Source organism: Thalassophryne amazonica, chromosome 11 (assembly GCF_902500255.1).
Source record: "Thalassophryne amazonica chromosome 11, fThaAma1.1, whole genome shotgun sequence".
NCBI classification, from domain to species: Eukaryota; Metazoa; Chordata; class Actinopteri; order Batrachoidiformes; family Batrachoididae; genus Thalassophryne; species Thalassophryne amazonica.
The window spans coordinates 102,454,636-102,526,724 of record NC_047113.1 but is presented as its reverse complement, the minus strand read 5'-3'; the positions used below and the strand labels follow the sequence as shown (position 1 = coordinate 102,526,724).

The 72,089-nt window shown below is 43.2% G+C and overlaps 1 long non-coding RNA gene across 1 annotated transcript; it reads left to right on the top strand.

The window, feature by feature from the left end:
- The first annotated feature begins 33,990 nt into the window (after positions 1–33,990).
- Positions 33,991–42,678, top strand: LOC117520606. Its single transcript, XR_004563703.1, has 3 exons — positions 33,991–34,000; positions 35,607–35,612; positions 42,583–42,678. It is a non-coding gene; the product is annotated as an uncharacterized LOC117520606 (long non-coding RNA).
- Positions 42,679–72,089: the final 29,411 nt, after the last annotated feature.

Here is a 72,089-nt window from a genome sequence, read left to right as displayed (position 1 = left end):
TTAGCTCAGATAAGATAATTATAGTGGGCGATTTTAACATCCACACAGATGCTGAGAATGACAGCCTCAACACTGCATTTAATCTATTATTAGACTCTATTGGCTTTGCTCAAAAAGTAAATGAGTCCACCCACCACTTTAATCATATCTTAGATCTTGTTCTGACTTATGGTATGGAAATAGAAGACTTAACAGTATTCCCTGAAAACTCCCTTCTGTCTGATCATTTCTTAATAACATTTACATTTACTCTGACTACCCAGCAGTGGGGAATAAGTTTCATTACACTAGAAGTCTTTCAGAAAGCGCTGTAACTAGGTTTAAGGATATGATTCCTTCTTTATGTTCTCTAATGCCATATACCAACACAGTGCAGAGTAGCTACCTAAACTCTGTAAGGGAGATAGAGTATCTCGTCAATAGTTTTACATCCTCATTGAAGACAACTTTGGATGCTGTAGCTCCTCTAAAAAAGAGAGCTTTAAATCAGAAGTGCCTGACTCCGTGGTATAACTCTCAAACTCGTAGCGTAAAGCAGATAACCCGTAAGTTGGAGAGGAAATGGCGTCTCACTAACTTAGAAGATCTTCACTTAGCCTGGAAAAAGAGTCTGTTGCTCTATAAAAAAGCCCTCCGTAAAGCTAGGACATCGTTCTACTCATCACTAATTGAAGAAAATAAGAACAACCCCAGGTTTCTTTTCAGCACTGTAGCCAGGCTGACAAAGAGTCAGAGCTCTATTGAGCTGAGTATTCCATTAACTTTAACTAGTAATGACTTCATGACTTTCTTTGCTAACAAAATTTTAACTATTAGAGAAAAAATTACTCATAACCATCCCAAAGACGTATCGTTATCTTTGGCTGCTTTCAGTGATGCCGGTATTTGGTTAGACTCTTTCTCTCCGATTGTTCTGTCTGAGTTATTTTCATTAGTTACTTCATCCAAACCATCAACATGTTTATTAGACCCCATTCCTACCAGGCTGCTCAAGGAAGCCCTACCATTATTTAATGCTTCGATCTTAATGTACCACAGGCTTTTAAGGTGGCAGTAATTAAACCATTACTTAAAAAGCCATCACTTGACCCAGCTATCTTAGCTAATTATAGGCCAATCTCCAACCTTCCTTTTCTCTCAAAAATTCTTGAAAGGGTAGTTGTTAAACAGCTAACTGATCATCTGCAGAGGAATGGTCTATTTGAAGAGTTTCAGTCAGGTTTTAGAATTCATCATAGTACAGAAACAGCATTAGTGAAGGTTACAAATGATCTTCTTATGGCCTCGGACAGTGGACTCATCTCTGTGCTTGTTCTGTTAGACCTCAGTGCTGCTTTTGATACTGTTGACCATAAAATTTTATTACAGAGATTAGAGCATGCCATAGGTATTAAAGGCACTGCGCTGCGGTGGTTTGAATCATATTTGTCTAATAGATTACAATTTGTTCATGTAAATGGGGAATCTTCGTCACAGACTAAAGTTAATTATGGAGTTCCACAAGGTTCTGTGCTAGGACCAATTTTATTCACTTTATACATGCTTCCCTTAGGCAGTATTATTAGACGGTATTGCTTAAATTTTCATTGTTACGCAGATGATACCCAGCTTTATCTATCCATGAAGCCAGAGGACACACACCAATTAGCTAAACTGCAGGATTGTCTTACAGACATAAAGACATGGATGACCTCTAATTTCCTGCTTTTAAACTCAGATAAATCTGAAGTTATTGTACTTGGCCCCACAAATCTTAGAAACATGGTGTCTAACCAGATCCTTACTGTGGATGGCATTACCCTGACCTCTAGTAATACTGTGAGAAATCTTGGAGTCATTTTTGATCAGGATATGTCATTCAAAGCGCATATTAAACAAATATGTAGGACTGCTTTTTTGCATTTATGCAATATCTCTAAAATCAGAAAGGTCTTGTCTCAGAGTGATGCTGAAAAACTAATTCATGCATTTATTTCCTCTAGGCTGGACTATTGTAATTCATTATTATCAGGTTGTCCTAAAAGTTCCCTAAAAATCCTTCAGTTAATTCAAAATGCTGCAGCTAGAGTACTGACGGGGACTAGAAGGAGAGAGCATATCTCACCCATATTGGCCTCTCTTCATTGGCTTCCTGTTAATTCTAGAATAGAATTTAAAATTCTTCTTCTTACTTATAAGGTTTTGAATAATCAGGTCCCATCTTATCTTAGGGACCTCGTAGTACCATATCACCCCATAGAGCGCTTCGCTCTCAGACTGCAGGCTTACTTGTAGTTCCTAGGGTTTGTAAGAGTAGAATGGGAGGCAGAGCCTTCAGCTTTCAGGCTCCTCTCCTGTGGAACCAGCTCCCAATTCAGATCAGGGAGACAGACACCCTCTCTACTTTTAAGATTAGGCTTAAAACTTTCCTTTTTGCTAAAGCTTATAGTTAGGGCTGGATCAGGTGACCCTGAACCATCCCTTAGTTATGCTGCTATAGACGTAGACTGCTGGGGGGTTCCCATGATGCACTGTTTCTTTCTCTTTTTGCTCTGTATGCACCACTCTGCATTTAATCATTAGTGATCGATCTCTGCTCCCCTCCACAGCATGTCTTTTTCCTGGTTCTCTCCCTCAGCCCCAACCAGTCCCAGCAGAAGACTGCCCCTCCCTGAGCCTGGTTCTGCTGGAGGTTTCTTCCTGTTAAAAGGGAGTTTTTCCTTCCCACTCTAGCCAAGTGCTTGCTCACAGGGGGTCGTTTTGACCGTTGTGATTTGGCGCTATATAAAAAAATTGATTGATTGATTGATTGATTGATTGTATTCAATTGAATATAGGTTGAATAGGTTGCAAATCATTGTATTCTGTTTTTAATTTACATAGGCTTTGCGCGTCACAATGGATTCGCTACTGGAGCGAAACATAACCACCTCCGTTTTGGTCTCACAGGACGGCTTTGAGATGGCGTTCAGACAGCTGTCGGTGGTTTTTCCATCGAGTGATTATCTGAGAAATTGTGGATGTGCCTGGACATGCCAGAACATCACAGCATTGCTGTGCGCCATGTGGCACCGCCGCGACGCGTGAAGCCTCCGCTCCTTTTTCCATGACAAAAACTCCTGTAACAGTGGAATGTGCCGTTCATTTCCAAACTGGACGCTGTGCTTTATCTGGGATGTCGTCTGACTAGCACAGGAATTGTGAAAAGACGTGGACATCAGCACTTTTTTGGCACATTGAGACAGACGTGCGGAGGAATTCCGCGCGTCGCGGCAGTGCCGCATGGCGCAAAGCAATGCTGTGATGAAGCCTCACAGTACATGTTCTGGCATGGCCAGGTACATCCACAATTTCTCGGATAATCACTCGATGGAAAAACCACCAACAGCTGTCTGAACGCCATCTCAAAGCCGCCCTGTGAGACCAAAACGGAGGTGTTCCTTTGTCTCGCTCCATCAGCAAATCGGTCGTGACGCGCGAAGCCTCCGCTCGGCTTTCCATGACAAAATCTCTTGTTAAAAGTGAAATCTGCTGGAAAATGGCTGATCTCCAGCTCTTGTGATAACGAGAGAAACTGCACACGACGGTCTCGGATCCACAGAGCCATCCGTTTAGAAATGATCCGGTGGTTTGTGGCTGTCAATGGCGGCACGGAGCGCGGCGCGCCGAGCGTCCTTAAAGCTGTAGTAACACTCCTTATTCTCTGTGAAGCCCGTAAAATTTTCACCGAAAGCCAGATAAATTTTTCTAATGGTTTCCAGCTGCCAGTCTCTAACAGTTTCTGAAAAAATTCAGATGGAAAAAAAGCCCAAATCATTCCGCCATTTCCTGACAATGAAAATCCGCCGAGGGGGTGGACCACTCCTCACTCAAAGCCTGCTCACAGGCGAATGACGCAAGCGACAGGCGTGGAAAAACTCACGCATGCGCACGTGGGTTTAAGCTTGTCTGACGCAATCACACGTGATTCAAATCCATATGGTTTTTGAAAAAATAATAAGGTCGGATACTTTTCTAATAGACCTCGTATATAAAACAATTTAGACACCTGATCTTTTCTCATAATTATGAGATCAGTGAATGCAATATGCTTCCGTAGGTTACTGCCCTGACTACAAGAGCAGCTTCAACTTTAAATAACTTAGATTTTTTTTATTTAATTTTTTTGAACTACCTAGTAGTCAGACTTTAAAGGAAATAGCATAGCACTGTTTCCTGTTTCTTTACATTTTAAGAAACATATTTCTTCACTTGTCCCACATCTGGAACATTTCAAAATTTGCTGTGCAGAGAATATTGTAAATACAGATGCACTTCAAAACTTCCAGTCATGGAGCTGAACAAGGAAACCAGATGCCCAGACAGGAGAACATCTCTGCTTTTCAAAATATGAAGTAAGTCTCTTCAAAAACTCCAAGAGGCCGAAGCTGCAGAGGAGACATCTGGTTAAAAAGTCCTGAGAGTCCAGATCACCTGTCATCTCTGCAAACTCACACCTAGTGCTACACTTCTTAATATAACAATATTGGGGCTTTTATTTTGGTAGGACAAAAATAACCCGGAGGGGAAGGGTGCATTTGTGTGGCAGAGGGACAGTCTCCCACAGACTGTGTGAGCGGCAGGTGTGGTGAGACGGAGCGTGAAAAAAAGAAGAAAAAGTCCCAGACACAGGAGCTGCGAGGCTCGCCGCAGGAAGGAGGATTTTTCTGCCGCCAGTTGCCATTTACGGACACTGTGAGCCCGTTAGTACCGAGAGACTATCGTAAAGCTGCTGCTGTGTGGTGCTAAGCGCCGTGCTAACGCTAGCGCCGGTGTCGTTCTGCAATTCGCGTGTGTGCGGCTCGTCTGCAGCAGGCTGAAGGAAGCCGCCTATATGTCGAGCCAGGCAGAGCACCGCTGTCTGCCCACGCTGGGTGAGTGAAGATGTGAGAGATCCGCTCCGCCTGTAAGAGGAAGAGGGAGCGGGGTCCGCGGTTACGCCACGCCAGCCAAGGAGGGAGGAAACGGAAGTGCGGGAGGACGAGAGGGCCTGACACGCCAGCCAAGGAGGGAGAAGACGGAAGCGCGGGAGGACGAGAGGGCCTGACACGCCAGCCAGAGAGGGAAAAAGAGAGAGAGCGGGGTCCCTGGTGTCACTGTGCCGGTCCGGAGAGGAGAAGCGAGACCCGCTTTGGCGTTACGTCGTCCTCCACTGGAGCATCGGAAGGAGGTGGTCGCATCCACATTGCGACTTCACATTTAGAACCTGTTCGAACGGGAAGCTATGTTGCGGGGGCTGTGAACGTGGGAGGAAGTCTGACACGTGGCCCATTGTCTGTCGGTATGAGGTGAAGTCATTATTCCCTGCCAACCAGTGACTCCTTTTCACCTCCAGGTCCCTGATCAACGAAATATCCACGGATTCACGGTACCCATTCTGTTTCGTTATATTTGAACTAACTTTGTGTGTAAATTGAGGACGTTGAAGACATTTTCTTGTGCAGTGTTTCCCGGTCACCGGGTTTTGTTTGATATCTATGTAAGAAGTAGGCTATAGTTTCATAAGGAAATTATTCAGATTCTGAGGAAGAGCCCGTTGGCTGGGAGGTCATCGTATGGTGTGTTGAGAAGCGACTCATCTATTATTCCTTCAAGTGAGATTTGCCTCTGAAGAGCTTTTATTTAATTTTTTTATTTTGTTTTACTTTGAAGGTATGTAAAGTTCTTTTTTTTGTGTGGGTTTTTTTTGCAACCTTGCAACAAGCCAGTTACTTTTCTTATTATTTTCTCCATCGTGTAAATAAATCGTACTGTCAATTATTTCAAAGTATTGTTACAGTGACATTATTGAATTTTTGGTTCAGCCAGGTTCCTACTCCGGAGTGGGGGAGCTTCCCTTTTACCGCTGTAGGGTTGCATCAGTTGGGGCAGATAAGGTAGGTTGCCGAACCTCACCCATTCACATCACACCCTCAGGTAGTCACCGTGATCCACATTAGATCCTGGGCCCAACTTATGCCACCTGTTAGGCTGACACAGGGTATTTGGGGAAGCTAATCGAGTCGGGGACAGGGGCTAAGACCCATCTGCATTCTCGGCCGTCCTGAGTAGTGTAATAATTCGCCTCACTACGCGGACCCAGCTGGTGTGTTACACAATGATGACTGCAAACAATGCCATAACATTGATAGAGATACAAAGTGCCGTTATAGACAATGACAACATCCTTGTGTATATTGAATCCATTTCAATCACTACAATTGACAGAGTGCTCTAATGAAATTAAATGCAGATTAAACAATTGTACAATATGCCACTGAACGGAACAGTGACAGAGTGAAGGAGATCCGTCACCAGTATGTACAGGTAAAAGATGTATGTATTCTATGCATACTGTAATTCATGTTCAGAGCTGCAAAAAGTGTGTAGTTACCATCCACTACACTTACATTTACTTACCGTTCTGTGTATGTGTATTCACAGTGCATACTGGACATTATGCTGTCCAAAATGCATTGTTACACTCTTCTGTGATAAAGTGTGTACTGGAGTTGGAGGCCAGTGAATCACTGCACACATTCATAGACCTTAATGAGGTGAGTTTCAATCTGGAAATGGTAGAAGACGAGGAAGGAATCACATTGGACAGACAAACCACTGATGTCCAAGGCCAATGAAGAGGGAATATTACAATGTTTGCAGCCATCTCAGAAAGATGGCATCCAAACCCATATCACTGATTTTGGTCAATAAACACACAACATCTGCTGACTGTTTTAGAGACTCTTTACAGGGACATAATCCATGAGAATGAGAGGAGTCTAACTGGAGACAATATGGACAGGTATGTTGTTTGGGATAATGTGCATTTTCACCACTCAGATGTTGTCAGACATTGATTTGCAGCACATGATAGGATGCTGGTGGAATATCTCCTTCCCTACTCACCATTCCTAAATCCAGTAGAGGAGTTTTTCTGTACCTGGGGGTGGACAGTATATGACATACCCACATGGCCCTGCTAGCGACCATGGATGCAGCATGTGATGACATCACAGAGTCCTGCAGAGGGTGGGGTCGCTAGATTAGGTTACATAGAACTTTATTGATCTCTTGGGAAGACTCCCCTCAGGGAAATTGAGTTTCCAGCAGCACACAGAGTAAGAAACACACAGAGTATCAAAAGTGAACAGAAGAAAAACAATTTGCAAATATAAATACAAATACACAATATAAATACCAGACATACTGATCAATTCTCATTTACTGGCTATGATTATTCCTCTCATTCTCTTTCCTGACCTCTGTCTTCCTGTTACTCCTCCTCCCCCAAGTGAGGAGTTGTACAGTCTGATGGCCTGAGTGACAAAGGAGTTTTTCAGTCTGTTGGTCCTGCACTTGGGAAGGAGCGGTCTGTGGCTGAAGAGGCTCCTCTGGTTGCTGATGATGGTGTGCAGAGGGTGACTGGCATCGTCCATAATGTCTAGCAGTTTGTGCAGTATTCTCTTCTCTGCCACCATCACCAGAGAATCCAGCTTCATGCCAACCACAGAGCCAGCCCACCTGATCAGTTTGTCCAGCCTGGTTATGTCTTTGTTGGATGTGTTGCCACCCCAGCACACCACGGTGTAAAAGAGGACGCTGGCTGCTATGGACTGATAGAACATCCACAGGAGTTTCCTGCAGATGTTAAATGACCGCAACCTCCTCAGAAAGTACAGCCTGTTCTGTCCCTTCCTGTACAGGTGATTGGTGTGGGTTGTCCAGTCCAGTTTGCCACAACCAGCCACAGCCTGAGGTACTTGTAGGAATCCACAGCCTCCACCTCAGCTCCCTAGATCAAAACTGGTTGCAGACTTGGTCTGAACTTCCCAAAGTCAATGACCAGCATCCTTGTCTTTGAGGTGTTGAGCTGTAGATGGTTTGTGTGGCACCATGCAACAAAGTCCTTCACTAGGCTCCTGTACTCCTGCTCTCTGTCATCCCTGATGCATCTAGCAATGGGTTGTGTCATCTGCAAACGTTTGGATATGATACAGCTCAGCACTGTAGCAGAAGTCAGAGGTGTACAGGGTGAAGAGAAGATGGACCAGCACTGTGACCTGGTGTACTTTGGTGCTGCTGATCACAGTGTCAGACATGGTGTCCCTCAACCTGACATACTTTGGACTGTTGGTGAGGTACCTGGAGATCCAAGTGACCAGGCAGGGGTCCACTCACATCCTGTTCAGTTTTTTCCTGGAGCACAAGGGGCTGGGTGATGTTGAAGGCACTCCAGAAGTCCAGGAAGAGAATCCTCACTGTGCAGTTTCCCTTATCCAGGTGCAAGTGGACTCGGTGTACCAGATAGAAGATGGCATCCTCCACACCATCACCTACCCTATATGCAAACTGCAGACATTCCTGGGCGTGTTGCACCTGAGGTTTGAGGAAGTCAAGGAAGAGCTGCTCCAACATTTTTATCAGGTGTGAAGTGAGTGCAACTGGTCATAAGACACTTGGCTCGCTGGGCCGGTTCTTCTTAGGAACTGGAATGATGCATGAAGTCTTCCAGAGGGTGGACAATCTCCCGAGCAGCAGGCCTAAGGTTGAAGATCCGTTTGAGGAGATAGTTTCCTCACTGCAAGAGATGATGCTCACGGTGATGTAGATGAAAATATGTGGCCACTTAGACAGGAACGTCTGGATGTGCATGAATTATTTACAGCACTGTGTAGTATGTTGCATGTTCAGTTAAAATATGTACTCCAGTGTTGTTTACAGTTGTGCACAGCTCTACCCAAAGGGAGTTTATGTTTGTTGTAAGTAAAGGTGTATATTTTTTTTTTTTTTTTTTTGCACAATGCTGTGACAAATTAGCAATGCAAAGACTATATGTAGTAAAAATGTGAGGCATACATATTCAGTGGTAGTGTACTCAGTTACCTCACTATACACAGTGATGCGTGACTTTACTGTAGTTTTGAAATGGCTGTGTAAATAGTATATAGTGCTGCCTTGAGCATTTTCAGGTTGTGTCACCAAGATCTGAGTTTTTTGCATCGTAATACACTTACAGAATAAACTATCATAATTGTTACAAATTATCTGTGCTAATTATTTGTTTTATGTTAGCTATTAAGTATTTGTGTTATTTGTTTGGAAGTTCTGAGAAATATGTTAAGTTTTACTCTCATGTGTCCAGGGGAGACCACCCCCTGTTGGTGAGAGCTAGTAACATTAGAAATGTGAGACTAAACCATACCCACTGTTAACACCCACATTGTATAAAAGTGTTGTACAAGTTACTTCATGTGCCTTTCACAAGATGGACACTGTCTGTGAGGGTCCCAGGCCTGGTTTCTAACGTGATCTTTAATAAACTCAAAATGAGGAATACAGTGGTTTGGTTTTTGGTAAGGGGCGGAATTTTACATAAAATAACCAGGTAGAAATAACGTAATTTAAACATGACAAAGCCATTTGAATATCTTGTTCATAAACCATGGTATCAACACGTTTCATTTTGATGACAACTGTTGTGTGTTGGGGGGTTTGGCTGGATGTTTTTGTGTTGTTTTCTTTTCTTTGCTCTCCAGGTGGTATGCAAACTGGTTTTTGTCTGTGGAGAAGGTGCTGGCAGAAGAGTCCTTCACCCTCATCAGCATTATTAGCTGCACCTGTGGAGGACGTTTACGTGCAGGCCTACTGACTCGCAGCACCTGTGGATGATGCTCACGTGTAAACTTAAAGACTTTCAGCTGATGCAGATAATGAGATGGCGTTCTGCATTTAAGCCATGAGTGGTTCAAGCAGAATTGCCGGGAACTCAACCTTATGACGTTCGTTTGTGAGACGCTGAGGACCGCGCCAGGGTTTGACACATCGTGCCTGTGAAGGAGGACGGGTGAGGGACACATGCTGTCAGCACACATCAGAGGGGATTATTGTCTGAATGATCGTTAATAGCAATTTGGCATTTTGTTACGCAGTATATTTGAACATTGATGAGAATTGTGCAGTTTGCTTCTCACTGCCGTGGCGTACGGACTGATGATCCTCCACCTGTTGTGAGAAGCTGCTCATTTACATAAAGCTTAAATTCAGACCTGAATGTGTTGCTGATAGTGTGTGCCTCTGAAAGATATTTGCTGTAGCTCTGTTGACTTACCTCACCTTTTCCATCCTTCACAGAGTCAGTTTGTCGTGTCCACCTGGGGGGTGTTTGGCGGTGAATCTGAGTCCAGAAACGCCGAGGCTTTGATCCTTTTGGGCGCTGGAGAGCGCGCCATCCTTCACTCCACCAGACAAACTAAATATTTATGTTGTACACTAATTATTGCACTGGAGGGGAAATAAAATTGTTTTGTTTGTGGAACCGCTTTCTGGTTATTTAGCGCTGGGTTCGGTCAGACGTTGGTCCGCTCCTCAACCTGCGTCTGCACATAACAGACAATGACATTTTCATTTCATTTCATTTCATTTATTTGCTTTTGAGGAATGAACTGTCAATTTTGAGCAAGTTACATGCCTTTGCAGGTGATCAAGTAGGTTTTGTGGTTTGTACAAGTTGTTTTGAAAAATGCAATAACTGTTGTGCAAATGTAAATAAGGATGTGAGAAATGCACTAAAGTAACTGAGAAATTACACCCGCATTGTATCCATTTTGGCATCTCTTCACTGGCTTCTTGTCCCTGTGAGGATGGATTTTAAGATTCTGCTATTACAGTTTTTCTTCATTGGTTTGGCTCTTTTCTTGAAATTGAGATAGCATTCTCAAAATGACATGGACAAATCCCCAAACTAACTTGCGGTTTCTCAGAACAGAATGGCATTTCTCATTGCTTTCATCACATTTCAAATGCCTTGTACATGTCTCAAGCACTTAGTACATCTTTGCAAATGGTTATGTACAAGTGGCCTACATTTAACACAATCAGCCTACATTTAGAACATTTTCCAAAAAAGTGCATCTTGCTGATCTATCCCAATTGGTTGGTTCTCAGTGTAATGGTTGTTCTCTCCAAAACATGTCAGCACAGTTTCATCGTATCAATCAATCAATCAATCAATTTTTTTATATAGCGCCAAATCACAACAAACAGTTGCCCCAAGGCGCTTTATATTGGAAGGCAAGGCCATACAATAATTATGTAAAACCCCAACGGTCAAAACGACCCCCTGTGAGCAAGCACTTGGCTACAGTGGGAAGGAAAAACTCCCTTTTAACAGGAAGAAACCTCCAGCAGAACCAGGCTCAGGGAGGGGCAGTCTTCTGCTGGGACTGGTTGGGGCTGAGGGAGAGAACCAGGAAAAAGACATGCTGTGGAGGGCAGCAGAGATCGATCACTAATGATTAAATGCAGAGTGGTGCATACAGAGCAAAAAGAGAAAGAAACAGTGCATCATGGGAACCCCCCAGCAGTCTACGTCTATAGCAGCATAACTAAGGGATGGTTCAGGGTCACCTGATCCAGCCCTAACTATAAGCTTTAGCAAAAAGGAAAGTTTTAAGCCTAATCTTAAAAGTAGAGAGGGTGTCTGTCTCCCTGATCTGAATTGGGAGCTGGTTCCACAGGAGAGGAGCCTGAAAGCTGAAGGCTCTGCCTCCCATTCTACTCTTACAAACCCTAGGAACTACAAGTAAGCCTGCAGTCTGAGAGCGAAACACTCTATTGGGGTGATATGGTACTACGAGGTCCCTAAGATAAGATGGGACCTGATTATTCAAAACCTTATAAGTAAGAAGAAGAATTTTAAATTCTATTCTAGAATTAACAGGAAGCCAATGAAGAGAGGCCAATATGGGTGAGATATGCTCTCTCCTTCTAGTCCCCGTCAGTACTCTAGCTGCAGCATTTTGAATTAACTGAAGGATTTTTAGGGAACTTTTAGGACAACCTGATAATAATGAATTACAATAGTCCAGCCTAGAGGAAATAAATGCATGAATTAGTTTTTCAGCATCACTCTGAGACAAGACCTTTCTGATTTTAGAGATACTGCGTAAATGCAAAAAAGCAGTCCTACATATTTGTTTAATATGCGCTTTGAATGACATATCCTGATCAAAAATGACTCCAAGATTTCTCACAGTATTAATAGAGGTCAGGGTAATGCCATCCAGAGTAAGGATCTGGTTAGACACCATGTTTCTAAGATTTGTGGGGCCAAGTACAATAACTTCAGTTTTATCTGAGTTTAAAAGCAGGAAATTAGAGGTCATCCATGTCTTTATGTCTGTAAGACAATCCTGCAGTTTAGCTAATTGGTGTGTGTCCTCTGGCTTCATGGATTGATAAAGCTGGGTATCATCTGCGTAACAATGAAAATTTAAGCAATACCGTCTAATAATACTGCCTAAGGGAAGCATGTATAAAGTGAATAAAATTGGTCCTAGCACAGAACCTTGTGGAACTCCATAATTAACTTTAGTCTGTGACGAAGATTCCCCATTTACATGAACAAATTGTAATCTATTAGACAAATATGATTCAAACCACCGCAGAGCAGTGCCTTTAATACCTATGGCATGCTCTAATCTCTGTAATAAAATTTTATGGTCAGCAGTATCAAAAGCAGCACTGAGGTCTAACAGAACAAGCACAGAGATGAGTCCACTGTCCGAGGCCATAAGAAGATGATTTGTAACCTTCACTAATGCTGTTTCTGTACTATGATGAATTCTAAAACCTGATTGAAACTCTTCAAATAGACCATTCCTCTGCAGATGATCAGTTAGCTGTTTTACAACTACCCTTTCAAGAATTTTTGAGAGAAAAGGAAGGTTGGAGATTGGCCTATAATTAGCTAAGATAGCTGGGTCAAGTGATGGCTTTTTAAGTAATGGTTTAATTACTGCCACCTTAAAAGCCTGTGGTACATAGCCAACTAACAAAGATAGATTGATCATATTTAAGATCGAAGCATTAAATAATGGTAGGGCTTCCTTGAGCAGCCTGGTAGGAATGGGGTCTAATAAACATGTTGATGGTTTGGATGAAGTAACTAATGAAAATAACTCAGACAGAACAATCGGAGAGAAAAAGTCTAACCAAATACCGGCATCACTGAAAGCAGCCAAAGATAACAATACGTCTTTGGGATGGTTATGAGTAATTTTTTCTCTAATAGTTAAAATTTTGTTGGCAAAGAAAGTCATGAAGTCATTACTAGTTAAAGTTAATGGAATACTCAGCTCAATAGAGCTCTGACTCTTTGTCAGCCTGGCTACAGTGCTGAAAAGAAACCTGGGGTTCTTATTTTCTTCAATTAGTGATGAGTAGAAAGATGTCCTAGCTTTACGGAGGGCTTTTTTATAGAGCAACAAACTCTTTTTCCAGGCTAAGTGAAGATCTTCTAAATTAGTGAGACGCCATTTCCTCTCCAACTTACGGGTTATCTGCTTTAACCTACGAGTTTGTGAGTTATACCACGGAGTCAGGCACTTCTGATTTAAAGCTCTCTTTTTTAGAGGAGCTACAGCATCCAAAGTTGTCTTCAATGAGGATGTAAAACTATTGACGAGATACTCTATCTCACTTACAGAGTTTAGGTAGCTACTCTGCACTGTGTTGGTATATGGCATTAGAGAACATGAAGGAATCATATCCTTAAACCTAGTTACAGCGCTTTCTGAAAGACTTCTAGTGTAATGAAACTTATTCCCCACTGCTGGGTAGTCCATCAGAGTAAATGTAAATGTTATTAAGAAATGATCAGACAGAAGGGAGTTTTCAGGGAATACTGTTAAGTCTTCTATTTCCATACCATAAGTCAGAACAAGATCTAAGATATGATTAAAGTGGTGGGTGGACTCATTTACTTTTTGAGCAAAGCCAATAGAGTCTAATAATATATTAAATGCAGTGTTGAGGCTGTCATTCTCAGCATCTGTGTGGATGTTAAAATCGCCCACTATAATTATCTTATCTGAGCTAAGCACTAAGTCAGACAAAAGGTCTGAAAATTCACAGAGAAACTCACAGTAATGACCAGGTGGACGATAGATAATAACAAATAAAACTGGTTTTTGGGACTTCCAATTTGGATGGACAAGACTAAGAGTCAAGCTTTCAAATGAATTAAAGCTCTGTCTGGGTTTTTGATTAATTAATAAGCTGGAATGGAAGATTGCTGCTAATCCTCCACCCCGGCCCGTGCTACGAGCATTCTGACAGTTAGTGTGACTCGGGGGTGTTGACTCATTTAAACTAACATATTCATCCTGCTGTAACCAGGTTTCTGTAAGGCAGAATAAATCAATATGTTGATCAATTATTATATCATTTACCAACAGGGACTTAGAAGAGAGAGACCTAATGTTTAATAGACCACATTTAACTGTTTTAGTCTGTGGTGCAGTTGAAGGTGCTATATTATTTTTTCTTTTGAATTTTTATGCTTAAATAGATTTTTGCTGGTTATTGGTAGTCTGGGAGCAGGCACCGTCTCTACGGGGATGGGGTAATGAGGGGATGGCACGGGGAGAGAAGCTGCAGAGAGGTGTGTAAGACTACAACTCTGCTTCCTGGTCCCAACCCTGGATAGTCACGGTTTGGAGGATTTAAGAAAATTGGCCAGATTTCTAGAAATGAGAGCTGCTCCATCCAAAGTGGGATGGATGCCGTCTCTCCTAACAAGACCAGGTTTTCCCCAGAAGCTTTGCCAATTATCTATGAAGCCCACCTCATTTTTTGGACACCACTCAGACAGCCAGCAATTCAAGGAGAACATGCAGCTAAACATGTCACTCCCGGTCTGATTGGGGAGGGGCCCAGAGAAAACTACAGTGTCCGACATTGTTTTTGCAAAGTTACACACCGATTTAATGTTAATTTTAGTGACCTCCGATTGGCGTAACCGGGTGTCATTACTGCCAACGTGAATTACAATCTTACCAAATTTACGCTTAGCCTTAGCCAGCAGTTTCAAATTTCCTTCAATGTCGCCTGCTCTGGCCCCCGGAAGACAATTGACTATGGTTGCTGGTGTCGCTAACTTCACATTTCGCAAAACAGAGTCGCCAATAACCAGAGTTTGATCCTCGGCGGGTGTGTCGTCGAGTAGGGAAAAACGGTTAGAGATGTGAACGGGTTGGCGGTGTACACGGGGCTTCTGTTTAGGGCTACGCTTCCTCCTCACAGTCACCCAGTCAGCCTGCTTTCCCGGCTGCTCGGGATCTGCCAGGGGGTAACTAACGGCGGCTAAGCTACCTTGGTCCGCATCGACTACAGGGGCCTGGCTAGCTGTAGAATTTTCCACGGTGCGGAGCCGAGTCTCCAATTCGCCCAGCCTGGCCTCCAAAGCTACGAATAAGCTACACTTATTACAAGTACCGTTACTGCTAAAGGAGGCCGAGGAATAACTAAACATTTCACACCCAGAGCAGAAAAGTGCGGGAGAGACAGGAGAAGCCGCCATGCTAAATCGGCTAAGAGCTAGTAGCTATGCTAAGCTAGCGGATTCCTAAAAACACGCAAAGTGAATAATGTGTAAATAATTTAGAGGTGATTCAGCAGAAGGAGTGCTTTAGTTAAGGCACGTAAAGATTACACTGGGAAACAAATCATAATCTAGATAACTAGATCAATCTAACTGCGCAGATTAAACAGCTAACAGATACAGAAAAACACCGCTGTGCTCCGGAACAGGAAGTGATACAATACCGCAGTGACAGCCAACCACCAGTAGAGGCAAGCAAGCCATCTTGCTTGTATGATCGTATAAGTCATCATCTGCAGAATAGTCTGCTCAATTGTCAAAATTAGTTAAGAAATTGGAATACAATACAGTACACATATTTTGGAACATTTCATACATTCATGACAATCAGGTGAGTAGGTAACAGGTGAAAGCAGATTTGACGAGGAGGAGTGTCCCACATTACAGGTGACCAATCCATCAGTCTGTTGAGTTACCTGACAGGTGTTGTCTATGATTTTGAATGCTGGCATTGCTGTATATATACAGCTTGGCCTGGTGCTAGTTCTTTTTCCAATGTCAACATGGAGAGACCGCAAGTACAAGGCCAACCTCCACCTGGAGGAAGGGGAAGAGGAAGAGAAGGAGGAGGATTGAGGGTGTGTGGTGGTAGAGGAGCGGGAAGAGGAGGACTGGGGTTGCGCGGTGGTAAAGGAGTAGGAAGAGGAGGAGTGAGGGTTCGTGGTGGTGGAATAGGAGGAAGAGGAGTTCTCAGACATCATCCTGTCCCGGATGAAATTCGGGCCACCATTATTGACCATGTAGTCAGTGGCGGCTGGTGAAAAACAGTCTTGGTGGGGCTGCTGTGCCAATAGATTCCCTTGCCTTATCCAGTACAGGCATTAAGTGAACAGTCGAAAAATTACTACAATTCCACAATAATAATTTCATGTCCTTCTCAAAATCAGGAGTTTTACAGATAAAGTTAACATTTACAGCTATATTAGGCCCCATTTCTACTTTGTAAAGGAACAGTATCAAATACAACACTCAAGTTCTTGAGCAAAGAACATTTCACCATTTGACACCAATTACACACATAGTACACCAAACTGTACTGCACTGCCAATATCTACAGACAAACAGATCCTGGGGTTCACAATGACACTGACCTTAACAGAATAGAAAATATCACCAAATTTACATTCTTTCAAAATATGGAAAAATTCTTCAATTGACAAAAGAACATTATGTACATATGACAATGTTCACACCACCTTCAGAGAGAGAGAGAATGTTTGTGTGTGTGTGTGTGTGTGTGAGAGAGAGAGTGTGTGTGTGTGTGTGTGTGTGTGTGTGAGAGAGAGAGAGAGTGTGTGTGTGTGCGTGTGTGGGGGGGGGGGCTACTGCAAAATCTCACCTCAATGTCACAGTATGATACAGCACACTATTGTAGCAGCACACTATTGTAGCATGACAAACAAAATATGGTTGTACTGTAAATTAGACAAAATACAGCGTTGCAGTTTACAGTAGTATTGCAGTGCATTTGTAAGTACAGTAGCCTACAAAAGCTATAGAATGATAGCAGAATGAAGCAGTACGCAATACAGTCATTACAGTGATTGACAATATGTAACAAAGACATAAGACAAACACTACAAATAGTCATGTTGTCTGTGTCTATGACGAGGATTGGGCGACAGCATCATATAGGTGAGAGTAGACGACTGCTCACCGATCGCCAAGAAGGAGAGATCTGCAACATGGTCATTGCAAATAATGCAATCACACTGACACAGATCCGTGACACAATCCTCCAAAACAACACAGTCTTCCAAAACATCAACATCATCAGCATATCCACAATAGACCGGGTACTGAAGAAAAACCTCATGACCATGAAGCAGATCTACAGAGTACCACTCGAAAGGAACACAGACAGAGTGAAAGAGCTGTGGTACCAGTATGTGCAGGTAAGCCAATTATTCATGGTCTATCAGTTTGTATAGCCTACACTATGCAGAGGTTCCAATTTCTGAGGGTTACCAGTATCCTCTTTACCTTTGGAATCCAGCTTTACACTACAGTATCTGACCACAGCATTTTGCCAAAGAACTGTAACAGAACACTGTCATCATTATGTCTCCCTTCGATTTGTGTCAGAAAACTACCTGCAGAACCTCTGCATATCAATCAATCAATCAATTTTTTTATATAGCGCCAAATCACAACAAACAGTTGCCCCAAGGCGCTTTATATTGTAAGGCAAGGCCATACAATAATTATGTAAAACCCCAACGGTCAAAACGACCCCCTGTGAGCAAGCACTTGGCTACACTGGGAAGGAAAAACTCCCTTTTAACAGGAAGAAACCTCCAGCAGAACCAGGCTCAGGGAGGGGCAGTCTTCTGCTGGGACTGGTTGGGGCTGAGGGAGAGAACCAGGAAAAAGACATGCTGTGGAGGGGAGCAGAGATCGATCACTAATGATTAAATGCAGAGTGGTGCATACAGAGCAAAAAGAGAAAGAAACAGTGCATCATGGGAACCCCCCAGCAGTCTACGTCTATAGCAGCATAACTAAGGGATGGTTCAGGGTCACCTGATCCAGCCCTAACTATAAGCTTTAGCAAAAAGGAAAGTTTTAAGCCTAATCTTAAAAGTAGAGAGGGTGTCTGTCTCCCTGATCTGAATTGGGAGCTGGTTCCACAGGAGAGGAGCCTGAAAGCTGAAGGCTCTGCCTCCCATTCTACTCTTACAAACCCTAGGAACTACAAGTAAGCCTGCAGTCTGAGAGCGAAGCGCTCTATTGGGCTGATATGGTACTACGAGGTCCCTAAGATAAGATGGGACCTGATTATTCAAAACCTTATAAGTAAGAAGAAGAATTTTAAATTCTATTCTAGAATTAACAGGAAGCCAATGAAGAGAGGCCAATATGGGTGAGATATGCTCTCTCCTTCTAGTCCCCGTCAGTACTCTAGCTGCAGCATTTTGAATTAACTGAAGGCTTTTTAGGGAACTTTTAGGACAACCTGATAATAATGAATTACAATAGTCCAGCCTAGAGGAAATAAATGCATGACTTAGTTTTTCAGCATCACTCTGAGACAAGACCTTTCTAATTTTAGAGATATTGCGTAAATGCAAAAAAGCAGTCCTACATATTTGTTTAATATGCGCTTTGAATGACATATCCTGATCAAAAATGACTCCAAGATTTCTCACAGTATTACTAGAGGTCAGGGTAATGCCATCCAGAGTAAGGATCTGGTTAGACACCATGTTTCTAAGATTTGTGGGGCCAAGTACAATAACTTCAGTTTTATCTGAGTTTAAAAGCAGGAAATTAGAGGTCATCCATGTCTTTATGTCTGTAAGACAATCCTGCAGTTTAGCTAATTGGTGTGTGTCCTCTGGCTTCATGGATAGATAAAGCTGGGTATCATCTGCGTAACAATGAAAATTTAAGCAATACCGTCTAATAATACTGCCTAAGGGAAGCATGTATAAAGTGAATAAAATTGGTCCTAGCACAGAACCTTGTGGAACTCCATAATTAACTTTAGTCTGTGAAGAAGATTCCCCATTTACATGAACAAATTGTAATCTATTAGACAAATATGATTCAAACCACTGCAGCGCAGTGCCTTTAATACCTATGGCATGCTCTAATCTCTGTAATAAAATGTTATGGTCAACAGTATCAAAAGCAGCACTGAGGTCTAACAGAACAAGCACAGAGATGAGTCCACTGTCCGAGGCCATAAGAAGATCATTTGTAACCTTCACTAATGCTGTTTCTGTACTATGATGAATTCTAAAACCTGACTGAAACTCTTCAAATAGACCATTCCTCTGCAGATGATCAGTTAGCTGTTTTACAACTACCCTTTCAAGAATTTTTGAGAGAAAAGGAAGGTTGGAGATTGGCCTATAATTAGCTAAGATAGCTGGGTCAAGTGATGGCTTTTTAAGTAATGGTTTAATTACTGCCACCTTAAAAGCCTGTGGTACATAGCCAACTAACAAAGATAGATTGATCATATTTAAGATCGAAGCATTAAATAATGGTATGGTATATGGTATAATGGTATGGTATATGGTATAATGGTATAATAATAATGGTAATATGCCTGCACTCTAGGTTTGGAACCACAGTGGGTTATATTGACTTTGTGAAGAGTATTACTGCTGTGACCGTGTGACCCATCTATATGACTGATCTGGTTTATTTTTCTCTTTTGTAGAGAATCCTGGCACTAGAGGGGAATGAAACCCCCCATATCCTAGTATGTGTTGATGAGGCAGGGTTCAACCTGGCCAAGGGCCGCAGGCGTGGCCGAAACATCATTGGCCAGCGGGCCACAGTGGATGTCCCCGGCCAGCGGGGGGGAAATATTACCATGTGTGCGGCTATATCTGAAAATGGTGTGGCCACACACATGGCAAGCTTGGGTCCATACAACACTGAGAAACTCCTCCATTTCCTGGACCGTTTGTATCTGAATTTAGTTCCAGAAAATGAGAGGGGTTTCGAAGGGCCCCACCGACCCCAGTTTGTCGTTGTGTGGGACAATGTCAGCTTTCACTGTGGCCCACGCATCAGGGCATGGTTCGACACGCATCCAGGGATGCATAATGTCCCACTACCTCCATATTCTCCATTCCTTAACCCTATTGAGGAATTTTTCTCCGCTTGGAGATGGAGAGTGTATGAACATCATGCTCAGAACCAGAGGTCCCTCCTCAATGCGATGGATGCTGCCTGTGATGATATAACAGGCGATCAGTGTAGAGGATGGCTCAGGCATTCACGGCGCGTCTTCCCACGGTGCATTGCTAGAGAACACATCAGATGCGATGTTGATGAGAATTTATGGCCATACAGACTGCAGCGGATGGATGGCCAGGAAGATGAGGAGGGTGACCAGGAGAGAGAGGGGAGTGACACAGAGTAGTTAGAATGTTACTGTATTTAATTTGTGATGCTTGACTGTTTTTTTTACATACTGTAATGTATTTTGTTTTGTTTTTGCAGGTTTTTGTATTTTGTATACATAGTATATTGTATACATTTTCCTTTGTATTTTTTTCTTTCCTACCTACAGTAATGTGTAGAAATTTACTTGTGAATAAAAATAGTTACAATTTCCTCAGCAGAATGAGTGCAGTGTGTGGTCTGAAAATTGTATTCCTTTAGCTACACCTCTGCCATAAAGACAAAACATCTAAGCATTTTGACTTGCAGTACTTACACAATGCCAAAGGGACAATGCATTTTGGGGGCACTGATGATTTGTGTGAGAAAGGAATTTAGTTTTGACACATGGGTAAACTGTTTTTGGAGCGATATGAGCATGTGATGAGGATCCATGTAGTTGTGCTGCAACGTCCAGTTTATTTTGACAGGAGGATGACGACATGAATGAAAATGTGCCAAAGCAATTGAGAAGGATCTATGCCATTTTTGTGATACTGACTATTTATATGGGAGAGGGACTTCATTTTGAAGCAAGAATGAACGTTTTGGGAGACATATGACATTTTGCGGGTTATCTAAAGTGTTGCGAAGAACTGTAAGTCTGTTTGGCCAGTTTACCTTATAGTTATAGGAATGTCATCTCAGTTTCAAGAAATGAGCCAAACCAATGGAGAAAAACTGTAACATATACAATTATTCACGGACTGGCACCTCCCTACTTAGTTGACCTAATTAAACCCTACTTACCGACCCAGGCTCTGCATTCCCTGGATGCAGGAATACTTTGTGTCCCTAGGCTGAATACAAGTCTGTGGGCCACAGAGCTTTCTCTCATTGTGCACCTTTTTGTGGAATGATCTCCCTATGCAGATAAAACACTCTGATTCTGTAGAGACATTCAAGTCCAGATTCAAGACGCATTTATTCTCCCTTTCATATAGCTAGCATACTGGCATAGCATGAAACTATGCTTCCTATCCTTTTAAATTCAGTTTATTCGTAGTGGAACAGGTCTTTCTTTGCAACCACTCACTCCACCAGGTGATTTCACTGATTAGTATCATTTTGAGCAGATACAACCCCTACAACCCAAAAAGCAGATCACAGACATGACACAAAACTAAAGTCATTTCAAATGGCAACTTTCTGGCTTTAAGAAACACTATAAGATATCAGGAAAAATAATTGTGGCAGTCAGTAACGGTTACTTTTTTAGAGCAAGCAGAGGGAAAAAAAAATATGGACTCACTCAATTCTGAGGAATAAATTATGGAATCACCCTGTAAATTTTCATCCCCAAAACTAACACCTGCATCATATCAGATCTGCTCGTTAGTCTGCATCTAAAAAGGAGTGATCACACCTTGGACAGCTGTTGCACCAAGTGGACTGACATGAATCATGGATCCAACACGAGAGATGTCAATTGAAACAAAGGAGAGGATTATCAAACTCTTAAAAGAGGGTAAATCATCACGCAATGTTGCAAAAGATGTTGGTTGTTCACAGTCAGCTGTATCTAAACTCTGGACCAAATACAAACAACATGGGAAGGTTGTTAAAGGCAAACATACTGGTAGCCCAGGGAAGACATCAAAGCGTCAAGACAGAAAACTTAAAGCAATATGTCTCAAAAATCGAAAATGCACAACAAAACAAATGAAGAATGAATGGGAGGAAAATGGAGTCAACGTCTGTGACCGAACTGTAAGAAAGCTAAACGAAAGCCATCATTAACACCTAAACAGAAAAAAACAAGGTTACATTGGGCTAAGGAAAAGCAATCGTGGACTGTGGATGACTGGATGAAAGTCATATTCAGTGATGAATCTTGAATCTGCATTGGGCAAGGTGATGATGCTGGAACTTTTGTTTGGTGCCGTTCAAATGAGATTTATAAAGATGACTGCCTGAAGAGAACATGTAAATTTCCACAGTCAATGATGATATGGGGCTGCATGTCAGGTAAAGGCACTGGGGAGATGGCTGTCATTACATCATCAATAAATGCACAAGTTTACATTGATATTTTGGACACTTTTCTTATCCCATCAGTTGAAAGGATGTTTGGGGATGATGAAATCATTTTTCAAGATGATAATGCATCTTGCCATAGAGCAAAAACTGTGAAAACATTCCTTGCAGAAAGACACATAGGGTCAATGTCATGGCCTGCAAATAGTCCGGATCTTAATCCAATTAAAAATCTTTGGTGGAAGTTGAAGAAAATGATCCATGACAAGGCTCCAACCTGCAAAGCTGATCTGGCAACAGCAATCAGAGAAAGTTGGAGCCAGATTGATGAAGAGTACTGTTTGTCACTCATTAAGTCCATGCCTCAGAGACTGCAAGTTGTTATTATAGCCAGAGGTGGTGCAACAAAATACTAGTGATGTGTTGGAGCGTTCTTTTGTTTTTCATGATTCCATAATTTTTTCCTCAGAATTGAATGATTCCGTATTTTTTTCCCTCTGCTTGGTCTAAAAAAGTAACCGTTACTGACTGCCACAATTTTTTTTTTCTTGATTTCTTATAGTGTTTCTTAAAGCCAGAAAGTTGCTATTTGACTTTAGTTTTGTGTCATGTCTGTGATCTGCTTTTTTTTGTATAAAATTAAACAACTGAATGAACATCCTCCGAGGCCGGTGATTCCATAATTTTTGCCAGGGGTTGGCAACTATTTGCTCATTTTGAAATGGATGCCTGCAACACGTTTGAAAAAGATGGGACAGTGATATGTCTACCACTGTGTTACATCACTGTTCCTTCTAACAACACTCAATAAGCCTTTGGGAACTGAGGACACCAGTTGTTGAAGCTTTGTAGGTGGAATTGCTGCATTGAATTGATGTATGACTTCAGATGTTCAACAGTCTGGGGTCTCTGTTGTCGTATTTTGCGCTTAATAATGCGCCACACATTTTCAATGGGCGACAGGTCTGGACTGCAGGCAGGCCAGTCTAGTACCTGCACTCGAAGCCACACTGCAGAAAGTGGCTTAGCATTGTCTGGCTGAAATAAGCATGGATATCCCTGAAAAAGACGTTGCTTGGATGGCAGCATGTGTTGCTCCAAAACCTGGATGTACCTTTCAGCATTGATGTTGCCATCACAGATCAAATCAAATCAATTTTATTTATATAGCACCAAATCTCAACAAACAGTTGCCCCAAGGCACTTTATATTGTAAGGCAAGGCCATACAATAATTACAGAAAAACCCCAACGGACAAAACGACCCCCTGTGAGCAAGCACTTGGCGACAGTGGGAAGGAAAAACTCCCTTTTAACAGGAAGAAACCTCCAGCAGAACCAGGCTCAGGGAGGGGCAGTCTTCTGCTGGGACTGGTTGGGGCTGAAGGAGAGAACCAGGAAAAAAACATGCTGTGGAGGGGAGCAGAGATCAATCACTAATGATTAAATGCAGAGTGGTGCATACAGAACAAAAAGAGAAAGAAACACTCAGTGCATCATGGGAACCCCCCAGCAGTCTAAGTCTATAGCAGCATAACTAAGGGACGGTTCAGGGTCACCTGATCCAGCCCTAACTATAAGCTTTAGCAAAAAGGAAAGTTTTAAGCCTAATCTTAAAAGTAGAGAGGGTGTCTGTCTCCCTGATCTGAATTGGGAGCTGGTTCCACAGGAGAGGAGCCTGAAAGCTGAAGGCTCTGCCTCCCATTCTACTGTTACAAACCCTAGGAACTACAAGTAAGCCTGCAGTCTGAGAGCGAAGCGCTCTATTGGGGTGATATGGTACTATGAGGTCCCTAAGATAAGATGGGACCTGATTATTCAAAACCTTATAAGTAAGAAGAAGAATTTTAAATTCTATTCTAGAATTAACAGGAAGCCAATGAAGAGAGGCTAATATGGGTGAGATATGCTCTCTCCTTCTAGTCCCTGTCAGTACTCTAGCTGCAGCATTTTGAATTAACTGAAGGCTTTTCAGGGAACTTTTAGGACAACCTGATAATAATGAATTACAATAGTCCAGCCTAGAGGAAATAAATGCATGAATTAGTTTTTCAGCATCACTCTGAGACAAGACTTTTCTAATTTTAGAGATATTGCGCAAATGCAAAAAAGCAGTCCTACATATTTGTTTAATATGTGCATTGAATGACATATCCTGATCAAAAGTGACTCCAAGATTTCTCACAGTATTACCAGAGGTCAGGGTAATGCCATCCAGAGTAAGGATCTGGTTAGACACCATGTTTCTAAGATTTGTGGGGCCAAGTACAATAACTTCAGTTTTATCTGAGTTTAAAAGCAGGAAATTAGAGGTCATCCATGTCTTTATGTCTGTAAGACAATCCTGCAGTTTAGCTAATTGGTGTGTGTCCTCTGGCTTCATGGATAGATAAAGCTGGGTATCATCTGCGTAACAATGAAAATTTAAGCAATGCTGTCTAATAATACTGCCTAAGGGAAACATGTATAAAGTGAATAAAATTGGTCCTAGCACAGAACCTTGTGGAACTCCATAATTAACCTTAGTCTGTGAAGAAGATTCCCCATTTACATGAACAAATTGTAATCTATTAGATAAATACGATTCAAACCACTGCAGCGCAGTGCCTTTAATACCTATGGCATGCTCTAATCTCTGTAATAAAATTGTATGGTCAACAGTATCAAAAGCAGCACTGAGGTCTAACAGAACAAGCACAGAGATGAGTCCACTGTCTGAGGCCATAAGAAGATCATTTGTAACCTTCAATAATGCTGTTTCTGTACTATGATGGATTCTAAAACCTGACTGAAACTTTTCAAATAGACCATTCCTCTGCAGATGATCAGTTAGCTGTTTTACAACTACCCTTTCAAGAATTTTTGAGAGAAAAGGAAGGTTGGAGATTGGCCTATAATTAGCTAAGATAGCTGGGTCAAGTGATGGCTTTTTAAGTAATGGTTTAATTACTGCCACCTTAAAAGCCTGTGGTACATAGCCAACTAATAAAGGTAGATTGATCATGTTTAAGATCGAAGCATTAATTAATGGTAGGGCTTCCATGAGCAGCCTGGTAGGAATGGGGTCTAATAGACATGTTGATGGTTTGGAGGAAGTAACTAATAAAAATAACTCAGACAGAACAATCGAAGAGAAAGAGTCTAACCAAATACCGGCATCACTGAAAGCAGCCAAAGATAACGATATGTCTTTGGGATGGTTATGAGTAATTTTTTCTCTAATAGTTAAAATTTTATTAGCAAAGAAAGTCATGAAGTCATTACTAGTTAAAGTTAAAGGAATACTCGGCTCAATAGAGCTCTGACTCTTTGTCAGCCTGGCTACAGTGCTGAAAAAAAACCTGGGGTTGTTCTTATTTTCTTCAATGAGTGATGAGTAGTAAGCTGTCCTAGCTTTACGGAGGGCTTTTTTATAGCGCAACAGACTCTTTTTCCAGGCTAAGTGAAGCACTTCTAAATTAATGAGATGCCATTTCCTCTCCAACTTATGGGTTATCTGCTTTAAGCTGCGAGTTTGTGAGTTATACCACGGAGCCAGGCACTTCTGATTTAAGGCTCTCTTTTTCAGAGGACCTACAGCATCCAAAGTTGTCTTCAATGAGGATGTAAAACTACTGACGAGATACTCTATTCACTCACAGAGTTTAGGTAGCTACTCTGCACTGTGTTGGTATATGGCATTAGAGAACATAAAGAAGGAATCATATCCTTAAACCTAGTTACAGTGCTTTCTGAAAGACTTCTAGTGTAATGAAACTTATTCCCCACTGCTGGGTAGTCCATCAGAGTAAATGTAAATGTAATTAAGAAATGATCAGACAGAAGGGAGTTTTCAGGGTATACTGTTAAGTCTTCAATTTCCATACCATAAGTCAGAACAAGATCTAAGATATGAATAAAGAGTTTTATGCCTCTGTCACCTTGCTTTCTCAATGACTGCACGTTACATTCAGCAGGCTGTATGCTCGTTTCTGGTAGGAGGACACCACACACGCTGCAATATCGTGCCAAGACAATCCAACATGTTGGATATCCCCGATTTGCGATTGGTGTACCCCTGACGTCCTTCCACACACGGCAGGAATATCTGATAAGATTATCTTTTGCATCATCACAGCTGTCGGGGCATCTTTATGATTGTAGGAAGAAGATTGGGTCCGATATTGGCCTAATTATCTTGCCATGAGAACCAGGCTTTAGTGTAAGCTCAGAGGATATCACACACACACTCTTGTGGCTCCAAAATTATAGAATGACCTGCCTCAGCAAATTAGACAGGCCTCAGCTCTGTCTGCATTTAAATCTCTTCTGAAAACCCATCTCTTCTCCTTGGCCTTTGACACCTTTTAAGATGTTGACTTCATTCATATATTTGATTTAATCTTATTGCTTTTTTATCGTATGGTTGTTATTTTTACTCATGTATTGTTTGCTTTTAATTATTTTAGTTGTATTTTCTTTACAATTTTATTTCTTATGTAAATTGTTATCTTTTATGATGATTATGATGATTTTTATTTATTCTTCTGTATAGCCCTTCATCTTCATTCAGTGGTTCCTTTAAAGTGCTTAACAATTATAGTTGGTTGGTTGGTTGGTTGGTTGGTTGGTTGGTTGGTTGGTTGGTTATTTTTGACAGTGATCTCATTTAAACTATCATAATCAATACGCCGACAGAGGGTGCCATCGTTCTTCCCAACAAAGAAGCAGCTGGCACCAATGGTGATGATGAAGGTTGAATGATCCCAGAAGCAAGGGACTCTTGAATGCACTACTCCATTCACTTGCACTCCAGTCGGTTAAAATTGTCCAACCAGCCAGTGGGCAAAGGTGCGCCTGGCAGTAAGTTGATAAAGAAGTTGTAAGGTGGATGCAGGGGAAAGGCCTTAGTCTGGTCCTTACTAAAGACCCTGACTAAGTCATGAACCAATGATGCCGGGTCATCCCTTGCCACCAATTGATCCTTAAGATTATCTACCAGTCTGTTGGTATATGTACCCCACAGTGGACAAAGGATTGATAATTATATTGATAATTATAATCCACTGCCAGTAGTAACCACAGTAGAGTAAATACAGTGCAAAAGCAAAGGAGTTTTGAGAGGAACAAACAAAAGGCAAAGAACATGGCTGAACCAGAAAGTATAGTTTAATCTTAGCAGAAAACATAAAAAAGTTCAAAATGACAAGGAGATCAACAAAGGTTTGCCCAACTCAGTCTTAAGCCTGTTGCTTGGTCTGAAAGTGAAAATGTACAGATAGAACTGTACATCAGTGGCCCAACAGAAAAATTTTCTCTGTCGATCACTCCCTGATTCTGCTAATTCTCATCTGGTGGCCCAGCTCATGAAGGCTTGGTACAGGTGGACCTAGGTCATTACTCACTGTCCAGATTGCCCTGAGAAGGTTTTGCCTGGCCAAGAAGAGAAACTCTACAGGTGGCTCTGTATGCCAATGTCCCGGCATAACAAGTGTTCCACACTCTGTTGTGGGCTTGACCTGTTAGTCCCAGTTTGAGTTTTGTGTTTACACTACTTTCTTGTCACCTGTTATATGGGTTAGGCATGTCTGTCCCCCATGTGTGCTTCCTCTTGTCTCTGATCTGTGAGTGGTTGTGTCCCCTCTTTCAGCTGTGTGGATGGGTGAGTAGGTGTGTGTCTGCCTCCCTGTCTTGTGACTCCTGTGTGGATGTGTGTGTATAGGTGTGTCCCTTTTGTTACTAGTCTACTAGTCCTTTGCCACTGGCCTGTCCTGAAGAAGGATCTCAGAGGTGCCATTGCACATTGGTTGCTCAGCTCATTTCTCACTGTACAGGTGGCTCTCTATTCTTGTGTAGTGCATTTCACACTGAACAGGTTACCCCGCATGCACTTCACCTGGCACAATATAAGTCGTTCCCTCTTTTTCTCTCTCTGTCTTTCTCTCTTTCTGCTCAGCCGGTGGCCTGGCATGTAATCAGATGGTTGTGTATGCTGGCTACTCAGCATCAAAGCAAATTTGTGCATTTGTACAAATCGCGTATAAAGCAATAAACAATTTGCTTCCTGGAAATATTAAAAACATGTTCTTTAATAGAGTAGGGGATTATAATCTGAGGGGGGAGTTTAACTTAAAACATCAGTGGGCACGTACAACCAGTGTTGGGGAAAGTAACTTTGGAAAGTTACTTCATTAGTTAATCTATACAGTTATATTTTACAGTTACTTCTTACATGTACTTCATTAGCAGCTGCGGACACCTTGTCGGCAGCTGCTGTATGTAATTAATAAAGTTACTCATAATCTAATTTGGTTATTTTTAAGATTTAGTACTCAGAAAAGTAACTATTAGTTACTTTGCTGATTAGTTACTTTCTGATTGCTCATTCTTACGAGTAACCAAGTTAGATTACTCGTTACCTTATTAGTTACATTACTTATTAGTTGCAAGTTTTCTGCAGATTCTAATAAAGTAATTGCATAAAGCTGCTAATGAAGTAATTGCATAAAGCACCTGTATAAAGCAACTAAAAAAGTAACTAAAAAAGTAACTTGTCAAAGTTACTTTCCACAACACTGCGTACAACATTAAAAGGTTTTTGTATTTCTGTTTGTGGAGTGAGGATGTGGAACAGATTGAGGGTGGAGGTCAAGCAATGTCCAAGCATGAACCAGTTTAAGCACAGGTATAGGTACATGTTTTTTTCTAGGTATAGGGAGGAGGAAGGGTGTTGAGGGTTAGGGTGTTTTGTTGATCATTGTTTAGTTGTGTGCACTTTGTTTTTCTGTCTTGTAAATATGTAGTATAAAACTGCACGCACTGCATATGTATGTAGGTATGTATGTATGTGTAGGTGTATGTTGGTATGTGTATATATGTATATATGTACGAGGTCTATTAGAAAAGTATCCGACCTTATTGTTTTTTTCAAAAACCATATGGATTTGAATCACGTGTGATTGCATCAGACAAGCTTGAACCCTCGTGTGCATGCCTGAGTTTTTCCACGCCTGTCGGTTGCATCATTCGCCTGTGAGCAGGCTTTGAGTGAGGAGTGGTCCACCCCCTCGGCGGATTGTCATTGTCAGGAAATGGCGGAATGATTTGGGCTTTTTTTCCATCAGAATTTTTTTCAGAAACTGTTAGAGACTGGCAGCTGGAAACCATTAGAAAAATTTATCTGGCTTTCGGTGAAAATTTTACGTGCTTCACAGAGAATAAGGACTGTTACTACAGCTTTAAGGATGGCTTTAAGGACGCTCAGCGCGCTGCGCTCCGTGACACCATCGAGAGCCACAAACCACCGGATCATTTCTAAACGGATGGCTCTGTGGATCCGAGACCATCGTGTGCACTTTCTCTGGTTATCACAAGAGCTGGACATCAGGCATTTTCCGGCAGATTTCACGACCGATTTGCTGATGGAGCGAGACAAAGGAACACCTCCGTTTTGGTCTCACAGGACAGCTTTGAGATGGCGTTCAGACAGCTGTCGCTGGTTTTTCCATCGAGTGATTATCCGAGAAATTGTGGATGTGCCTGGACATGCCAGAACATGTCCCGTGAGGCTTCATCACGGCGTTGCTGTGCGCCATGCGGCACCGCCACAATGCGCGAAGCCTCCGCTCCTCTTTCCATGACAAAAACTCCTGTAACAGTGGAATGTGCCGCTGATTTCGAAACTGGATGCTGTGTTTTATCCGGGACGTCGTCTGACTAGCACAGGAATTGTGAAAAGACGTGGACATCAGCACTTTTTCAGCACATTGAGACAGACATGCGGAGGAATTCCGCGCGTCGCGGCGGTGCCGCATGGCGCACAGCAACGCCGTGATGAAGCCTCACGGGACTTGTTCTGGCATATCCAGGCACATCCACAATTTCTCGGATAATCACTCGATGGAAAAACCACCGACAGCTGTCTGAACGCCATCTCAAAGCCGTCCTGTGAGACCAAAACGGAGGTGTTTTGTCTCTCTCCATCAGCAAATCGGTCGTGACGCGCAAGGCCTCTGCTCGGCTTTCCATGACAAAATCTCTTGTTAAAAGTGAAATCTGCTGGAAAATGGCTGATGTCCAGCTCTTGTGATAACCAGAGAAAGTGCACATGATGGTCTCGGATCCACAGAGCCATCCGTTTAGAAATGATCCGGTGGTTTGTGGCTCTCGATGGCAGCACGGAGCGCGGCGCGCCGAGCGTCCTTAAAGCCATCCTTAAAGCTGTAGTAACAGTCCTTATTCTCTGTGAAGAACGTAAAATTTTCACCGAAAGCCAGATACATTTTTCTAATGGTTTCCAGGTGCCAGTCTCTAACAGTTTCTGAAAACATTCTGATGGAAAAAAAAGCCCAAATCACTCCGCCATTTCCTGACAATGAAAATCCGTCGAGGGGGTGGACCACTCCTCACTCAAAGCCCGCTCACAGACGAATGACACAACCAACAGGCGTGGAAAAGAGGCAGTTTTTCCTTACCACTATCACCTGTGTGCTTGCTCTGGGAGTTGTTAATGAGTATGTATGTATATAAGGGGTGGGCGTTTATAAGCCTTGTTTCTGCTCACCCCCTTTTGGTCACACATCTCACTGTGGAATTGTCTTGTGTATAAGTTTTTTTTGTTATTGCTGAGTTTGTGTTTCAAATAAATAAATTAATGAATTCATTCATTCATTCATACTACTTACCCAGTTCACTCAAATTTAATTGTAATACACACAACACACTGAATTTGTACTGATTATAGAGTTTAATCAATACAAGTTAGGGCAGCACAGTGCCTGAGTGGTTAGCACTGTTGCCTCTTAGCAAGAAGGTAATGGGGTCGCTTCCCATCTGTAGCTTTTCTGTGTGGAGTTTATATGTTCTCCCCATGTTTTTGTGGGTTCCTTGTGTTGGGCAGCACAATGCCTGAGTGCTCCACACCCAAAGTCATGCAGGTTAGGTGAATTGGCAACTTTAAATTGTAGGTGTAGGTGTACATGCAGGTGTGGATTTGTCTATATGTGGCCCTGCAACAGACTGGTATCCTGTCCAGGTTGTACCCTGCATCATGCCCTATGATTGCTGCCCCCTGTGACCCTCAATTGGACTAAGAGGTTGTATAATATGGATGTACACTATGGAGGCTGAATGATTTTCAGGCTTGTCTGTGGAAGGAAGAGTCAGGACATTGACTGTTTGTCAAACAACAGGCTTTTAATACAAAGCTTTGGATGCTATTTCAGCCAGAGAGGGTTCTGATTGGAAGAGTGTAAAGTGTGGCTTTCTGAGCCCAGCTTTTATCCCCATCAGGGCAGGGGCAATTATGCATACAGTGTTAAAAGCATGCATCTGTCCAAACATAAACACAAAGTTAATTACACAGGAACAGGATGTAAAAACAAGGTCTGGACTGAATGATTTGTCCTTCTGTCTACAAGAATGTCAGGGCTGTGATGATCAAAGGGTCCCTTTCATCTAACAGACTGTCTTTTCAGCATGGCATGGATCAAGGGTCAAGGGTCACTCGGAGGTCTTGTGAGCCATTGACCAGAGTTCTGTAGTGTGTCTCAGGGGCCATTTGCGTGATAAGCAAGGCAGGCTCAAGGGATGGGTTTTATCAGATGTACCACACCAAGGCTGTTATCAGGACTTTGCATGTCTTGACATTTAACTAACAGAAAGGTTACAGCTAGTCAAAGCAGAACTTTAAACATTTAGTCAAAGATTTAGTTCAAGAAAAACAGAACATTTACTTAATAGAACTTAAGTAAATGTATACTTTTAGTATACGTTTATTTTTTTAAATATTTTTTTTAATTTCTACAACATACAAGTAAACTCAAAGTTACGCATGATTCCAGCTCCATTACCTTTTTTTGTCCTTCTTTTATGTTTCAAGGCCCTGTCATGCTGCTGTGGTAAGGAAAATTAATTAATTTTAATCTTTTAGGGTAGGCTCCATGCCCTGCCTATTTCTGACAGCAGGATCCAAAAGCTGTGTCTCACTGCAGTCTGCTCATGGACGAGGGCCTGTGTCAAAGAATGTTGTTTTTCTGCTCTTCAATTTGCATTTAACCTTGTTTTGTCAGTGATGACTGTTTAACACATTCAGTACTTAAAAGGTTTATTTCAATTCTGGGCTCCTTAAGGGCCTTTCACACCGAGCACATAAACACAGCCCACATCACTCTAAATCCTTTTTTTTTTTTTTTTAAGAAGCAGCATCTAAATGCAAATACCAAGCTCCCAAGCTTGGTTTGGAGCTCATTTTTTCCAGAATGGAGTGTGCGCTCTCGGCTTAACGTCAAACTCAACGCGGTCAAAGTTCAAGCTCAGTTCAGCTTTCACTGCTGCACACTGTGATGTAACGTTGCATGTCCAATAGAAATGAGCCATCATACCAAAACACGAAAGACATCAGAGTGCAGAAATGTGTCTCAGAGGAACACTAGAACTTCTAATGTATAGACAGCAGTTTTATATATAAGAAAATCCTTATAAACGTTTTATTTTATTATTTTTTTTAAGCTCAAGGTTATTTTCTGATTAATGTACATTTTGAAGCAAAAAATGTTTCTTACATTTGAAACCTTGCAATTACAATAGTTTTAAGTTAAAATAAATAAATAAATAAAATAAAAATAAAAACTGTTGATGTTCATCTGTAAATTAAAACCATATCTTATCTGTTGTTTCAGATGAAATCATTTCTTGACTAACATGATAATGAACCGTGGACATTTATTTTAAGACAAATAAAATAACATTAAAAAGTAATATTTACATTTTTAAGTCTGGGAGATGAATTAATTCATATCTGCATTCCAACCAGGAAAACAGACACTGTAAATAAATATAAATATTTATTTTAAACACAACAGGAGATGATGTAATTACTGTGGTATGTCTGTTAATTAGGATTTCTCAATGTGACATAAAACTCATGATGAAATCGTCTTTTTTCCTAAAACAGAATATAATGATTTGCAAATCCTCTTCAACCTATATTCAATTGAATACACCACAAAGACAAATTATTTAATGTTCAAACTGATAGACTTCTTTGTTTTTGTGCAAATATTTGCTCATTTTGAAATAGATTCCTGCAACACATTTCAAAAAAGTTGGGATGGGGCACCATAGACTTGGAAAGTTGATGAATGCTCAAAGAACACCTAATTGGAAACCGGTGAGTGTCATAATTGGGTCTAAAAGGACCATCCCCAAAAGGCTCAGCCTTTCACAAGCAAAGATGGAGTGAGGATCACCACTTTGTGAACAACTGTGTGAAAAATAGTTCAACAGTTTAAGGACACAGCTGCAAACAATTCTGCAGATTAAGAACACGTTGATGAATCTGACGTACAGTTTTCTTAGGAAACTTTTTAGAGACAGCTTAAGAAGGTGTCTAAGAAGATATTGGTGAATCAGGCCCATTATGATCTTTCAGAAAGTTTACAGTCAATTGAAGGCCTGTCTTCTCAAGCATTTATGAAGGAAAATGGAGATTGGAGATAGGTCTGAAGGTGGAAAGACTGCAGGATCTAGCTCAGGTTTTTAATCAGAGGTCACAGTTTTAATTTTTCAGGGAACACACCTGAGGACAGTCTGCTATTAATAACTGCAAGAACAGATGGTCCTGCAGCATGGAAAACCTCTTTTAAATACTGGAGGAGGGCCAGCATTATTTGGAGAACCTGAGGGCTTCAAATGACCAACAGTCTCCAGTAAAAAGGACAGAGTCATAGGCTCAAACTGGTCAAAGACAGTAGAGCAGGGGACAGAGATTGAGGGGTCATAAGCAGAAGGTGAGATAAGAGCCCTAACAGAAGAGACTTTGTCAATAAAAAGTGAAGAAACATTTCACATGGGGACATCTCCATACAGACAGTTTGCGGGGTATTAAGAACCGAGTCAATAGTCTTGAACAAAACATGAGGCTTGTTTCTGTGTAGGCTCTCAGTTGTCCAGGTGGTTTCCATAGTAGAGAAGCTTGAATCTTCGACTGGACTGAACTAAAGGGCTAAAGAACAACCTGTCCGGAAAGCCCTCACAGTATGTGGGTACCCATGATGGTCCCTGGACAAAATGCAGAAGTCCCAGAGAACAAAGAGAACAGATAGACAGGAGACAAGAAGAAGAGGAGTGTCTCTCCCTTATTTAGCAGGACTAGGGGAAAAACTACAGAGGATCTTCAGACAGCACAAATTCCCAGTTTACTTTAAACCGGTTAACACCTTGAGACAGAAATTAGTTCATCCTAAGGACAGGATCCCTAGTTACAAACAGAGCAATGTAGTGTATTCTATCAGATGTCAGGAAAACTGTAACAAACACTACATAGGTGAAGCGAAGCAACCTTTACACAAAAGGCTATACCAGCACCGCAGAGAGGACACCAGTGGACCTCAGTCTGCAGTTAATCTCCACCTTAAAGACACTAACCACACGTTTGAGGACAAGGAAGTTAAAATATTAGCCAGGGAGAAGAAATGGTTTGAGAGAGGGGTGAAGGAGGCATTCTTTGTGAAACGTTTGAAACCCAGCTTTAACCAGGGAGGGGGTCTGAGACACGCTTTATCCCTTGTTTACAATGGGGTACTCAGGTCAAAGCAGTTTCAGTCTTTTGTTCATGGTAATGTGTCATTCACGTCATCAAGGGAGCCATCAGAAAGGCATCCATCCCATCATTAGAGGGACAGCTGTCCTGCCATTAGGTGTGCTAACTACAGCACAATAGTTGCTAATTAGAGCTATTGTTTAGTCACTAGCCTATAGCAGTCTGCCTCTCAGTAGGAGGGGTCTGGTTAGGTTTAAAACTCCAGACAGAAGTCAGACTTCCAGAGCAAGAATTTTAGCTGAGGAAGCTTCTGCAATTTGAAGTGAAACGTCCTCACGTCAAGCAACCCAGTCCAGTCAAAGATTCAAGCTTCTCTACTATGAAAACATGAGGCCTGTGACAATTTAACAAGATGATGTCAGATACATTCTTTCTTTTAGCATTTGTCACAGTTGTTTGATAATGATGCCAGCAGTACCTTAGCATTTGAAAAATCTGCTGTTTGTCCTTTTTTCACTCGTGTCTAACAGTGTGAGTCGTGTCTTTTAGCCAGGGGTCAGATTGAGTTTTAGACTGTGTGATTTTTAATGGAGCCACACCATCTAAAATAGTTGAGTAGGTGGGTTGAAACCATGAGCTAAGCTCCCCTGTACTGCACACACACTCAGGAATGACAGTTGTAATTAAGAAGTTGCGAACTGAATAGTGGTGAAAGAGTTAATGATGCGATGAGCAGCAGGTTTAACTGCATTACAGGACAGCGCAGCCTGCAGTAATACGGACATGTGATCAGAAAGCACTGTGTCACAAATGTCTTAAGTTTGGAACAGATAAATCACATGATAAAACAAGATAAAGTGTGTGTCCATGTTCATGTGTAGATTCATGTAAGATTAAGATTAAGTTCATGTAAGATTAAAAGAGTCAGTGAGGTTTAAAAGGTCCTTTGCCATTGGTTTATCAGGACAACACACAAAACAATAAAATCAACAATTAGTACACGGTCATATTTAAGCATAATTTCAGCCAGGAAATCAGAAAATCCATCTACAACATTCATATTGTTCACTAAACAAAATATAAATGCAACAGTTTTGTTTTTGCTCCAATTTTTCATGAGCTGAATTCAAAGATCTAAAACATTAAAGCTATTTCTTTCAAATATTGTTCACAAATCTGTCTAAATCTATGTTAGTGAGCAGTTCTTTGCCAAAATAATCCATTCTACCTAACAAGTGTGGCATATCAAGGTGCTGATTGGACAGCATGGTTATTGCACATGTGTGCCTTATTTATTGATACTAACTTTTATAGACTGTGGCCATTCCGCCTCCTCATCCCAACATCCGTGTGGAGTTAAAATAGCAACAGTCATGGGATGATTGTTGCTATTTTGTGTGAAAGCACTGGACTCACAACACTCAGCCACCTCTCAGTCACACAGAGAAAATCCAATTTTCAGCACATGAATAAATCATTTACAATAAGTTTTATTTGCTAGGGATATAGCATTTACCAGGACAAACCTGGCATGTACAGGTGGGTCTGCAGAATTAGATGCAAGCCCGGCGCCAGAAAAAAATATTAATCAATCAATCAATCAATCAATTTTTTTATATAGCGCCAAATCACAACAAACAGTTGCCCCAAGGCGCTTTATATTGTAAGGCAAGGCCATACAATAATTATGTAAAACCCCAATGGTCAAAACAACCCCCTGTGAGCAAGCACTTGGCTACAGTGGGAAGGAAAAACTCCCTTTTAACAGGAAGAAACCTCCAGCAGAACCAGGCTCAGGGAGGGGCAGTCTTCTGCTGGGACTGCTTGGGGCTGAGGGAGAGAACCAGGAAAAAGACATGCTGTGGAGGGGAGCAGAGATCGATCACTAATGATTAAATGCAGAGTGGTGCATACAGAGCAAAAAGAGAAAGAAACAGTGCATCATGGGAACCCCCCAGCAGTTTACGTCTATAGCAGCATAACTAAGGGATGGTTCAGGGTCACCTGATCCAGCTCTAACTATAAGCTTTAGCAAAAAGGAAAGTTTTAAGCCTAATCTTAAAAGTAGAGAGGGTGTCTGTCTCCCTGATCTGAATTGGGAGCTGGTTCCACAGGAGAGGAGCCTGAAAGCTGAAGGCTCTGCCTCCCATTCTACTCTTACAAACCCTAGGAACTACAAGTAAGCCTGCAGTCTGAGAGCGAAGCGCTCTATTGGGGTGATATGGTACTACGAGGTCCCTAAGATAAGATGGGACCTGATTATTCAAAACCTTATAAGTAAGAAGAAGAATTTTAAATTCTATTCTAGAATTAACAGGAAGCCAATGAAGAGAGGCCAATATGGGTGAGATATGCTCTCTCCTTCTAGTCCCCGTCAGTACTCTAGCTGCAGCATTTTGAATTAACTGAAGGCTTTTTAGGGAACTTTTAGGACAACCTGATAATAATGAATTACAGTAGTCCAGCCTAGAGGAAATAAATGCATGAATTAGTTTTTCAGCATCACTCTGAGACAAGACCTTTCTGATTTTAGAGATATTGCATAAATGCAAAAAAGCAGTCCTACATATTTGTTTAATATGCGCTTTGAATGACATATCCTGATCAAAAATGACTCCAAGATTTCTCACAGTATTACTAGAGGTCAGGGTAATGCCATCCAGAGTAAGGATCTGGTTAGACACCATGTTTCTAAGATTTGTGGGGCCAAGTACAATAACTTCAGTTTTATCTGAGTTTAAAAGCAGGAAATTAGAGGTCATCCATGTCTTTATGTCTGTAAGACAATCCTGCAGTTTAGCTAATTGGTGTGTGTCCTCTGGCTTCATGGATAGATAAAGCTGGGTATCATCTGCGTAACAATGAAAATTTAAGCAATGCCGTCTAATAATATTGCCCAAGGGAAGCATGTATAAAGTGAATAAAATTGGTCCTAGCACAGAACCTTGTGGAACTCCATAATTAACTTTAGTCTGTGAAGAAGATTCCCCATTTACATGAACAAATTGTAATCTATTAGACAAATATGATTCAAACCACCGCAGCGCAGTGCCTTTAATACCTATGGCATGCTCTAATCTCTGTAATAAAATGTTATGGTCAACAGTATCAAAAGCAGCACTGAGGTCCAACAGAACAAGCACAGAGACGAGTCCACTGTCCGAGGCCATAAGAAGATCATTTGTAACCTTCACTAATGCTGTTTCTGTACTATGATGAATTCTAAAACCTGACTGAAACTCTTCAAATAGACCATTCCTCTGCAGATGATCAGTTAGCTGTTTTACAACTACCCTTTCAAGAATTTTTGAGAGAAAAGGAAGGTTGGAGATTGGCCTATAATTAGCTAAGATAGCTGGGTCAAGTGATGGCCTTTTAAGTAATGGTTTAATTACTGCCACCTTAAAAGCCTGTGGTACATGGCCAACTAACAAAGATAGATTGATCATATTTAAGATCGAAGCATTAAATAATGGTAGGGCTTCCTTGAGCAGCCTGGTAGGAATGGGGTCTAATAAACATGTTGATGGTTTGGATGAAGTAACTAATGAAAATAACTCAGACAGAACAATCGGAGAGAAAGAGTCTAACCAAATACCGGCATCACTGAAAGCAGCCAAAGATAACGATACGTCTTTGGGATGGTTATGAGTAATTTTTTCTCTAATAGTTAAAATTTTGTTAGCAAAGAAAGTCATGAAGTCATTACTAGTTAAAGTTAATGGAATACTCAGCTCAATAGAGCTCTGACTCTTTGTCAGCCTGGCTACAGTGCTGAAAAGAAACCTGGGGTTGTTCTTATTTTCTTCAATTAGTGATGAGTAGAAAGATGTCCTAGCTTTACGGAGGGCTTTTTTATAGAGCAACAGACTCTTTTTCCAGGCTAAGTGAAGATCTTCTAAATTAGTGAGACGCCATTTCCTCTCCAACTTACGGGTTATCTGCTTTAAGCTGCGAGTTTGTGAGTTATACCACGGAGTCAGGCACTTCTGATTTAAAGCTCTCTTTTTCAGAGGAGCTACAGCATCCAAAGTTGTCTTCAATGAGGATGTAAAACTATTGACGAGATACTCTATCTCCCTTACAGAGTTTAGGTAGCTACTCTGCACTGTGTTGGTATATGGCATTAGAGAACATAAAGAAGGAATCATATCCTTAAACCTAGTTACAGCGCTTTCTGAAAGACTTCTAGTGTAATGAAACTTATTCCCCACTGCTGGGTAGTCCATCAGAGTAAATGTAAATGTTATTAAGAAATGATCAGACAGAAGGGAGTTTTCAGGGAATACTGTTAAGTCTTCTATTTCCATACCATAAGTCAGAACAAGATCTAAGATATGATTAAAGTGGTGGGTGGACTCATTTACTTTTTGAGCAAAGCCAATAGAGTCTAATAATAGATTAAATGCAGTGTTGAGGCTGTCATTCTCAGCATCTGTGTGGATGTTAAAATCGCCCACTATAATTATCTTATCTGAGCTAAGCACTAAGTCAGACAAAAGGTCTGAAAATTCACAGAGAAACTCACAGTAACGACCAGGTGGACGATAGATAATAACAAATAAAACTGGTTTTTGGGACTTCCAATTTGGATGGACAAGACTAAGAGACAAGCTTTCAAATGAATTAAAGCTCTGTCTGGGTTTTTGATTAATTAATAAGATGGAATGGAAGATTGCTGCTAATCCCCCTCCTCGGCCCGTGCTACGAGCATTCTGACAGTTAGTGTGACTCGGGGGTGTTGACTCATTTAAACTAACATATTCATCCTGCTGTAACCAGGTTTCTGTTAGGCAGAATAAATCAATATGTTGATCAATTATTATATCATTTACCAACAGGGACTTAGAAGAGAGAGACCTAATGTTTAATAGACCACATTTAACTGTTTTAGTCTGTGGTGCAGTTGAAGGTGCTATATTATTTTTTCTTTTTGAATTTTTATGCTTAAATAGATTTTTGCTGGTTGTTGGTGGTCTGGGAGCAGGCACCGTCTCTACGGGGATGGGGTAATGAGGGGATGGCAGGGGGAGAGAAGCTGCAGAGAGGTGTGTAAGACTACAACTCTGCTTCCTGGTCCCAACCCTGGATAGTCACGGTTTGGAGGATTTAAGAAAATTGGCCAGATTTCTAGAAATGAGAGCTGCTCCATCTAAAGTGGGATGGATGCCGTCTCTCCTAACAAGACCAGGTTTTCCCCAGAAGCTTTGCCAATTATCTATGAAGCCCACCTCATTTTTTGGACACCACTCAGACAGCCAGCAATTCAAGGAGAACAGGCGGCTAAACATGTCACTCCCGGTCCGATTGGGGAGGGGCCCAGAGAAAACTACAGAGTCCGACATTGTTTTTGCAAAGTTACACACCAATTTAATGTTAATTTTAGTGACCTCCGATTGGCGTAACCGGGTGTCATTACTGCCGACGTGAATTACAATCTTACCAAATTTACGCTTAGCCTTAGCCAGCAGTTTCAAATTTCCTTCAATGTCGCCTGCTCTGGCCCCCGGAAGACAATTGGCTATGGTTGCTGGTGTCGCTAACTTCACATTTCTCAAAATAGAGTCGCCAATAACCAGAGTTTGATCCTCGGCGGGTGTGTCGTCGAGTGGGGAAAAACGGTTAGAAATGTGAACGGGTTGGCGGTGTACACGGGGCTTCTGTTTAGAACTACGCTTCCTCCTCACAGTCACCCAGTCAGCCTGCTTGGGATCTGCCAGGGGGGAACTAACGGCGGCTAAGCTACCTTGGTCCGCACCGACTACAGGGGCCTGGCTAGCTGTAGAATTTTCCACGGTGCGGAGCCGAGTCTCCAATTCGCCCAGCCTGGCCTCCAAAGCTACGAATAAGCTACACTTATTACAAGTACCATTACTGCTAAAGGAGGCTGAGGAATAACTAAACATTTCACACCCAGAGCAGAAAAGTGTGGGAGAGACAGGAGAAGCCGCCATGCTAAACCGGCTAAGAGCTAGTAGCTACGCTAACCTAGCGGATTCCTAAAAACACGCAAAGTGAATAATTTAGAGGTGATTCAGCAGAAGGAGTGCTTTAGTTAAGGCACGTAAAGATTACACTGCGAAACAAATCGTAATCTAGATAACTAGATCAATCTAACTGCGCAGATTAAACAGCTAACAGATACAGAAAAACACCGCTGTGCTCCGGAACAGGAAGTGATACAATACCGCAGTGAGAGCCAACCACCAGTAGAGGCAAGATTGCTGCTAATCCTCCGCCCCGGCCCGTGCTACGAGCATTCTGACAGTTAGTGTGACTCGGGGGTGTTAACTCATTTAAACTAACATATTCATTCTGCTGTAACCAGGTTTCTGTAAGGCAGAATAAATCAATATGTTGATCAATTATTATATCATTTACCAACAGGGACTTAGAAGAGAGAGACCTAATGTTTAATAGACCACATTTAACTGTTTTAGTCTGTGGTGCAGTTGAAGGTGCTATATTATTTTTTCTTTTTGAATTTTTATGCTTAAATAGATTTTTGCTGGTTATTGGTGGTCTGGGAGCAGGCACCGTCTAAGGGGGCGATGAGTTTATCACAGGGGGCGGGGTCCCACCTGCCCCCCAAAAAAATGCGCACCGTGCCTCTGATCTTGCGTAATGAATTGGTTGCGCTCCTGGAAAGCTCATGTATTTAGGCTACACCGTTGTAAGAGACTGAGTAAGATTAAAGAGTGATGACAGTATTTTTTTATTATTATTTGAACGTATAGACCCTCTGTCATGTGATCTGCATACCACAAAACCAAACCAACAACTGATCTGAGAAACGACATGAGACAGTAGATTAACCCCACACACAGCCCTCCATCACAAGCGCAAACACAGCGCAATTGGGCATGTGCACCACTCCATGGCACAGAGCCCAACTACGCATGCAGTCACAAAGTTCTTCTGAAAAACTGGAGTGATCTGATGAATTGGATGAATATGGGTGTGTTTGTGGAGACAATTCACCTCGTTCACAACGTGACATAACTTAACGATGCGCTGTTACGCGCAATAGCGTGCAACAACACGGAACACTATTCTTGACCGTGTGTAATGGTTCCTGATAATTCTCCAGCAACACGTGCCATTAATCGTAATGTGTGGTAACAGGTTGCAGCAGTTCCTGAGGACACTTGACACCTGAGAATTGTGTTGTTGCATAGGGAGCATGGGTCGGTAAGTAGGGTTTAATTAGGTCAGCTAAGTAGGGAGGTGCCAGTCCATGAATAATTGTATATGTTAATAGCAGAACCTTAAAATCCATCCTCACAGGGACAAGAAGACAGTGAAGAGATGCCAAAATGGGTGTAATGTGGTCAAACCTGCTTCCAGTCAAGTGTTGCAGTTGTCCAAAACTAGAAGAGACAAACGGAATCAGGATCTCAGCATCAGCCATAGACAGGATGGGATGAATCTTCATTGTATTTTGCAGGTGAAAGAAAGCAGCCCTCGTAATATCTCTAAGGTGTTGGTCAAAGAACAATGTGGGGTCAAAAATCATCCAAAGGTTCCTCACTTTTTCAGTGTGATGTATGACACACAAGTCTAGGTTAAGAATTAGCTGATCAAACTGTTGCTGATGTGTCACTGGACCAAGGACCACAAAGAAACACCCATTTTAAGGGCATTTCCTCTTCAGCATTAGGCAACATGAATTCTTCAAGTATTTTTATGTATTCAAACTGCTCCATGATCCCTGGTATGAAATATATTGGTCTGAAACCAAGGTATAAGAAACATCCCCATATTATGATGGTTGCTCCACCATGCTTTACTGTCTTCACAGTGTACTGTGGCTGGAATTAAGTTTTTGGTGGTCCTCTGACTGGCTGTCTTTGGCCCATAGTCCCAAAAAGAACAATCTTGCTTTGATCAGTCTACAAAATGTTGTTCCATTTGGCAAATTATAACCTCTTCAACTTTTTTTCAACAAAGGGACTTTCGGGGGCCCATAGCTTGACATCACATCAGCATCTTCTAATTGTTACAGAACTCAAAGGTAACCTTAACCTTCTATGATCACCCCGGAGCTGATCATTGTCTGAGCCTTTGCCATTCTCATAAGGTTTTCTGTTTTCTTCCAAGTCTTTCTGGTTTTGTTGCGATTTTAGCAGCTTCAGCTGGGTAACGCTGCATCGAAGACACGTTTGAGGCAGATGAAGAATTAGATGAAGACAGTTCTCTGTGTTGACAGTTGGTTTTGGATCAGGTAGTGTTTGTGTATTAGACTGCAGCTACAGACTTCCACACGGGCAGGAACTGATGAAACTCTGAACACAATCAATCATCCTGATGGCGGCAGCTGGGAACATATTGCCCTCAGATGAAAATAAGCAGAATTATCATTTGAAAAGTAACTTTCTCTTGAGGAAAACTGACTGAGATTAGAGGAAATGAAGGGAATGAGAGAAACTAAAGAACAGAAAATCAATGACAGGAGACTGCAGCAGAAAATTACACCTAAATTATTCACACATCATTTAAAAAGTCAAATCAGCAATAAAGTGGAATTTCATCGGATTAAAAAAGTTGTTGGTGATAAAAACAAAACAGGAAATCAAGAAGAGCTGAAGTTAGTTTATGAAAACCTGCAGGTCAGAGGATGTGTCAATGAGGACAAATCACCTTAGTGCGTGTCTGTGTGTGTTGTGAAAGTGTAGTGACACGGACCCACAACAGGGGGCGCAAATGAACGGCCAATAGATGAGCCAAAAAGTAACAATTTAATGTTGTGAAATGTGCACAACAAACATACAGACAATCTCAGAATATAATTACAGTCAATCCACAAAGGTGACGTGTGGGCAGGCTCGAGGATAGAAGACGTCTGTCCTGAGAAGAGCCGGAACCACACGATTTCCGCCGCCACAGAACCTGGTGAATACTGGAGCCGCCAAGTCCCGAATTCCCAGGTGATCACCGTCCCCGACTGTCGGATCTGGTACTGCTGGCGAGAACAAAGACAGTCAAGTGTGGGTGTGTGAACACCCAGTAACAACAACGGTGGGAATGCCACCTCCACCTCTCACTCAATATGTTGCAGCGATCCCTCAGAGGAAAAAAAGTGCCGTCTTGCACAGCCTCCCCAAACTAAGGACCTGCAAACACTCACAATAAACAGATTCAGAAAATACCACAAAAAGGCTGAGGATATTACCTCTGATGAAGTACGATATCTCGGCGATGAGGTGGAGATGACGTCTGGGTTTTATGGAGTGCGATGATGTAGAATGTGTGACAGCTGTCAGGAATTAATGAGTGACAGCTGTCACTCCCGGCTGTGTCCGTGGCGGCAGCGCCCTCTCGTGCCTGAAGCCCGCACTTCAGGCAGGGCGCCCTTTGGTGGTGGGCCAGCAGTACCTCCTCTTCTGGCGGCCCACACAACAGGACCCCGCCCTCAACGGTCGCCTCCTGGCGCCCGACCAGGCTTGTCCGGGTGTCTGCGGTAGAAATCGGCCAGGAGGGCCGGGTCCAGGATGAAGCTCCTCCTCACCCAGGAGCATTCTTCGGGTCCATACCCCTCCCAGTCCACCAAATACTGGAACACCCGGCCCATTCGACGGATGTCCAGGAGCCGGCGCACTGTCCAAGCCGGCTCCCCGTCAATGATCCGGGCAGGAGGCGGCGCCGGACCGGGAGCACAGAGGGGTGAGGTGTGGTGAGGCTTGAGTCGGGACACATGAAAAACCAGGTGGATCCGCAGTGAAGCTGGGAGTTGGAGCTTCACTGCAGCAGGACTGAGGATTTTGAGGACCTTGAAAGGTCCAATGTAACTGTTGGGTATTTTCTCCTCCAAACATTCTTAAAACCTTTAACAAGACAAACAGAGTCAAGAACCACCAGTGAGACAGAAAGTCAAATTTATCTCGCGAGGAGTGCAGTCAGGCTGTACACCAAAGCTACACTAAAGTCTGGCCTGCGCTCCTGCTCTTTTTATTGGAGAAGCCCTAACCACATCATAAAACTTGTCCTAAGGGTGGGGGGGACAACGCAAGACAAGTTTCTTCCCGTAACATAAACACATACGTCAATAAGTGCATCTGCGTGGAAAAACAGTTTCTTTAATCTTATCAATGGAGGTCAGCACATCCCGTTCGTCTGTTGCACTTATCATCTGTTCTGCATCTGCCTAGAGTGTCCTGTTCTTCACACTAAGCATCACATATCACAAGGCCATAAATTCACAATGGTCAAAATAACCTCCAGTTCTTTACTCCCAGTTCAGACTGACCCCAGCATGCTAAAACGAAGTTGAATAATATGTGCATTCTCAGGGTTATCTTAAGACTGGTGCAAAACAGCACAATAACGTTTTCATAAGAAAGAAGACAAAGGTACAAATGTTTAACAGTGATAAATATATATATATATATATATATATAAAATCTTTAACATTTCCCTCCTGTTATCACTTGTTAAACATATAGTAGGCATCACCTAGCTTAGCACTTCTTTTGAGATTTTCACTAAGAGGTTCATCATGGTATGTTCTACAGGCTTACACCCCAGAGGTTATGTCATCATTGTCATCATCATCGGTGTCTGGGTCATCATACTTCCATTGGTCTGGGTACAGGTCATGAGAGCCCTCTTCCTCCTCGTCGTCGTTTTGCCCCAGGAGTGGATATGAAGCTGGTCCCCCTCCTGGTCCTGGACCTATTGCTGTGGTTATCATTCTATTTACAAGGCCTCGAAGACATGGAATACAACAACATCCACACAATGTTAGAATCGCAGCAAATACTGCTATAGACACTAATAGTGAAGAAATCAAAGACCTCCATTTTCCCATCCCTTCCAGCCACCAATCCCAGCCTTCGGTGTTTACTCCACTGTGCTCTTTCATCTTCCTGTTCAACGTCCTCAGCCCGTCGATGGCTTGAGTGAGGCTGCCATCTGCAGCTGTGTTGTTGGGAATGAATGTGCAGCATTGTTCTCCGAACATGGCACAAACACCTCCTTTTTCTGCCAACAACATATCCAGAGCAATACGATTCTGGAAGGCCATAAGGGACGTGGCTTCTAACTGTGAATGGACAGCCTTAAATCCTTCCTCAGTCCAATTTCCTAATTTCTGCACATTGTAGTGGATGTAGTTTATTCTGTCTACGTTCTTATTAATTGAACACCACCAACAGATGGAGGATTCGAATCCAGCTGCTATCTGATCAGCCAGTTTATATTCATCAGGCACTCCTCTGGGGACTCCTATCGCATCAATATATGTTGGATCTCCCACTCCTTTCCAATCTCGTTTTACTCTATGTCTGACTATGCCTTTCTGCCAGTCTTCAGGAATGAGAGAGGCTGTATATGTCATGACTTCTTCAGGTGTCATGGGCATGGCTTTAACTGGTAACAATAATGATATAAATGCACAATAACCTGACACATTTCTTGGCAGTCTGTCAAAAATTCTGTTATCGCCACACCACCACCATACGTCACTCCTACTGACAGGTTTGAATGTGGGAGTACTATGGACCACATCCTTACACCAGGCAGTGTGGTTTAAGCTACCCAAAGTCTTACTTGTCCCTGTCAAGTTTACACATGTATGGTTAGCATGCCCAACTTTGCTTGAAAATAAAGGTTTAATCTTAGTCAATTTGGTCAATGGATAGATCTTGTCCCACTTAGAACAATTGTTGTTTGCTGCAATGTATGTCTGTGTCATTACAGTCAGCAGACAGTCTTTGGGTAATGCTGCCGGTATTACCTGTAATATAGGTCTGGGTCCCATACATACAACACAGTCCTTCTTTGTAGCTAGTCCTGCTTGTTCTGCCATTAAAAGCCAATTGTTATTTTGTCCGCTAATTCCTGTAGTTACTAGGAACCAGTCATCTACCTTCATGTCTTTTGTGCCTTGTATGGACACCCCCTTTGCTTGTATGGACACCCCCTTTGACGTACTTAATTCTGTCAATATTGGTTGCTGTACTCTATCTGTTTCACAGAGGAAAAAATGGAAATACGGATCTTTTCCTGGTTTGTATACCCAAAGGAGGAACAACCAACAGTCTCCCTTTATATCAGGTGGGAATATGGTTCCTTTTTCTGTGGTATTCACCACTATAAACAGCTTATCATCTGTTTGATACATTTTAAGAATTTGACTCTGGTACTTAGCCCACTCGGTTTGTGCCCATCCTGGTGTCCATCTACTCCATTCATCGGCTACCAACGTTTCCCATCTCTTATCTAGCTGATCATTGGTCATATACCATGAGAAACTATTTCCGTAATTAGTCCCTCTGTCACCATCCCATGTTCCATGGGTAAGAGCACTATATGGTACAGAGATGACCACAGAAGCATTTCTAGGAATGCAGGCTTGTACACCAAATCGGTACGCATTGTTCCTATCACACCTATGTACTGTGGCATTTATTATCGGACTGGGGTCTTCGTTACTTCTTTTTGGTCTCTGCAATCTGCGGATGTGATCCTTATTGTCATGTCCCGTACTTATGGCTTTTAATAATAAGCCCAATCCGAAAAAGAAAAGTAGCATAATAAGGACTGTCCATGGGGTCCAGGAACCCTCGTTCTTTTTGTTTTTTTCTTTCGCCATTTCTGCACACTACAGCACACCTATGTTCAGAACAGTGGCTTCTTAATGTCTTCTGCTAGCTTTCGTGTCTAACCTGGATCTTAACACCAAGCTCACACACTATTACTAGTCTTATCCTACTGTTCTTACTGTTTGTCTGTGTCTGCAGAAATGACTTTCTTACAGTGAGTTAAATGAATCCATGTACTTCTTTCCCCAATTTTCAAGGCTGTGGGTGTTGTGAGTAGTACTTGATGGGGCCCTTCCCATTTAGGTGAATGCCAGTGTTTTCTCTTGATGCTTCTTATCAACACCCAGTCTCCAGGTACCACTTTAGGGTCCTCCTGTGGAGAAATGGGATCATCAGTGTTTGAAACTCTCCCTCGTTGTCTTTCTAACATCTTCCTCATGTAATCTGCCAAATTGGCTTCCTCAGGTACATCCCAAATTTGCCCATAATATGGCAATCGGTATTTTCTGCCAAACAATGTTTCATACGGTGTCAACCCCATGGTACTAGTTATGTTTATATACATTTTTACCAAATCTACACAATGTGTCCATGGTCTGCCTGTTTCCTCCATTGTCTTCCTAAGTCTGTTTTTTACTGTCCCATTCATCCTTTCCACTAATCCGGCACTTTGTGGATGATAAGCACAATGATTTTTGAGATTAATCTGTAGCGCTTCTCCTACGTATTGCACTATTGTATTAACAAAATGCGCTCCATTATCTGAATAGACTGTTTCTGGTATTCCAAATTGTGGAATGATGTCTTTGCACAATGCTTTATCCACTGTAAGTGCATCTGCATGTTTTGTGGGGAACAATTCTACCCATTTTGAGAACGCATCAATTATGAGTAAACAAAATTATTTTCCTTCATGTTTACTCAGCTGTATATAATCCATATGAATCACTTGAAAGGGATGTTGTGGTGTTGGAAATTTGCCTCTTTGGGGTCTCAAATTGCCTTGTGAGTTGTGTTTTGCACGTCATGCATGCTCTACAATGCTGTTTTGCATATGCATCGAACCCATAAAGACAAAAAATAGATTGCAATTGCGATATCATACCCCCTGATGAGACATGCGTCACGCCATGGCTCATGATAGCTGTCCATTTAAACATATTTTTTGGCAATATGGGTTTCTTTTGTGGTCATAAGTACAAATCATTTGCGAATGTAGCTCCTTTGTGTAACCACATCTGCCTTTCTTTCTCAGGTGCCTGCTGTTGCATCTCAGCAAGCAGTATGTGACCTAAGTGCAAATCTGGAGTGGTTTCCTGTACAACAAAAATAGAAGAAGCTGCTGCTGCTGCCGCCTTCGCAGCTCTGTCAGCAAAATCATTTCCTTGTGAAACTATATCAGAGCCTTTGGTGTGAGCCGCACATTTGTATATAGCAATTTGTTTAGGCAATTTCACAGCTTTCAGTAGTGCAGTTAGGAGAGTGGCATGAGTCACCGGCTTTCCAGATGATGTCACCATTCCACGCTCTTCCCACAGTTTTGCAAACACATGCACTGTGCTGAAAGCGTACTGGCTGTCTGTATAAATTGTTACAGCCGTACCTTTAAACAGATAGCAAGCTGCAGTTAAAGCAACTAATTCAGCCGCTTGTGCTGAAAATGACGATGGCAATGAAGCAGAATCCAATACTTCTGAATTTGTGACAACAGCATATCCAGATTGTGTTTGTCCATAATCATTTTTATTGGAAGAACCATCCACATACACAATTGTACTGTTTGGGATGGGTGTGTCCTGGAGGTCTGGGCGTGCTTTCATACAGACTGTTGCTACATCAAGACAATTGTGCGGCTCACCATCCTCAGGTAAAGGTATCAATGTGGATGGATTCAATGTTGTACAGCGCTCTACCGTAAGGTGTGGTTGTGATAATAGCAAGGACATGCACGAAAGATGTCTTGCTGGGGACAAAAAGCTCATGTTTGTCTGCAACAGGAGTGCAGAAACTGCATGTGGAACTTTCAATGTCAGCTGATGGAATAGAACAACATTACTGCTACTTTGAACAGCCATAGAGGCTGCAATTACAGCTCGCACGCAGTGAGGCAATGCACTTGCTACTGTATCCAATTTGAAAGAATAGTAAGCCACTGGTCGTAATTTTGTACCATGTGACTGTACTAAGACACTTGTCATGAAATTATTTTTACAATCCACTGTTTGAGTAAATGGTTTACTATAATCTGGTAGTGTCAAAACTGTAGATGACACTAACGTTTGTTTTACTTTTACAAAAGCTTCCTCAGCTTCTTTGTTCCATTCCAACACGGTTGACATTGAAATATCATCTTTGTACATCAAATCAGAAAGTGGACTAGTCAATTCTGCATAGCAGGGAATCCATGCCCTGCAGTAATTAGTCAGTCCAAGAAATGACATCATCTGTCTTTTAGTTTGTGGTTTCGGAGCATATAAAATTGCTTCCTTCCTGTCAGACAGGATAGTACGCCCTGTGGCTGATAATTCATGTCCTAAATATTTTACTTTATCCCTACACAACTGAACTTTGTTTTTACTCACTTTGTGGCCATTATTAAATAAGAAACATAATAATGCTACTGTGTCAGTTATGCAGTTTTCTCGTGTGTCAGAGGCAATCAAAATGTCATCAACATACACTAATAGTTGGCTATCTGCCGGTGGAACGAAATTGGCTAAACATGCTGACATGACTTGAGAATAAATAGTTGGACTCTCTGCGTAACCCTGCGGTAATCTGGTAAATGTATATCGTTGTCCTTTAAAGGTAAAAGCAAACCAGAATTGACTATCTGGGTGTACTGGCACAGAGAAAAATGCATTACTTATGTCAATTACTGAGAAACTATTAGAATTTGGTCTCAGCGAATTTAACAAGGTGTGTGGATCTGGAACACATGGTGCTCGTTTAATCACAGCAGCATTTACTGCCTGCAGATCTTGAATCATTCTCCACCCCACTGAGGGCGGAGCCTTTTTTTACAGGAAATATGGGTGTGTTACATGGTGAATCTGGGCATGGCACTATTACTCCTGCTGTTAACAAATCCTCTATTACTGGCCTGATTCCTTCAATTGCATCAGGTTTCAATGGATACTGTCTTACACATGGTCTGTATTCTGTTTTTGGTCTTATAACTACAGGTTGTGCATTTTTAATCAGTCCTACGTCTGAAGGACCTGTTGTCCACAATCCTGATGGTACTGAAGAAAGAAGATCATCTTCTTCAGGACTCAACTGAAACACTCAGGATTGTGAAGTGGACACATCAATATGTGTTCCGGCTGTCAGCACTAATGAGACATTAACTGGGACTTTATACAATTTAGTTGATGGGCTGAACTCCGTTCGTGGTCCAACTCTGCTCCAATCAGTGGCTGACAAAGCTGTCATGACTATCAGTCCCAAATCTTGCCATTCTGTCAAATATGGTTTACAAAGTGACACATGTAATGGCATACCTGTGAATCTCAATTTTAAAACATCTTCAGTGGCACCTGTCACTGTTATGACAGCTGTTGAATTGCCATCATGAATCAAATCTGTCATTGTCAGCTTCACAGGTGAAATGTCTTTCAATTTGTTTTCATAGTCACCATCCGGACCTGGAGGATCTTTATGCCACATTGTGACATGCAGGTCAGGTGGTGACATCTTTTGTTCAGGATGTTTCAGTAGGGCTGTTGCTTGCAAAACGACATCTTTACCCCATCCTGCAGCATCTTCTTCAGAAATGTCAAATGTATAGTAATAGTGGAATGTGGGGTCATCGCTTTCTTCTCTCACCATGTTAACACCACCTGTGCGCTTAACAACTAATTTCCCTTGTTCCACAATTATGGACAAGCCCAATGCAGTCAATCCGTCTCGTCCTAGCAGATTTACGGGACACTGTGGCATGTTCAACAATGGCATTGTACACGCCATTCCAAAGGGATCTTCCAAGGTTATAGGTTTAGTAATAGGGACGTCTGATGTTTGTCCATTTGCAGAGCGAACCCTGAAGGTTTCGTTGCTTAGTTTATGGACAGGTATGTTGTTATTACATGTGGTTCTACATGCTCCTGTGTCACAAAGAAATACCACTGGTTGTCCATTTACTAACAAAGTCACTTCCGGTTTTGGTACTGGATTTCCCAGTAAGGCACATAAATCCATATCGCACTCAGATTCGCTGTCTGAAGTGGTGCCATGGATTATGGAATCTAGTCATTGTGGATACTGTGGTTGTGGAGGATTATTCCGTTGTGGAATTCTTCCTGCTGCGCCATCAGCAGGTGGATTCGAACAATTTCTAGACATGTGTCCCTCTCTTCCACAGTTCCAACAAATCAGGGGACCACGTGGTGGCCCTCCCTGTCTGCGCTGCTGTTGTGGTTGCCATGGTCCTTGACGTTGTGGCTGTCCACCTTGTCTGTTCTGCCATGGCTTTTGGGGGCGTTTCCACTTCTTCTGCTGTCTTAAGTTACCCTGTTGGTAATATATTTCATCATCTCCTTGTGCTACATACACTCCTTTGTCGCTGTTACCTGTCTTTTTCTGCTTTAAGACTTCTTCTGCATGACAACAGTGGGTGTGTGTTTCTTCCAATGTGCCTGTAGGCAGTCCAATCCAATGTTTCTGTATCCAAGCTTTTATATCCTTGTTGGATTGCTGGATCAGAGCGTTTTTCAATTGTTGTTCATACACTGGTGTTCCTGGCATTATGCCACTGTGGACCTTAAATACACTCTCAAATCTGCATCTAAACTCTGTCCATGGCTCTCCTTCTTTCTGAGCTGTCCTGGTAATTTCAGTATAATTTATTTTTGGTCCTAACACACCTTTTGCTTGTGTAATCATGGCTTCCACTCGTGTTTTCAAGACTGGATCATCATGTTGCACCGGTACGCCATCCCGGTCTACAGGATTCCAATCTCCGCGTACCTGACTCCATTTAGGGCCACATGCTTTCATCCATACCTGTTGGACCTCAGTTCCATCTAGGTGATACGACTTTCTAATGTTTTCTATGTCTTGCATGAATCCCTCAATGTCAACATGAGGTGATGGTATCATGTCAACTGCTGCTTTGATATCATCAGCATTCCATGTTCGATATACGAGCATGGTTGGTCGATGTCCTGCTGTGCCTGCACGAGGATTTGGTACTTCTATCATAGGATAGGCACCGTCCTGGTCACTGTGTTCCTCCATGGGAGGAGCTGTAGGCACTTTTGCTTGACTGCGTGTTTGTGGCTTTTCTTGTTTTTCACTTTTTACCTTAGATTTTACTGCCAAATCATACTGTGGTGGCGGTACGTCACCATCCTTTGGTAGAGGAGGATATAACTGTGTTGTTACCGACGATCCAGCCGACGGTGGTTGTTGAGGTTGTTCTGGTTCTCTGTGCTGAATTATCACATCTTCTTCTACCTTACCTACGCCTTTCTTTTTCATTGCTTTCTCTAATCGTCGCTTCTCTGCTCCCTTCTGTCTGTTCTCTGCTTCCTCCTCCCAAAACGCCACTAAATATGCCCCTATTTTCTGCTTCTTTTTCTTATCACCTTTATGTTCCTCTTCTAACCTTTCCTTCAACTTCTGAATACTAGTCAGGTTCAGTCGTCCGTCAAAGTCATGTTTATTTATCCAGGTCTCCAATTTCTTAGTTGCTTTTGGATTTTTTGCTTCCATGAATTTCCAGTCGTCAGTTGATAAATTTCCCTTATTTTTAGACGTCTTACCCCCCATTTTTATTATCCCTTGTTATAATTTGGACTTCAGACGGGGGCACACCTAGGGTGTTCTAAATCTGAAGTTTTCACTTTCTTTGGACGTGACAATTAATTTGCCGTCGTGTGGTTGATTCCTTTCACCTCCCCGTAGGAAGCGGAATCACTTGCCTTCGCTTCCACACACACGGTTGTCACTAACGTTGTCCAAAGTATTACACTCTCACACTTTTATTCTCAAAAACCGGTATTACTTCGTATTAAAACAGAGGAGTCCGTACCCTCCTTCCGGAATTTCACTACGTGCGTCCCTCGCAACCGTAGAGGAGTCCGCCCTCCTCGCGGAGTTTAACTGCTTTACATTAACAGACGATTCCACGCCATCGTTTCCAGAGTTTAACTGTTTATGTGATCACACTTTTATTCCCTACCGGTACGCGTATATAAACAGAGGAGTCCGCACCCTCCTTCGGAATTTAACTACGTGCGTTCCTCGCCATCGTAGAGGAGTCCGACCTCCTTACAGAGTTTAACTGTGTTTCATTAACAGACGATTCTGTATCATCGCTTGCGGAATTTAACTGTTTATGTGATCTGATCACCACTCACTCAGTACTGTTACAAAGAAATTCTACTCACTGACTCGACTTCCTGTCTGTCTTCTTCGGGAAAATCTCGTCAACCAGACGATGCCACCGGCGGTCGACAATTGCAGACACGATCAATCGATCGGACCTTGGCCAAGGATTTACGTCTGGACTTGGCGACCTCCGCCGGACACCTCCGGTATTGTTGAGATCCCGGACGAGCCCCCAGTCAATGTTGGGTATTTTCTCCTCCAAACATTCTTAAAACCTTTAACAAGACAAACAGAGTCAAGAACCACCAGTGAGACAGAAAGTCAAATTTATCTCGCGAGGAGTGCAGTCAGGCTGTACACCAAAGCTACACTAAAGTCTGGCCTGCGCTCCTGCTCTTTTTATTGGAGAAGCCCTAACCACATCATAAAACTTGTCCTAAGGGTGGGGGGGACAACGCAAGACAAGTTTCTTCCCGTAACATAAACACATACGTCAATAAGTGCATCTGCGTGGAAAAACAGTTTCTTTAATCTTATCAATGGAGGTCAGCACATCCCGTTCGTCTGTTGCACTTATCATCTGTTCTGCATCTGCCTAGAGTGTCCTGTTCTTCACACTAAGCATCACATATCACAAGGCCATAAATTCACAACGGTCAAAATAACCTCCAGTTCTTTACTCCCAGTTCAGACTGACCTCAGCATGCTAAAACGAAGTTGAATAATATGTGCATTCTCAGGGTTATCTTAAGACTGGTGCAAAACAGCACAATAACATTTTCATAAGAAAGAAGACAAAGGTACAAATGTTTAACAGTGATAAAAATATATATATATATATAAAATCTTTAACAGTAACGGTCCTTCAACTTGGGGGAGTCCACTTGGAGGGGGATGTCCTTCGTGGACAGCCACACCTCCTGCCCGGGCTGGTAAGCAGGGGCCGGGGATCGCCGGCGGTCCGCATGGGTCTTCGCCCTCATCCGGGCCTTCAACAAGGCAGAACGGGCGGAGCGCCACACCCGATGGCACTTCCGCAGGTGGGCCTGGACCGAGGGCACACCGACCTCTCCCTCCACCACAGGAAACAATGGGGGCTGATACCCCAAACACACCTCAAACGGGGAGAGGCCGGTGGCAGAGGACACCTGGCTGTTATGCGCATACTCGATCCAGGCCAGATGTTCACTCCAGGCCGTCGGGTGTGCGGATGTTACGCAGCGCAGGGCTTGCTCCAACTCCTGATTGGCCCGTTCTGCCTGTCCATTGGTCTGCGGGTGATACCCAGACGAGAGGCTCACAGTGGCCCCCAGTTCCCGGCAGAAGCTCCTCCAGACATGTGAGGAGAACTGGGGACCATGATCAGAGACGATGTTGGTGGGTATCCCATGCAGACGGACGACGTGGTGGACCAGGAGGTCTGCTGTCTCCTGGGCTGTTGGGAGCTTCGGGAGGGCCACGAAGTGGGCCGCCTTGGAGAATCGGTCCACTATCGTGAAGATGGTGGTGTTGCCCTGGGACGGCGGGAGGCCCGTGACGAAATCCAGGCCGATATGGGACCAGGGGCGATGAGGCACAGGAAGTGGCTGGAGAAGCCCTTGGGACCTCTTGTGGTCAGCCTTGCACCTGGCACAGGTGGTGCAGGCCTGGATGTAGTCCCGGACGTCGGCCTCCATAGACGCCCACCAGAAGCGCTGCCAGACAACTGCCACGGTCCTTCGCACCCCTGGATGACAGGAGAGCTTGGAACCGTGACAGAAGTCCAAGACTGCAGCTCTGGCCTCTGGTGGGACGTATAGACGGTTCTTCAGACCGGTTCCGGGGTCCAGGCTCCGTGCCAGGGCCTCCCGGACGGTCTTCTCCACGTCCCAGGTGAGGGTGGCCACGATAGTGGACTCCGGAATGATGGGCACCGGTGGATCCGACAGCACCGTTTTGACTTCGTCTTCGTGTACCCGGGACAAGGCATCCGATCTCTGGTTCTTGGTCCCGGGGCAATAGGTGATCCGGAAGTCAAAACGTCCGAAGAACAGTGACCAGCGGGCTTGCCTGGGGTTCAGCCGCTTGGCGGTCCTGATATACTCCAGGTTCCGATGGTCAGTGAAAACCGTGAATGGCACAGATGCTCCCTCCAACAGGTGTCTCCACTCCTCAGGAGCCTCTTTCACTGCAAGAAGTTCTCGATTTCCGTTGTCATAGTTCCGTTCAGCTGGGGCAACCTGCGAGAAAAGTAGGCACACGGGTGAAGAACCTTATCGGTCTCTCCGCTCTGGGATAGCACAGCTCCTATCCCTGAGTCAGAGGCGTCCACTTCAACCACAAACTGGCGGCTAGGGTCGGGCTGCACCAAAACTGGCGCAGTAGAGAACCGTCGTTTCAACTCCTTGAATGCGGCTTCGCACCGATCCGACCAGGTGAAGGGAACTTTTGGAGAGGTCAGGGCTGTCAGGGGGCTAACTACCTGACTGTAGCCCTTAATGAACCTCCTATAGAAATTAGCGAAGCCAAGGAACTGTTGCGGCTTCCTACGGCTTGTTGGTTGGGGCCAATCTCTCACCGCCGCAACCTTGGCCGGATCAGGGGCGACAGAGTTAGAGGAGATGATAAACCCCAGGAAGGACAAAGACGTGCGGTGAAACTCGCACTTCTCGCCCTTCACTAACAGTCGGTTCTCTAATAACCGCTGCAGGACCTGATGTACATGCTTGACATGAGTCTCAGGATCCGGAGAAAAGATGAGAATATCGTCCAGATATACGAAGACGAATCGGTGCAGGAAGTCCCGCAAGATGTCGTTAACCAAGGCTTGGAACGTCGCGGGGGCGTTGGTGAGGCCGAACGGCATGACCAGGTACACAAAGTGACCTAACGGGGTGTTAAATGCCGTCTTCCATTCGTCTCCCTTCCGGATCCGAACCAAGTGATACGCATTTCTAAGATCCAGCTTAGTAAAGATTTTGGCTCCATGCAGGGGGGTGAACACGGAATCCAACAATGGCAACGGGTATCGGTTGCGAACCGTAATCTCATTCAGCCCCCTGTAATCAATGCATGGACGGAGTCCACCATCTTTCTTGCCCACAAAAAAGAAACCTGCCCCCATCGGGGAGGTGGAGTTCCGGATCAGCCCGGCAGCTAATGAGTCCCGGATGTAGGTCTCCATTGATTCGCGCTCAGGTCGTGAGAGGTTGTACAGCCTGCTGGACGGGAACTCAGCGCCTGGAACCAAATCAATGGCACAATCGTACGGACGGTGCGGGGGAAGGGTGAGTGCCAGATCCTTGCTGAAGACGTCAGCAAGATCGTGGTACTCAACCGGCACTGCCGTCAGATTGGGAGGGACTTTGACCTCCTCCTTAGCATGTAAACCGGGAGGAACCGAGGATCCTAAACACACCCGATGGCAGGTTTCGCTCCACTGAACCACCACCCCAGACGGCCAATCAATCCGGGGATTGTGCTTCAACATCCATGGGAAGCCCAAAATCACGCGGGAGGTAGAAGGAGTTACAAAAAACTCAATCTCCTCCCGATGGTTTCCAGACACCACCAGAGTTACTGGTTGTGTCTTATGTGTGATTAAATGGAGGAGGGTGCCATCTAGTGCCCGCACCTGCACTGGCGAAGGAAGCGCCACCAGAGGGAGCCCTACCTCCCTTGCCCATCTGCTGTCTAGCAGATTCCCTTCTGACCCCGTGTCCACCAGTGCTGGGGCTTGAAGGGTTAAATCCCCGCTCAGGATTGTAACTGGGAGTCGTGTGGCAATCTGTGTGTGTCTCACGTGAATCTTTTGACCCCCCCTTAGCCCAGTCTCTGAGGGCGGTTGATGTTGTGGCCGTTTGGGGCAGTTTTTCTGTGTGTGCTCCTTTGAGCTGCAGAGAAAACACTCCTCGCGGATCAGCCTCCTCATTTTGGCCCTGTGCGTTTCCCTAACAACGTCAGCAGGGGGAGCTGTTGCCCCACAGAGCGCTGCGGCTGTGGAGTGTGGGGAGGGCGGCCCCTTTTCGAACCCGGAAGGGAGAGGGGCGGCGCGTATCCGGTCACGTCCTTCGCCTCGCTCCCGACGGCGTTCCTCCAACCGATTGTCTAACTGTATAACGAGATCGATAAGCCCATCTAAATCCCGCGGTTCCTCCTTAGCTACCAGCTGCTCCTTCAGGACCAACGACAGTCCGTTTATGAAGGCGGCGTGGAGCGCAACGTTATTCCAGCCAGACCTCGCAGCCGCGATGCGGAAGTTGACTGCATAAGCGGCTGCGCTCTCGCGTCCCTGTCTCATTGACAGCAGCACGGTTGAAGCGGTCTCTCCTCTGTTAGGGTGATCAAACACTGTTCTGAACTCCCCCACAAACCCAGTGTATGCTGATAACAACCGTGAGTTCTGTTCCCAGAGCGCTGTAGCCCAGGCGCGTGCCTTACCCCGAAGCAGAGCAATCACATAAGCTATTTTACTAGCATCTGATGCGTACATGACGGGACGTTGTGCGAAGACGAGCGAACACTGCATGAGAAAATCCGCGCACGTCTCCACACAACCTCCGTACGGCTCAGGAGGGCTTATGTATGCTTCAGGGGATGGTGGGAGGGGTTGTTGAACCACCACTGGAACGTTTATATCCTGCACAGGGTCGGCAGGAGGAGGAGCTGCAGCAGCGCCCTGAGCACTCGCCGCCATCTGTGCGGAGAGAGCCTCCACCCTGCGGTTCAGGAGGATGTTTTGCTCGGTCATTTGATTCAACCGAGCCGTGAAGGCGGTGAGAATGTGCTGCAGCTCACCAATCACGCCTCCTGCAGATGCCTGCGCTCCCTGCTCTCCCATTGGTCGTACAACAGCCGGGTGACGCCCCTCGGAGTCCATGATGCTGGCCGAGATATCCTGTTGTGAAAGTGTAGTGACATGGACCCACAACAGGGGGCGCAAATGAACGGCCAATAGATGAGCCAAAAAGTAACAATTTAATCAATCAATCAATCAATCAATTTTTTTATATAGCGCCAAATCACAACAAACAGTTGCCCCAAGGCGCTTTATATTGTAAGGCAAGGCCATACAATAATTATGTAAAACCCCAACGGTCAAAACGACCCCCTGTGAGCAAGCACTTGGCTACAGTGCCAAGTTTCTCCCTTTTAACAGGAAGAAACCTCCAGCAGAACCAGGCTCAGGGAGGGGCAGTCTTCTGCTGGGACTGGTTGGGGCTGAGGGAGAGAACCAGGAAAAAGACATGCTGTGGAGGGGAGCAGAGATCGATCACTAATGATTAAATGCAGAGTGGTGCATACAGAGCAAAAAGAGAAAGAAACAATGCATCATGGGAACCCCCCAGCAGTCTACGTCTATAGCAGCATAACTAAGGGATGGTTCAGGGTCACCTGATCCAGCCTTAACTATAAGCTTTAGCAAAAAGGAAAGTTTTTAGCCTAATCTTAAAAGTAGAGAGGGTGTCTGTCTCCCTGATCTGAATTGGGAGCTGGTTCCACAGGAGAGGAGCCTGAAAGCTGAAGGCTCTGCCTCCCATTCTACTCTTACAAACCCTAGGAACTACAAGTAAGCCTGCAGTCTGAGATGAAGCGCTCTATTGGGGTGATATGGTACTACGAGGTCCCTAAGATAAGATGGGACCTGATTATTCAAAACCTTATAAGTAAGAAGAAGAATTTTAAATTCTATTCTAGAATTAACAGGAAGCCAATGAAGAGAGGCCAATATGGGTGAGATATGCTCTCTCCTTCTAGTCCCCGTCAGTACTCTAGCTGCAGCATTTTGAATTAACTGAAGGCTTTTTAGGGAACTTTTAGGACAACCTGATAATAATGAATTACAATAGTCCAGCCTAGAGGAAATAAATGCATTAATTAGTTTTTCAGCATCACTCTGAGACAAGACCTTTCTGATTTTAGAGATATTGCGTAAATGCAAAAAAGCAGTCCTACATATTTGTTTAATATGCGCTTTGAATGACATATCCTGATCAAAAATGACTCCAAGATTTCTCACAGTATTACTAGAGGTCAGGGTAATGCCATCCAGAGTAAGGATCTGGTTAGACACCATGTTTCTAAGATTTGTGGGGCCAAGTACAATAACTTCAGTTTTATCTGAGTTTAAAAGCAGGAAATTAGAGGTCATCCATGTCTTTATGTCTGTAAGACAATCCTGCAGTTTAGCTAATTGGTGTGTGTCCTCTGGCTTCATGGATAGATAAAGCTGGGTATCATCTGCGTAACAATGAAAATTTAAGCAATACCGTCTAATAATACTGCCTAAGGGAAGCATGTATAAAGTGAATAAAATTGGTCCTAGCACAGAACCTTGTGGAACTCCATAATTAACTTTAGTCTGTAAAGAAGATTCCCCATTTACATGAACAAATTGTAATCTATTAGACAAATATGATTCAAACCACCGCAGCGCAGTGCCTTTAATACCTATGGCATGCTCTAATCTCTGTAATAAAATTTTATGGTCAACAGTATCAAAAGCAGCACTGAGGTCTAACAGAACAAGCACAGAGATGAGTCCACTGTCCGAGGCCATAAGAAGATCATTTGCAACCTTCACTAATGCTGTTTCTGTACTATGATGAATTCTAAAACCTGACTGAAACTCTTCAAATAGACCATTCCTCTGCAGATGATCAGTTAGCTGTTTTACAACTATGATTTCAAGAATTTTTGAGAGAAAAGGAAGGTTGGAGATTGGCCTATAATTAGCTAAGATAGCTGGGTCAAGTGATGGCTTTTTAAGTAATGGTTTAATTACTGCCACCTTAAAAGCCTGTGGTACATAGCCAACTAACAAAGATAGATTGATCATATTTAAGATCGAAGCATTAAATAATGGTAGGGCTTCCTTGAGCAGCCTGGTAGGAATGGGGTCTAATAAACATGTAATGTTGTGAAATGTGCACAACGAACATACAGACAATCTCAGAATATAATTACAGTCAATCCACAAAGGTGACGTGTGGGCAGGCTCGAGAATAGAAGACGTCTGTCCTGAGAAGTGCCGGAACCACACGATTTCCGCCGCCACAGAACCTGGTGAATACTGGAGCCGCCAAGTCCCGAATTCCCAGGTGATCACCGTCCCCGACTGTCGGATCTGGTACTGCTGGCGAGAACAAAGACAGTCAAGTGTGGGTGTGGGAATGCCACCTCCACCTCTCACTCAATACGTTGCAGCGATCCCTCAGAGGAAAAAAAGTGCCGTCTTGCACAGCCTCCCCAAACTAAGGACCTGCAAACACTCACAATAAACAGATTCAGAAAATACCACAAAAAGGCTGAGGATATTACTTCTAATGAAGTACGATATCTCGGCGATGAGGTGTAGATGACGTCTGGGTTTTATGGAGTGCGATGATGTAGAATGTGTGACAGCTGTCAAGAATTAATGAGTGACAGCTGTCACTCCCGGCTGTGTCTGTGGCAGCAGCGCCCTCTCGTGCCTGAAGCCCGCACTTCAGGCAGGGCGCCCTTTGGTGGTGGGCCAGCAGTACCTCCTCTTCTGGCGGCCCACACAACAGTGTGCGTCCTTTTCCCTCTTCAGTTTATTATATTATTCTGCAATTTTACAATTTTATATTTGGTCTGACTTGTGTGAACAATGTAAACACTTTATGATAACACTTTTTATTCCCCCTGAACCACAGCAGCACACAGCACAGTGCGTCTTTGCTCCTGTCCAGCAGATGCAGAAGTCATTTTCACGCTGACACTTTATGTTGTGAGGCGGGGTACACCCTGGACTCCCACATCCACCTAACATGCAATGTCTTTGGATGTGGGAGGAAGCCAGAGCACCCAGTGAGAACCCACACAAACACGGGGAGAACATGCAAACTCCACACAGAAAGGCCACAGGTGGGAATCGAACCCATGACCATGCTGTCAGGCAACAGTGCTAACCACTAATCCACCGTGCTGCCCTCTACAAGATACATGTTTTTTTTTTTAATATAACATCTCTTAGTGTGTTATTTGCTCTGTGGCACCGTACGCAGAGGTGGTATTAATTAATGTGCCTAGATAGAGTGGCAATATGACAAGTCAAAAAAATCGGCCATGTGACTTGTGGCACCATCTTGGGTTCAAAATAGCATTCGTTGTTAATCTATCTGCATGCAAATCCAGCTATTTATTTATTCAATCAAAATGCTGGGATGTTGTGCATTTGGAGGCACAAATAGACACAACAAGAGCTTCAAGATGTACAGATTCCCTTCAGATCCAAACAGAAGAAACATTTAGAAAAATAAAGTCAGCTGTGTGGGATGGAAACGACTTCATTGTCAAAGCTTGGAGAAGAAAATTTATTGTTCAGTCCCATGTACAGTAAAACTCACCCAAACTGTCATTGTATAAACCAGATATTCTCATTCACTGGACCAAAAAAGTCCCAAAGTTTTTGTATTGTTTTCCATGTAATAAACATCATATATAACAAATTTTGTAAAACGGATTTTTCCCTCACATAAAATGTCCCGTCTGATCGCAAAGTATTTCCATTAAACCCCTCGCATGTGGGACCGGAGTCATTTCCGTGATTAAAAGCCTGACCCTTTATTTTTTCCTCACCATTGCTGCTTTCAATCATTCATCTGCCATCACATTATAAGAGTTTTGCAGTGCGCATGCTGATTACAAACAGATCAGAAAAGTCTGCACATTTACAGCACAAAGTCAATAAAAGAGGAAAATTGTACAGCTTACCTTTGATTTGGAGGTGATGATTGTAGAAAGTAAAGCTTGTTGAGGTTTAAATTAGTCCAGAACAAAGTATAATCCAGAGACGGAGAACTTTAAACTGTCACGTATGTCACTGCATGACACAGAGTTACAGAGCTGGAGCTGTGTAAATCAGCCTTTAAATTAATTAAATAAATCATCATGAATTGCAAATTTATGTACAACCCCAATTCCAATGAAGTTTGGACGTTGTGTAAAATGCAAATAAAAACAAAATACAATGATTTGCAAATTCTCTTCAACCTATATTCAATTAAATATACCACAAAGACAAGATATTTAATGTTCAAACTGATAAACTTTATTGTTTTGTGCAAATATTTGGTCATTTTGAAATGGATGCCTGCAACATGTTTCAAAAAAGCTGGGACAGTGGTATGTTTACCACTGTGTTACATCACCTTTCCTTCTAACAACACTCAATAAGCATTTGGGAACTGAAGACACTAATTGTTGAAGCTTTGTAGGTGGAATTCTTTCCCATGCCATGGGCACTAACACACCCCCATACCATCACAGATGCTGGCTTTTGAACTTTGGCTGCTAACAATCTGGATGGTAGTTTTCCTCTTTTGTCTGGAGGACACAACGTCCATGATTTCCAAAAACAATTTGAAATGTGGTCTCATCAGACCACAGCACACTTTTCCACTTTGCAGCTGTCCATTTCAACTGAGCTCGGGCCCAGAAAAGGCAGTGGGGTTTCTCCATGTTGTTGATGTATGGCTTTCACTTTGCATGATAGAGTTTTAACATGCACTTTTAGATGTAGTGACGATCTGTGTTAACTGACAATTGTTTTCTGAAGTGTTCCTGAGCCCACACGATAAGATCCTTTACACAATGTTGGTTTTTAATGCAGTGCCGCCCGAGGGATCGAAGGTCACGGGCATTCAATGTTGGTTTTCGGCCTTGCCTCTTATGTGTAGAAGGTTCTCCAGATTCTCTGAATCTTCTGGTTATATTATGAATTGTAGATGATGGAATCCCTAAATTCCTTGCAATTGAATATTGAGAAACATTGTTCCTAAACTGTTGGACTATTAATGCAGTTGTTCACAAAGCGGTGGTCCTCTCCCCATCTTTTCTTGTGAACAGCTGAGCCTTTTATGGATGCTCCTTTTATACCCAGTCATGACACTCACCTGTTTCCAGTTAGGTGTTCTTTGAGCATTCATCAACTTTCCCAGTCTATTGTTGCCCTGTCCCAACTTTTTTGAAATGTGTTGCAGGCATCCATTTCAAAATGAGCAAATATTTGCACAAAATCAAAAATGTCTATCAGTTTGAACATTAAATATCTTGTCTTCGTGGTGTATTCAGTTGAATATAGGTTGAAGAGGCTTTACAAATCATTGTATTCTGTTTTTATTTACATTTTACACAGCACCCCAACTTCATTGGAATTGGGGTTGTACTTAGAAATAGTGAGAGGCCATATTACTGGGTTATCCATAGCTGGGAAGATTTGGTGGTGTCCTGTTCAGCCCTGGCTTAAGTAGGACGCCGCTGATTGATGCAGGTGTGCTGCCATCACAGGTGTAGGCAATCAACTCCACCACCAGAGAAACACAGAAGGGAGGGGCAGACAACAAAGAGCCCACACCGATTTCCCAGACTACAACACCCAGTCACACTTTTTTTCATGCTCCCATCACGAAAAGAGTAACATTTTTGTGATGCATTTTTATTTTACCATTTCTAACCCCATCTCTTCTCTAACACTAACCATAACCTAACCCTCTCCCTTCCCCTAAAACAATGCAGTAACTTTGGAAATGTTTGCTAATTATTTGATTTTTAGAGATAGTCAAAATTCTAAACTAATTTTGATTGTTGTGCCCAAAAAATAAACATATATAAAAATCTTTTTTGCATTATATTGTCACCTTTGTACACATTATGTGTGAATACTTTGTATTCTGCATTAATGATTTGCTTCTGTCACGGTTTGAGTTTTGCTAGGTGTTCTGTGTTATTTTGTTCTTTTGTGCTGTTAGTTATTTTTGCGTTTCATTGGGTTTGGTTGATTTCTTCTCTTGCTGGTTTTTTTCTGCTTGGGTCTGCCTGTTTCTCTTGTCTCTCTCCCTTGGATCTTGGTGATGGGTGTTTCTCTCTCTCTGGCCACGCCTAGTTCTGGTGTTTTCCATGCACACCTGTTCCTGATTTGCTGATGACCAGCTGTGGTTATTTAAGCTTGTTTGTAAGTTTGTTTCTCACCAAATTATCGTACCTCGTGCCCTCATTCCATCTCTGTTCCTGCGTTCCATAGTCCTGCCTCTTTGTGTGTTCCTGACCTCCAGCCTGTTGCTTTGACCACACCTGTTTGCCTTATGTTTTTTGTACTGTTTTTTGGGGAGGTGATGGTCTAGTGGTTAAGGTGTTGGGCTTGAGTCCAGAAGATCATGGGTTCAAATCCTCGCCTGACTGGAAAATCACTCAGGGTCCTTGGGCAAGGCCTTTAATCCCCTATTGCTCCCGGTGTGTAGTGAGCGCCTTGTATGGCAGCACCCTGACATTGGGGTGAATGTGAGGCATAATTGTAAAGCGCTTTGAGCGTCTGATGCAGATGGAAAAAGTGCTATATAAATGCAGTCCATTTACCATTTTACCATTTACTGTTGCTTTTCCTTGACTGCTTACTCATGTACCGACCTCCGCTATCCTGAACAGTAAAACCTTCTAAAACCAGAGGTGTTTGTTTGAGATGTGCATTTGTGTCAGAGTATGTTAATACTTGCTCAGCGTGTGCAATTCACAAGTCCTCTAACCGCCCACCTGCGGGCTCTTTAATGCCTGTCCCTACTCGTCCCTGGTCACATATCACTTTGGATTTTGTAACTGGTCTGCCGCCTTCTAGAGAAAATACTGCTGTTTTAACCGTGGTGGATAGATTATCCAAGATGACTCACTTCATCCCTCTACCTAAACGTCCCTCAGCTAAAGAAACCGCCGAAATTATGCTCACAAATGTGTTCAAGTTGCATGGATTTCCACAGGATATTGTGTCTGATAGAGAACTGTAGTTTGTGTCTAATTTCTGGAGGGAATTCTGCTGTTTCCTTTGGGTCACTGCCAGCTTTACCTCGGGTTACCACCCCCAGGCCAACGGGCAGACAGAGCGTCTCAATCAAGAATTAGATAATAGACTCCGGATTCTCGCCTCCCAGCATCCTGCCTCATGGTCTGCTCAACTGTCTTGGATAGAACTGGCACACAATAGTCTTCCTTCTGCATCCTCTGGTTTTTCTCCATTTCATGTAGTTTACATTCATCAGCCTCCACTGTCTCCGTCCACAGCACTTGATTCTTCTGTTCCCTCTGCCCTAGGACTCATCCTCCGCTGCCGACAAACCTTGGAGCGGGCACATAGGGCCCTCCTACAGTCCTCAGCGGCCTATAAGATGGCAGCTGATCAAAAAAGATCCTCCGCACCGCCATACGAACCTGGACAGAAAGTTTTGTTCTTGACACATCATCTTCCTCTTAAAGGACTGCCCAGAAAACTGGCTCCCAGGTTCGTTGGTCCATGCTGTTTCCAAGGTTATTAATCTAGTTTCTGTTCGCCTCCGCCTCCCAAGGACTATGCACATCCACCCTAACTTTCATGTTAGCCATGTCAAGCCTGTTCGTTCCAGCCCATTGTGCCTCACTGGATCTGGAACGTCCCAACTTCACTGGAACTGGGGTTGTAAATTTGATAGCTTCACTATTTTTATATTTATTTTGATAGCACCTGTACCTGGATGTATTGCTGTATGTGGTTAAATGATTTAAAATAAATGTTGAAAACATTAAAGGTTCATGCAGTATTTTGGCAGAGTTGGGTCCAAAATGGTGCCATGTTCTGAGTTGACGCCACTCTCTCTAGCTAGGCACATGGGTACTAATCAAACATGAGAAGTCAGTGATTAAATGGTGGGAGCAAACTGTATCTTGTGTGTGCAGAACCATTTTGAGCATAAAAAATGTAATCTTGGCATGCATTTTCTATTTTTGTCTTTTGCAATTTTTACTTGCACAACCACACACAGAACAAGCAGCAGCTCCATCCTCCTCCTGTGCTGTCATAACGGCACACTCCGCTGTCCGTATGCTATTATTATGGGGTTCTTGTGCGTTTGTGTCTTTCTTTGATACATTTATGATGAAGCGGTGCTGCATCACATCATTGTGTCATGTACGGTTGGCTTTACACAGGCCAATCATGATGTGAGTATGCTCTGCTTATTTAAACATTCATATCCATCACCAACAAACTCAAACTGAACTGACAACAATCGTTAATGACGGACATCAGAGGGCTGATGAATACCCTACATGCTGCGACATGGTGATTTTTATTATGTATTACCATCATACAACTTCTCTGTGACTTCATGATGAAGTCATTCATACCAATCAATCACAGATATCTTGCTGATCAGTATATACATTTTCTTTTCCTTTTAGGCTTCTTGGTTGTTTAGATAGAAAAAAAATAGGTGTTTTTCAGGCATGGTTTCCTTGACCTGTGACCTTTAACCAAAAACCTCTCAAAAATCACATCACCTCTAGAATCCAATCCAAGTAATTTCCCACCAAATCTGAAGGAAATCTGTCTGTAAATAGTGAAATAAAAGAAAAAAGTCATGATGAACAAAACATGAATTCCTCTGTTTCGTACCTTATTGCTATGATGGTTTTCATCCTGTTGGGTTTAGCAGTAAAATGAGGATCAGAACAGGACTGTCATCCATGAGCCAATGTGTGTGTGTGTGTGTGTGTGTGTGTGTGTGTGTGTGTGTGTGTGTGTGTGTGTGTGTGTGTGTGTGTGTGTGTGTGTGTGTGTGTGTGTGTGTGTGTGTGTGTGTGTGCAGGCTATATAGGGAGAAGGATGCTGAGGATGGAGCCACCAGGTAGGAGGAGAAGAGGGAGGCCAAAGAGGAGGCTTGTGGATGTCCTGAGGGAGGACATGCAGGTGGTTGGTGTGACAGAGGAGGACACAGAGGACAGAGTATAATGGAAACAGTTGATCTACTGTAGGGACTCCTAATGGGAACAGCTGACAGTAGAAGAAGAATGGGAAAAGCACCAATTTTGGTTTGCATTTTTATTTTATTGTTTTGTTGTTGTTTTTTTTTTTTTTTGCTTGTTTTGTTAGGGTGGTGGTGGTGGTGTTGCTCATCATGGATTGGATAAGATAGGTCGTTCAGTTACATTGCTGCAATAATAATCTGAGCAGAATGTAACCTGCTCATTTCAGAAAGCAGATTCAGTGAAACCTTGCTGAAAGCAACTTTAAGGTTTCAGTTTCTCAAAACAAATTCATCTTAACTTAGTCACCATGGTAGCCTGTTCTGTGAAGGTAACTTGCTTGGTGTCAAGTCATCTTTAAGAAACCTTGAGTTGACCAACCCTGCAGTTGAAACCTGCAGACTCAGAGACATTATGAGCAGTTTTGAAATGCTCATCGACGCGCACATCGTCCTGCAGACAGCATTAATAGAAAGATAAATTATTTGTTATGGAATTCAACCCATATAAATATGTTCTCTTGATTAAAATGAGTTGTAATTTCACAGCAGCTTGTGGATCACCTTACTGAGAATAATCTCTTTGAGCCACTTCAGTCTGCTTTTACGGCCCAGTCACACGGCACACGATGATTCCTGAACGAAGGGAAAAAGTAAAAACGTCACAATTCATTGAGAAAAGGTGGACGAAAGAGCTTTTATCACCGAACAGTCTGCAAAGCAAGAGCGCAAAAGGGATGAAAGAGGAAATTAACAAAACCAAAGCTCACGATCTTGACGAAACACGACTGAAGCCACAGCTGCAGCAGTGTGTGTCTGCATCTCTGCGTTCCAGGACTCAGCGCTGGGACAGAGCTCATAGTGCCTGAGTCCTGGAGAAACTGCAAACAGAAGCTGTGAAGATCTGTGCACATGGTGGACCACCTGCTCTGGTTCCTCGTCCAGAACAAAAGAGGGATCATCTCCATCATTATGAGAATCCACACTGTCTGTCGACACGCTGCATGCTCCGTCTTCCTCCAATTAAAAAAAAAAAAGTGTGCTGTGGTCACTGCTGTATCACAGTATTATGTTCTAGGCCATATATATTTATTTATTTATAACAGAAAACTGTCAAAAGGGAGAATAAATATAAATATAAGTATAAAGATTGACTATATCAGAGCAGTAATTAATCAGTGCATGTGAACGCGCGCATTGACTCACATGTGCAGTTATTCCACCAGCTGATCACTGATCCACAATGTGGATTCTGCGTTCCAGAACAGCTCTTTATATAATCATTTTAATTATCTACCCGTTGCCACATGTACAGAAGGACTGGATTGTCATTCCTGCACTCATATTGTTATATTTAATACAAAATAATAAGCACACGCAGGAGCTCCTGCTGCCGCTGATGCTGCATTCAAGTACCGTCGGAAATTACACAATTTTTTTGTTGTTTCGATTCAACAGTTGCTTGTGGCAAAATAATTAATTATATCCACACAAAAGATTAATTCTGACCTATGTAAGGTGTCTGAGCCCAATGAAGCTGCCCCCCCCCCCCACACAGATAAAAAAAATCCAAGCAAGCAGCTGAGTTTACCCTGTAATTTGCAACGGTACATGAACGCAGCAGCAGCCTCAGCGCTCACAAACCGGCTTCTGCGCTGTGTGAAAACGTTCAGCTGCTCTAACGAAGTCAAATTAAACAACGTGAGAAAAACTAAACAAACGATTAAAAAACGTCAAGAACGACAGCAAAATGAAACACAGATGAATTGAGGTTTTCGTTGCCCTTCATTCAAATTTTTCAACAGTTTAAAAATCCTGACGTAGCGCTAGCTGCAGGAACAAGGCTGCGCGAAGGTTAAACGATGTCAGTGACAGTCAACGAAAGTCCAGATTTCTTGTTTCGTCAGGGCCTCATCACCCTTCGTTAAGTGCCGTGTGACTGGGCCTTTAGAAAATATCATTCCACAGAAACAGCTCTCACTAAAGTGGTGAATGATCTTCTGCTTGCAATGGATTCAGACACCACTATTGTTCTGGTGCTGTTACGTGGCGTTCACACCGGGCACGATCATACGCTACAAATTCGCGTGGGTCACCAGGCGACGGACGCGCCTCCTTCGCCCGGTGTGTCGCTCTGCTTGGGTGGACTTTCGCTGCGAAAATTCGCCCCGGTGCGTCATCAAATAGGAGGAGCTTCCATTCCGCTCGCCGGCTCCGGTTGTCAGTCAAGCTATCATGATGGACCTTGATCACACGGAGCGAGTTGTTGTGAAAAGCTCCCAATACAGAGAGTATCATTATTTGCTGCAGGAGCTGTGTCTGGGTGACGGCCGCTTTCAGCGGTCCTTCCACCTCTGCGGGACCCAGTTTGAGGATCAACTGTCCCATTCGCGCGCGCACATGTAAACAATAAAAATTAAAAAAAAAACTCCGCTGCTTGCTGCAGCTTGCTCTTCACCCAAAAAACTGTCATAATTGTGTTTAGAAACCAGTCACCATTTGTTTTATTATACATCTGTGTAGTTAATTAATAAAATATTCTCTACAGACGATTCGCTCGCGCGCGCACGTGAAAAAAAAAAGAAAAGGAAAAAGCTCCGCTGCTGCAAGTAGGGCTGCTGCTCGCTCCAAAAACTCTGTCATAATTGTGTTTAGAAACCAGTCACCATTTGCTTTATACAGGTGTGTAGTTAATAAGTAAAATAATCTCCAGGACAATTCGCGCGCGCACGTAAAATAAAAATAAAAAGAAACTCCGCTCCCCGCTGCTGTGGTGCTGCTGTTCGCTCCAAAAACTCTGTCAAAAGGACAAAGGATAAAGGACAAAAGAGACATAAGTCCTGCTCACAGGCTGCTACCAGAGACAGGACATGTTCACATCTTCAGTCAAACTCCAGACATCTCCACGTCACTACATATTCAGTCCCTGATTGGTCATCGCGGTGCGATGAGACGAAAAAGTTCAGATTTTTGAACTTGGGGAGGAGGGCAGCACGACATGAGGCGACGCAATATCGCACCACAAACGCGCAAAACCCTCAAAATCGCTTCACTCGCGTCGCTTCACTCGCCTCCATCGCGTCGCGCTGTGCGGTTTGGCGCCAAAATGAGTCCTTACATAGGGATTACATGGCAACCTGTGGCTGCAGTCGCTCGCGTCGCGTCCGGTGTGAACACGGCATTAGATCTCAGTGCTGCGCTTGATATGGTGGATCACTGTATTCTACTCAGTAGGCTGGAGAATCATTTTGGGATTACTGGGAATTAGGGTTGAGCTGGATACTCGTTTCAGACGAGTATCCGGTACAGATAAAGCATTTTTGACAAGCACGAGCATGATCCAAATAAAACTCATCAATATCTGTGCTTGTGCTGAAGGAAAATTCTCATTGGCTAACTGACTGTCTTCATGCTCTGTGATTGGCCAGTCACATACCACAACATCCCGGAGGACATAGCGAGAACACCGGGCTCTCTGTGGATTACCAGGCGGAGATGACGGCGCAGAGACAGGAAGCAGAAGCGAGGATGTCGGTCCGGCTCCGATGCTAGGCTACCTAAACAACCTCACAGGCCAGCATTACTGAGCCTCCTCCTCTCCAGCGCCAGATCCATTACCCACAAAATGGACGAATTGGAGCTACAGATGGCTACAAACAACTTTGCGCGGAACTGCAGCGTTATTTTCATCACGGAGACGTGGCTTCACCCATTGATCCCCGGCGCTGCAGTTGAGCTAGCAGGCTGCACGCTACTCAGGACAGAACCAGAACCAGTGATTCGGGTAAGTGCAGAGGTGGAGGGCTCTGTGTTTATGTGCACCGCGAGTGGTGCTGTAGCAGCAGAGTCATTGACTCTCACTGTTCTCCTGATTTAAAGGTGCTGGCAGTCTTGTGCAGACTTTTTTATCTCCCAAGTGAGTTCACAGTAGTCATTGTGTTTGCTGTTTACATCCCACCCAATGCTAACATTAGCACAGCCCTTAGCCTCTTGCTTGCCTGTGTAAATAAACAGCAGCTGGCCCACCTGGATGGCGTTTGTATTGTTGCTGGTGACTTCAGCCAAGCGTGTTTAAAGACTGTGCTCCCTAAGTTCATCCAGTACGTGAAGTGTGCCACCAGAGGAGAAAATACTTTGGACCATGTTTACTCAAACATAAAACATGTGTACAAAGCCACAACAAAAGACAATCCAAACCTGGCCTGAGGGGGCGCTCTCCCAGCTACAGGACTGCTTCTCATGGACTGTATGGGATTTATTTTCCACCCACAATCTGCAGGAGTACACTGACACTGTACTCTCTTACATTAAGAACTGTGTTGACACTGTCACGTCAACAAAAGGGTCAGGGTTTTTCCCAACCAGAAACCCTGGATGAACAGCGTCCCTATTAAAAAGCCGCAACATCGCCTTTAAATCAGGGGACAGGGCCCTGTACAGCACGGCCAGGTCTGACCTGAAAAGAGGCATCAGGGAGACCAAGGTTGCCTACAAGAAAAAGATAGAGGACCACTTTGCTGTGAATGACCCCAGAAAGATGTGGCAGGGAATAAATCATATAACCAACGACAGAAGCAGCAACCCAGGAAATGCTAGGTCTGACGACCT